Source organism: Falco cherrug, chromosome 4 (assembly GCF_023634085.1).
Source record: "Falco cherrug isolate bFalChe1 chromosome 4, bFalChe1.pri, whole genome shotgun sequence".
Taxonomy (NCBI): domain Eukaryota; kingdom Metazoa; phylum Chordata; class Aves; order Falconiformes; family Falconidae; genus Falco; species Falco cherrug.
Window position 1 is genome coordinate 66,637,930 of NC_073700.1, and position 65,766 is coordinate 66,703,695.

Sequence of the window (65,766 nt, forward strand, 5' to 3'; positions counted from 1 at the left end):
TCACATCCCACCCTTGGAAATTATTTCTGCCTAGTGAAGCTGGAAATAAGTTGTGCATTGATGAAGAGGGCTGCGCAGCTGCTCCCCATATTATAGATTTCAGTGGAAGAAACCTCAGTCTATAAAAGTCACTCATGCTCTAAGCAGCTTTTTCAATGAAGAATGTCACTGAAATTGATGGAGAGGAAAAACCAGCCTTGGTTAAGGCAAGGGATAGATGTTTATTGGAAGTAGTCTCAGATCCACTGAAATTACTTGCAAGTTTTCTTTGATTTCAGTAGGATGGGATCTTGGCCACTTTTGATGGAGAGGAGATGAACTCCATAGGATGGCAAGTCATTTAACTTTTTGTATAGTTTAGTGCAGGCACTTGAAGAAGGGCATCCTTCCTAACATGCATGTAGTGAATTGTAGTCACTGTTCTACTGTTCCCAGCCTCTTTATAGTCTACAGATTAGGCAGAAATCTCAGCTGCTATCTGATCTCATGTGTTGTCTTTGATGCCCAAGTTGTATTACATGACTGAAGAATTCAAACTCGTTAACAAATATAAATGAATACAGATACAACTAAACATAAAACAATTGGGGTAAATGTCAGTCTACAAACTTCTTAATGTTAAATTTCAAAAACCCCAAGTGGCTGTCCACAGTAACATGTCTGGAAAGCTCAGCTTTTGCTCTCACCAGTGACAGCTTACAGAGCTGGATCCTCACTTACAGAGTGACCAGGCCTGGTCACTATTCCTAAGCAGATTTCCTCACCTACCCCGTGCCTTTCTGAAGTCTGCAGGCCTCCATATGTATATCAGCAGCTATCGTCTTAGCCTCCACTGCAAAACCAAGCCCAAAGAAAGAAGAAAGAAGGAAGGAAAGAAAACACTTCATTTCTGATAGATCAAATAATCTAATCAAATACAGTGAGGAAAGTCCCTGCAGAAATATATTTATAACACACAGGATGTTAAAACAAACAAGTCAGTGATAAAGGGAGAATGACTCAAGCAAGTTAAGTGTCCAAACAATGCATCAGGCTTGGCGCTGGCAAGAACACTACAGAACCAGATGTAGACTGTGAATCAGCAGCTCTGGAATGCCAGCACAGAAAGAATGGCAATAATGATCCAAGGGGACACAGAGGCATGCAGAAACTGTTCCAAGCCCATTTTAGCAAAGCACATGTTTCTAGTATATATATATTCCTGTGATGGTAAAGTAATGTCTCAAACAGTTACTAGCTTAGTTTCTCAAAGCATTAATTGAGGTCAAAAAGAGTTCCTGAGATCTTGAACAAATTAAATCTTCTGCTGGCGAGTCACTAAGGCAAAATTTAAATTAAAAAAACATGCTTTAGAAAAACCTGTTTGCTGGAGGGTGAAGGCAAAATGCTGAATTACTGCTGCTTAATTTCCAAAATCCAAATTCCATAGGCTGAATTCTGCTCTGGCTGGCACTAAAATGGGCTGAGGAACAAGCAGAGGGGAGCGATTCCATGCTCCTGGCAATCTGGTGCCAAGCGCAGGATTCCTTTCAGCGGGTGGGGATAAGAGACATGCTGTGGGGAAGAGCAGCATTTGTCCCCAGCTAACTTTGGCCATTTGCTAAACAGTCTTAGGATAGATGCAGGTCCAGTGGGAGGGTTTGGCATGTATCCCTACCCTCACCCTGCTGACTGCACTCTCTCTTTGGCGATGGGGTAACAGGATTATTGCAGTACCCAGACTTCATTACTGAAGATATTTTGGACTCTGTGAAAAGACAGTTATACAGGTCAGTGAGAGTCCTTACATCCTCTTCTTTTTGGCAGTGTCACTCATTTCTTCACTCCTACGAGAGGTGAGGGATACAAAACCACGGTTTGGCTTCCTCAGTCCATCTCAACACATAGACCCTGTGCACTCCTAGAGAAAAATTAGACTGGGTTCACTAGGGAAAGCAAATTAATTTTGTGTTTCTGGGAAGAGAAAAAGCACATGATACTTCTAGAAGAATCATCTCTCTTTTCATGAATTAAGCCACACTTCAGGAAATTTTGTGTGGGTTAGAATATACCTACTTCAAATGTGACTTACTGATTCTATGATTAATTTTCCTTGCCATTTTTTATATTGAACAGGAAAAAAGTCATTTATCTATAAAATTCTAACAATAAACCTTCCTCCAACTTTCAGCCCATAAAAAACTTTAAAGTAATATCTCTTGGTTACGCCTATCAGCTGACTGACTGAAAGTATACCCTGCTCTGCTCAGCATACAAAGAGACCATTGTCAATATTCAGAAAACACCTCAACACTTTGAACAGAAATCACATGAGAGGACCTTCACAGTGGCCAGATTGGTCAGTTGGCAAGAGGAGGACTGATAGCAATGAGAAGCCTACTCTGTATGTGTTTATAATTACCACACAGGCTGCTCAGGATGTTTTCACTTCTTTTTTCTTGTGTCTCTGCTGTCAGCAAAGTCAAACGTTTACGGCTTCAATAACCTACCCAAAGATGCATTTTTCTTGAAATCCATTTTAGCATTATGAGGGAGGAATAATTCTTTCACCAAGAGAGCAGTAATTGTTGATTTAGATTAGATTTTAGGAAGAAATTCTTCACTGTGAGGCTGGTGAGGCACTGGCACAGGTTGCCCAGGGAAGCTGTGGATGCCCCGTCCCTGGCAGTGTCCAAGGCCAGGCTGGATGGGGCTTTGAGCAACCTGGGCTGGTGGGAGGTGTCCCTGCCCATGGCCGGGGGGTTGGAACTCAATGATTTTTAAGGTCCCTTCCAACCCAAACTGTACTATGATTCTATTATTCTTTCAATAAAAAATCAGTTCCAGCTTTGACTAGTTCCCCAGATTACGCTGGTCTAGTTTAGAATAGCAGTGCTGAGAGCAGTATAGTAACTCTTTTTTGCCTATGATAATGAAATCTCTGGATGTAATTTGAATGAAGACAGGACAAGAAAAAAAATGAAATATGATAATTTCTAGTGTCCCATTCTGCTTCTCAGCCAAAAAATCCCATCCAAGATGGTAATGTACTTTGCCATGGGTTGTGGTCAGGAGGAGAACATTGTTTTCAGAGGACAGTTGCAAAGCACTGTTTCTCAGACTGGCGCTGTACTGTGCTCTGAGGCATATAGTTAAATTACATCCTTTTCAGTCCCACTATGACCAGACTGTGACTTAAGGGAAATTTAATAATAGTCTCTGTGGGCCTTCTGCACTCATTGCAATTATAGCTGCAATTGTGCAACTGCAGGGAGCAGCCGCAGCAGTTTTCTGTCACTGCTAATGTATCTGTGGTGGGTTGACCTTGCCTGGATGCCATGTGCCCGCCAAACTGCTCTATCACTCCCCTCCTCAACATGACAGGGGAGGAGAAAATAAGATGGAAAAAAAACCCCTTGTGGGTCAAGTTAAAGGCAGTTTAATGAAGCAATAGCAGAAGTCATGTGTGTGAAAGTGAAGGAAAACAAAAGCTGTTGTTCTCTACTTCCCATCAGCAGGTGATGTTTGGCCAGTTCCTGGGAAGCAGGGCTTTGGTACATGTAGCGGTTGCTCCGGAAGACAAATGCCATAAATAACAAATGCCCCCCCTTCCTCCTCCTTTCCTTTAGCTTTTCTATCTGAGCTGACATCATATGGTACAGAATATCCCTTTGGTCACTTTGGGTCAGCTGTCCTGGCTATGTCCCCTCCCAAGACCTTGCCCATGCCCAGCCTACTGGGGGGAAGGCTGAAGAGACAGCCTTGATGCTGCATGAGCACTGCTCATCAGTAGTCAAAACCGTGGGGTGTTATCACCACCTTTCTAGCTGCCAATACAATTACAGCGCTGAGGGCTGCTACGGGGCTCAGCCAGACTCAACACAGTATCTCAGTCCTAACTTGGAAAGACCATTGGTATGATAAGAAAGTTATGTCACTCTTCTTCCATCAGTTGCTGCTGTCCAGACTGCTTACATGATCACTTACATCAGAATAAAGAACTGCCATGTGTATTTCACATGCAGCTGACCTGCTATGCCCTCTAAATACAGACAGACAGTGTGTGATCTTTTGATTCATCACTTGTTTAGGTAACAGATATTTTGCTCTCCAAAGTAAAAGGCAGAAAAGGCAAAGTAAAACAAAATGTAAAAAAACCCCAACCAACCCAACCAACTCTATGCCTAACAGCTTGTATTAGCAGATCAAATGAAGCGGAACGGTTTGCAACTGTTTCTGAAAAACTTACGGGTTTGGATATCATCTCACTGAGCAAAAAATCACTGAGAAAGGGAAAAATTAAGAAAGACTTCATTTGTAAAAGTATGAGACTTCAATAAATGGATTAAAATAAGATGATCTGTGTCTGAATTGGGGTATGGCTCTGTGTTTGCTTCTTTGCCAGTTGTGCCATTGGGACTTTGTCTTTGCACTTGTAACCCAGGCAGAGAAATGGCATGCAAGGGAAAAAAGTGCTGGAAAGGCTCATTAATGTCTATGTAAATAGCAATTCTTGCCTTGTAAGAGCACTCGGAATGTTTTTTTTTATAAAGATTCAGTGAATACCCAAGCAGCCTGAACACTGAAGGACTCTATATTGCTTTACAGACTTTTTACAGACATACAAGGTAAGATTAAAATGCATCTGCAAAACAGATCACACTGATCTGCAGCTAGAATTAACTTATGAATTAACATTTCGATATTGAAAGGTTTTTGAGATGCATCCCAAGCCAACTGCTAGCTATAAAATGCCAATACTTGGAGTCTGTTGGTAGAAAATACAGTGGATGCAGAGCAAACATAACAATTAGGAGTCTGGTTGAGTCTACATATTCTTTCTGCAATTTTACCTGGTTACTTTACCAACCTGAATTGCAAGATCATAGGTGACCATGATAATTTCACATTGAGAAGCAAAAATGCATGCCCTAAGAAAAAAAAAAGTTCGTACTTTTCAAAATGAATGAAAAAGTTTTCTGCACAGACTCACAGTAGTTTATGCAGAATTGCTCATGGCAGATTGTCAGACAGGCAATCAGCATATTGTGAAAACAATATGATACAGTCAGTTGTACAGACCTAGTATTTGTGATTTATAATTATATAGCTTGCTAGGGCAAATGTTGCAGATTTTGTTAATTATATATTTGTTCCTCTGACAAAATAATTAAGCATTCTCTTGAAAAGGATATTTTATTTTGGCAACCTCAGAAATATCAAAATATTTATGATAGACATCCATTGCATTCATTTGTACAGTTGAAAGGCAAATCATCCGTCATCTGATTGATATCTCTGTGACAGCCCTGAAGCTCCATTAACAGTATTTGAAAATATAAGCAAGTGTAATGCAGTCAAAGAATTTGAATTTTGGCAGTGTGTCATCATATACAAGTAATGTCAAGAGATGATACTTATTCTTCAGTCATCAATTTGACTCACCAAAAAACACAATAAAATGGAAAGGAAACTCATTCAATCAAAGTAATCCTTTCGTATTTTGATTTCAGTACATAAAACTTCCATAGTCTTATTCACTAACTTTCTCCAGTTCTTTAGGAAATCATAAGCATTGCTGCTGGGTTAAAACTGGACAAAAAGATTCATAAAGATTGTTTGCATAAGGACTATTGCATATAGATGAATCAGTCCTTAAGCACTTGCTTCAGGAATCTGGTATTAGAATACTAAGCCATTTCCTATCTTCACATCCTACGTCTTGAATGATGTGGAATTCATTATTTTCACTTACAACTCAATTGCAAGAGTGAAAACATTCTCTTACATGGAAAACCGAACTTGAAAAGATAGCAGAAAATTTCAAAATATTGATACTGCTATTTAAATTTAATTTTGATTGCACTTGCTGGGAGTTTTATGATTTGATTCTAAATTACTGAAATACATTAAATGATAATAAGGGCCATTTAATAAGCTTTCATAAGCTGGAGTTTATGAAAACAAACTGTGTATTTAGAGACAAAAAGAAAATAGAAAAAAAGAAAAAAGTCCCCTAACATAACATACGGTAGCTTATTTTTCATGTGATTGTCTTTATTGTCACTTCCAAAAAAGATGATCACTCTGATACCCACATAAAACTACATAAGTGAAAAGGAAAATTGTATGCTGTGCTTTGCCAGTGGAATATCTGATTTCGATCACTGCAAAGTGTCAATTAGATACATATAATACACGAGTAGATCAAATGTTTTAACCCTGTGTGCGTAGATAACTTCACTACACAATTCTGTCCTTAGGGTTTGTTTTCATTCAATTTGACATTCACTCATTGATAATGATGTTTTGTTCCCACCCAGTGGGAAAAGCGCATAATAGTCCATTACTGGCAGGCTGTTTAGTCAATCTGTAAAGGACTCTATTTTGAAGCAGATTGTTTCTTACTTATCTTTCAAATATATCACAGGCCTTTGCCAATTTTGTCTTTTTGACATAAAACATTTAGAAAGCCAGTTTGTTTGTTTCTTTTTCTATAAAGAAAGTGCAATAATAGGGTGGAAAGAACAATTGAGAAGTCCTGGCACAGGGGGAGGCGGGAAGGGGACATACGTAAGTACGTGTGTGCCAGAAGTACAGTTATCGCAGAATTACAAAATAGCTGAGCCTGGAAGCAAGGTCTGGAGATCATCTAGTCCTATCCCCCTGCTAATGTCCTACAGCTTTCACTATGTACACAAACACCATTTGGTAGCTTCTACTTGCTCATAACTCATGTCAGAGTCTAATCAGCCCTTTCAGAAGGCTAATGACAGAGCTCTTATGGAGCACAAAGCTCTTTCAGCACAAAGTTTGAATCAATAACTTTTAATGGATTCTATTTGACCCTTGCAAAATACAGAGAACCAATCTGATTCTGCGTCATTTGAACATTTTCCTTCAAATGAGTCCCAAATACATCCTCTGCTTTGGAAAAACTGTTCTAAATATTGTACTAAATAGTGCAGCACATCTGAGACTATCATGTAATTAAAAAGGATGTTCTGAAACTGATGCATTCATGCTACAGGCAGTTTTCTGGAAATCTCCTTAAGGTGGATTCAAATTTACATTTAAGAGCTCCATGAGTAAATTTGAGCATCTGAATAAAATTCTCCTACTTAGGGGTCCACCTCTGTATTTATCCTACCTAAGCTTGAAGCATCTAGGATTTGGCTATCCAAAGCTAAGTTAGTTTACTTGGGCTTTTTCAGAGTCGACAGAAGATACCTGGGCCTCTCCAAAAGATGATTTATCTGACCTATCTTACCATGACGTAAATCACCTTCTAGGGTATTTAAATCTCTCTACAGACTGCAAGAAGAGACCAGGAAATCCACTAAACCGGATGCTAGACTAGGTTCTAGATGTTTATGATAGGTTAGGTGAAATCTGCTCTAGGTTTTCACTGTTCTGGTTGTTTAACATTCTAAGAAACCTCCTGCCTCAGGCAAGATCAAAAAAAGATTGTAACATCTCTCTGGCAGACCAAACTTCAGCTTTCCCCAGTCAAAATGCCAAAGAGACTCTCCTGGACATCTGCCAGACTACAGACCATGAATACCAAGGTTCCTATATATCATGGTATATGAAGTTTCCTTAGACAATCTGTTTTGTCTTGATATTTCTCAAAAAAAAAGTTATTAGCAGAAAAGCAGTGTTCCCACACACAAAAGATGACTATTATGGCTGCTTTTTATTTGTGGGAGGAAAGTAATCCGGAAAAATTAATGATCATTTAACCAGCTGACAGCCACTTTAAAGTCTTGTTATATGACATTGTTTATTTTAATGTTGAACCTTGAGGAGAGATCAAAGCCATAAATACCAGTAATCTCATGGGAAGCCTGTCTGAAGCAAACCAAACCTTTGCCCCTTTTTCAGTGTTCTCATTAAGTTACATAAATACCCTTGCTAGCAATGCAGTAAATTCTGCTGACGACCATATATGGAAAGCAACGGAATTAAGCTTATTACCTAATACCTAATTACCATGTCTAACAGGAATAAAAACCAAACCAAAATTAATTTTGCCACTTGTGTGTGCAGATAAAATCCTACAGACAAATACATGGATTTTCTTAGTAAAAATCTGTCATGTTCATATAATTTTTTCTCAGAACAGAAACGCTATTTAAAGTAAAAAATTTCTATGCATCAGAACACACTGGCCTGAAGACTCTGCTATACTTTCATTAACATGTATGAGATTTTCTGAAAGGGTTTCCTCTACAATCTTGTATATCTCATAAAGCCTTCAGTGACATTAATAAGAATTTATACAAAATTGGATTTTCTAGTTAGCTCTAAACTGATGCAACCAGCATACTAGCACTTGCCTTTTTTTAATCTGTCCATAGTCATGCTGTTGAGCTGTGCAGTACAAGAAAGACAGGGAATGCCTGCCTCCCAGGGAGAGAGCTGTGCCACTTCCCACACCTACATGCAAATAGCAGAAAACAAAAATGTACTTCGTACTCATAGCAAAAGCCAGCTCTTGTTACACATTCAACATCCACAAAATGCTCAGTTGGGATTTCTCAATAAATCTTTTATTTGGCCAAGGAAGAAGGGCCCTAAGCAGTTTCAAGCTTACAAGCACTGCTTCTCATTATCTGGATTCAGATCTTAGCAGTCTAAAACATAGCCACAGAGGATTGAAAAAGACTACTTGGGTTACTGAATGATGTCCCAGGCAATCCAAAAACCACTGCAACAGATATTCAGTCTTAAAAGAGCTATACAGCTACTCCATGAATAACCCCATACCTCAAAGTCACACCATTCCTGATTGCCTGTAGACCTGAGACACAGAGAAAAAGGACAGAAAGCTGTACCTCTGGCATACCCTAAGAAGAAAGCAGGAGCAATCATTTCCTGATAGCCTCACAGTAGTAGGAATTGGAAGTAAATTGACCAAAAGATCCTAAGATGTTTCAAGAACTTCTAACACCAGATGCAACAGCAGCGTATCTTGCCAAGCACTAAAGCCCACCACCCCCCTACCCAACTCGGATAGTTAAGCAACACAAGTCCTGTAATAGGAGGCTAAAACCTTGCAAACATGCAGAATGTCCTCTCTAACACGCATCTGGGTACCAGCCCTACTAATAAATTGGATAAAAAAGAACAGTTATCTCAAGCTTTAATTCTAACTTCAGAGTCACTCTTATCTTGTTTTGTGATCCCCCATCTATAAACTTAGGAACCCACATCTTAAAACACTTTGAGTTTCTTATAACAATGTACCATTGTTGTCTATCTTTTCCTAGGGAAATCTAGCCATGGGGATCACAACAGGAATCTAATGCATTTTTTCTATTAAAACAACATGAACTTGTGTGTTAACCCTTAAGTTTTTCTTCTGAATGTTACACATCTGGTCCTGTAGACCAGGCTGTACCTTCCAGAAATGAAAGTAGGACTGATGTATATGTAATCAGTGTAATCTATACTCCTTAGACAGAAAGGACAGCTGCTCCAGATAGTCAATTCATGCATAAAAGACTGATACAATTAACCTTGCAAATCTTCAATTAAATGCAACACACATATGCACAATTTTTTTCAAAGCATACTAGGTCTGGTACTCAACTATGCCACTGTGAACCATGAGATGCTAATGATGTTAGAGCAGGAATATTTCCAGAAATTGCGAAGGGATCAAAGGCGTATTCTTTCCACTCCATTTTTAAATTAATTTGGGGAATTATATCTGTTCTGGATACTCGATCACCAGTACTTAATTCTATTAACAGTGAGAAATACATGTATGATTTGAATATCACACATAAAATACTGATAGTATATTTACAAAGTAAATAAATGCAAATTATTTACTTTTGAATAATGACAAATGCACATAACTATAGAAATGGAAATTTTCTGCACTAAAATTACTTCAGCATATTGCTAATGCTATTAGCCATATGTCTGAAAACAGGGGGAATTAAGCTGTTGAAAACAAAACCCAGCAATATTATTGACTTGGAAGTAAAAAAAGATTATGTTGATAAGGCTTACAATTAAAAGATGAACAAAGATGGAATTTTATAACAGAAACATAGAAGGGTCTGTTCCAGGGAAAACACTTGGAAAAGGACCCTGATATCCATACAGGGATTTGTTACAAGGCTGTTAACTCTGACCAGCGTTAAGAACAATGTGAACTGGGCCTAAAGCATACAAGGACTGACATTAACTCAATTACTTTCAAATACATCTTCACTTTAGAAAATATTCTGAAGAGCTTTAAAGTCTATCTGTAAGCTATTTTACAAGTTATTTTAAAAGTATTTCACTAATTATGATAAGTGAAAGTATTTCCCATCAAAGTGGTATCTAAGTTTTTTCCAAACATTTTGAATTTGCCTGTATCAAGATACTTCTTCATCCCCTTGGGGGCTAATACCAACACAAGATATCAATACTGGAAGAAACAAACCATGATACACCTTATGCAAATGAAACTCTCACTGTAAGAATTTAATTTCTGAACAGGCTACAAAACCAGCGCTCATCTGTGCTACACTGCATATTTTGAGTATGCATATTATATATATAATATCTCAAGTAAGCAAACAGTAGCTAGCTTGGATACCTCTAGTGATCTCAGTGTGACAGCACGAGGTCCAAGCAGGCTATCCTGCCGAGCCATGACTGGGTAGAGGTCCACTGGATGAGATAAGAGGAACTTATCTCATCCACATCCACGCAAGGCTCCAAATCTACAGTGGCTTTAATAACCTTTTACAGGCTGATCTGCCAAGTTGCAACAGTCAATGAACCATGTGTTTCAGCTCCCAACCCTCTTCTATCCTAACCCTCACCTAGTCTTCAAGGTAAACCCTTAATCCCACATTACTGAACCATATTCAGAGGAATGGAGAGATCTATCACCCGAGAGTGCTGCCTGTTAAATGCTCTGACAGCACAAAGGGCATATAGAAAATTCTAATTTTGCTCATGTTATGGTATTTAAGTTCCAGCTCCCGCAAGGAGCACTGTTTCCCATTTTAAAGGACATAAACCTCATTGAAAACTTTATCAAGTTTCCTTCCCTTTTAGTTGGTGGCAAGTCCAATGCTTTTGGGGGATTCAAAAAATGGAAACTATACTAACTGAGGAATCCATTTCCTTACTTTTCCATCTAAGTACAAACCCTGTCTTCACAGCTGTAACCAAGGAAGGAAGCATTCCTTGTGCCAGGAATGATGATACTATTGTTTCTGGAAGAGGTACATATGGACAAATCAGAACACAATTATTTAAGAGGCGTAGGAATCACACAAAGGCAATTTCAGTTCCACTATTCCATTTTTTCTCTTTTTCTGGCAATGCTTTATAATGTTCTCCAAACAATTAGGAAAACAACAAGGCTGTCAATGTCTAGTGAAGAAGAAGAACTTAGAAGTGCCACAGTCAAAAAGTTTAATAGCTTTGAAGATGAATCCATGTCTTCTTAATATCAGAAATAAAAAGGGTTTCATAAATTGTTCTCACTGTTCTTTTTCCTTTGCCCGTATTATTCATCATTTTGGTAGGCATCATGACAGAAGTGATTCTTCCAGATTATTTGATAGCCGGAGTGATGCAGTAGAAAGCATTGTGGCAATGCTGGGAGAAAGAGAAAAGCTGTATCCTGTCATCACTACCAGACAAAAGAGGACAGGAGAGACATGAGCAGAGGCAAAGACAGACAAACAAACAGTGGCAAAGTCATACAAATCATGGAACACAAAAAGAATGATCTTTTATGCTGTGAAGGTACTTAAGGAAAAGAGAATTAAATATAATTAAAGCAAGGGGCAAGAAAGGTTATATTAGTAGCTACACTTTTTTTTGAAGCACTTGAGATGACTGTTGGACATTGGGAAAACAACAAATACATCAGGAAAATCCATTACAGGGCTGGATAGACGGGTAGGGCTATACAAAAGCTGAAAACTGACCACCTACGTGAATGAAATACGGATGTGATGGAAGTCTACTTGGGATGACAAATACTCTAGATGTTGCCAGAAAGTGATTAGTACCTGTTTCATCCCTTACTTGATTTTCTTTTCTTTACTCAGCCACTCCTTAGGTGCTAAATCAGCACTTTAGCACCAAAGCTTCTGAATAACCATCAAGAACTGCTGCTTTCCCACATAGTAACTCCATGTCGTAAGATCTGGCAAACATCCAGATTAAAAAAAAATTAGAAAACCTTTTATCAAACATCATGAAAAGCTGAAGAAACCTCTCTTACTATATCCTGTGGACAATCAAGCAATCCTGTAAAGGAGCTTGTTGAAAATAGGGCTCTGAGGAGACAGAAAAAACGGCACGAATTGCACTATGACAAATACATGTGCATGCATGCACACACACCCCCCACACACCCCCACACACCACTCCCTTCACTCAGGGCAGCTCTCCAGTAAATGAAGACTTTTAACTTTTCTGCATGCAAGGCACACCTCCGTTTATGGGAAGATTAGAAGTCAGGGTGGTGAGTCTATGTGAAGTCAGCAGGAACTTAATATAAAAGGTTGATTTTGAAGCACAGTTGTCCCGGCCTCTCACCTCCCATGCATGATTTGCTTACCATTGCCAGAGACGTTTCTTCATCATACAACCTGAAAAAATGCAAACTGAACTCTGAAAGCCATCTCTGTTCTGCATATCTCATGTGTTGTCACTGACAATAAATATCAGAATTGAGATAAAATAATTTATAAAAGAACTAGGAAAAGGTTTGGATTCCTCTCCTCTGGCATTACTTCTGCAGAGCTTGTAGAGATTCCTAAAACATACTTTTGCCAATAGATTTCAGACGTAATCTTGAGTATAAGCATGTTTCAAATCTGCTGAGTAAAAAGTTGTGTATGGTCATCTTTCTAAACAGAATGACACTTAAAAAATAAAGAGGGATTTTTTACAATCACTTTGTGTGTGAGTGCGTGTAGCAAGTGTGAAAAACACCATTTCCTTCAACCGTCACAGACCCCAATGTTTTTTGATGCATGAACTGGGCAAAAAGATCTAGCCTGGTATAATTTTTTTGAACAATATCAGTGGGAGGCAAACCCTATACATCTTAAACTGATTATGTCTTTGATTTCCATTGGCTGACAGAAGTGTGACAAGCTTAGCCAGTTAGCCACAAGAATTAATAAACAAGAAGTAAGGCAAGATGCTAGCTCTGCTCAAGCAAGATTTTTAGGTCCTTCCTTAAGAAATCAATGAGACCTTCTCAAATTCTAATATCATTTGAGCTTTAGATTTTGAAGAAACATATGAAAAGGTGGGGTTTGAACTGCTGCTTTCAGGGGTTTTATTATTCCTTTGATACCTGTAAATTCAAATTCAGAAAAACACATGAATTTAGACTTTTGGGTTTTTTGCAAGTGCCTGATGAACTACTCCTAATCACAGTGGAGGCAATAGTGTCAGAGAAGACTCCATAAGATCCATCAAAAGTTTTTTGAATCACTGAAAATAAGACCTTGAGACCTTGCTGAATCACCTGCACAATCTCAAGACAGAAGCTCTTGCTCTCGCTCTCTCAAAAAAAAAAAAAAAAAAAGACCAAGGAATTTGTTCTTCCATACTCAAGATGCGACAGTGCATACAATTTCTGACACCCTTATAATCAGCTGTACGAGACCACCACTGAAGACACTGTGATGTACACAAGCTATATGACAATGATGTATTTTAAAAGATAATACATATCATACAGATATATGATCATAATACATAACTTGATGTTTCCTTATCATTCAACGTACTTTCCACTCTCCCCTTTCTCTGAGTCTGGGGTCTCAAGGAAGACAAATTAGCTATGACCTAACCTCAACTATATTAGAGTGTGGGTTTTGGCACATAAAAGCACTTAGATTAATAAAGTATGGTGATCTATACATCATACCAATGAGGAGCTCTGAGTGACACTTTAAAAGATGCAAAATCTTTGGATCTAATGGTGATTGTAAAGTTCACAGTGTAACTTGTTGTCCCCTAAATTGTTTTTCCATTTACAAGTGAAGAAATAACTAGGGCTATATTTTCAAATGTAAATCTTTTATCCACACTTTTGCTACTTCCAGGCAAGGTTACTGGTATATGCTCTCTCAGAAAAGCAATCCTGCAGTGAAGAAGAGATAATATTGAAACCAAACACACACCCCCACACCCCCACACACAGACACCTAAAATGGGGACAAAGGAAAATGTTGCATTCTGAATACACTGGAGTTATGTAGTTAAGGCTGACTTCCATTTTGCACTTCAGGTAAGGATGTAGTCTCTGCTTCCTACAAAACACTAGTTTTACCACCAGCTATGTGGCAGAATGATTGTCTCAGTGGGATTTCTTGTCATTTCTGGATGCAACCTGAGATGCAAAGTAATTATGTTCATAGCCATCAGTGGTTGGAAGCCAGGCTATTGTGAGACCACCACTCCTATCAATACCCTATCTTTATGTTTGGATCAGCCAAGAACCATTTTGTGTCCTTTTTAAACATCTGGACACTAATTTTTGTGAAGTTGTCGAGTGCATAATTTGTCTTTTAAAAAGCCTGGAAATGTCTCTGTATTACACCATACTGGCACCAATTTTCTTCTGCAGCACCTAAGCCAACCCACTCTTTTCTGGAGTAACTCAGTTACCACACAGACGCTCTTATGACTGCACTGTAGGTCCATTTCCCCTGCCCCGTTCACTAACAAAGCATGTGGTAGGTAAAGGGTGGTGACCCTCTGTGTGTGCGAAGCTTCCCCTGCACTGCTGAAGGGTTCCACACCTGTTTGCTGACAGTAGAAAGTGAGGGATCTTAGATCCCATTCTTGATGCTAAAGGAGCTCCTGCAGCAATCAGGCTTTTCTGCCTGGTTCTTTTATGTCCCCAGACTTGGCTCTTTTGAGTTGTGTTTTATATCGCAACTACTTTTCTTCACTCCGTGAATAAAACATCTTTCTTCTTCTTGAATTCAAGAATGTCAGGCTCCTTGTCTTCAGCTCCAGCTCCGAGATCAGACAGAGTGCAAAAGGAAAGCTTGCTAAACCCCTGTTGCCTAGACATGGAGCAAGGTCATTTGTTCAGTGATCCATATATATACATTAGTCACAGGCAGTAGCTGTAATGGGATGGAGTTTTTACTGCTAGTAAAAGCTTCAGCAGCACTCTAAAGAATATGTTCATATGATGGTTTTTTTCCCCTCAAGGTCAGTCTCGAGTGGTTTTAGATAATCCAAAGTAGAGCCCTGACATGGGTTTCCCCACCAAATTTTGATCCTTAGGTTCTCAACTGTAACTCCTACATGAAACGTTTATCGGAGTTTTCCTTTAGCAACAATAGCAAACAATGCATGCCTAATCTCTCTCTTCAAAATAACTAAACTATTTTTGCCCTAACTATAAAAAAAATGTTTCAGGCAAGCACCCAGCAAGCTAAGATACAATCCAGTGGTGAGTTTAGTCAGAGTTATAGACAATGAAAAGTCACTGAGAATAGGGATTTATGATGGGATGTCTCAGACAACAGATGCCACATGTTTTTAATGGTTAAAAACATAAACAAGGTCCAAACGTGTGTTCCTTTTTCAAAGAGAATTCAGAGTCAATGTTTTAGGTAGTAAGCTGACAAAATGTTTGCAAGAATTTGCACAAACTAGCTGAAAAAACATCTAAAAGGCGGTATTATTCCCAAAGCTTGCTTTTGCTTTTAATTAGTCTCACAGAAATAATTAAATATGACCTTAGTGATTGGGAACAAATTAGAGGTTTTTCTGGGGTTTCTGCATTTCCAGTTAAAAAAGTAAAAATGAAACTGATTTTTAGAATTACTCATGTTTTTGTCAAGAAGTTAATGTATATCAGCAGATGCATCCTCAAGGTGTGTTTCATCCTTTCTTCTGCTTCACATAAAATCCTAAACTTGATTAGGCCAGGAGACACATTCCACATCATATTGTTTGCTGGAGTGAAAAGAAGCTTTAGAATTTTTTAACTGAATGACAGCTTCAGATAACCTAGTTGGACTCCAATAGTATCTTAGACCACTAAACTCCATCCACCAACCTGCTAATCTCAATGTTATTGAGCTTCTCAAGCTGAGTTGACCAGTTGTTGATTGGTCTTGATTGACAAGATTGACAGTCTTGTTGGTAAAGAAACTTTAAAATGTATTTGAATAAGCTGTCTGAACCATAACATTTTGTTGCTTTTAATTGTGCTTTTCCAGTGTCAGGTAACGATGCTAGACTTCATAAATCATTTTAATAGCCTTTATTTACAGAGTGTGTTACAAGCAACAAAGAATTTTGTTTGAGGTACACCATTTCTGGTAGATTAATCACTCTTTTGTCCCACAAATGGACTTGCAAATTAGGAATAAATTTGACGTGGAATACACCTGAAATCCTCAGAAGTTGTGTGCTGTATTTTCCCAGCGCACTGCAAATTAAAATGAGAAGAGCACTTGTGTTTGCATTAGGAATGCTGAATGTCAACAAGTATTATCAATGGGTGAATCTCAGAATTTAATTCTTTAAAGGGCAGAAGGAAGCGGCTTTAATTTGCTTCTCCACAAGCACCTGGTTTAAAGATTTATTCAAATACGTAATGTTCTTTTAAGAACAAATCAAGATCACTTTTACTCTGCTGGACAATTCTGATGGTTAATTACATCATTATCCAGATATAGCTTCACTGTAAGGCTCAGGTTTGCTAATTCCCTTTGCTTAACATGCTTTTATTGCTGGGAAAAACTGGAGATCTAAAGGAGCTGTAAATCATAAAAGATTTTCTAGAGGTTTATTGCACAGACCATAAATTGGAAGAAACATGGTTAGTGAACTAACAAAGACAAATTTGTTAGATAAATTACTTTTAATAAAACACATTGGCCTTTACTGAGAAACTTTACCAAACTGTCAGATAAAGAAAACATATTTGATTTATATGGTCATCCTAGTCTTAAACACCGAACAGGAAGATTAACTTTTTATGACAACTGATATATCATTTTTTCTCATTACAACAGTAATTTTTAAACAGTCTTTTATCCTAAAAATATGCTATGTACATTAAATAATAATATAGATGACAGTAAATATATTTCCAGTTGGAAAAGAAGGAGTATTCCATAACTGTGACAAAATGGGAAACTTACCAGCATGTTTGGTTTCTGCCCTGTTTCCAAGAAAGTGATACCACACCTTTAAACACAAGTCCTCAGGACTGCCATTTTGACATATGCTAGTGCCAACAGAGGTAACATACTGCCCTCTTTGAGCACGCTGCATCGTTGTGCCAGACTTTAAGTAGGTTATGTGAAAGAACAGTTGCTATTTTGAATAGCACATCAGAGAAACTTCGCGACAGAATCCCTGAGACAGATACGAGAGCACGCATGTTCAGTTCAGCAGAACTCATTTAGTAAGGGATCCCACAGCCAGTATGAGATACCATCAGTCAGTTCTCCTACGAGTTTGCACAGAACCAACAGCTTTGAAGCAGGCAGTTTCTTCTACATAGTTCACACATGCTGACATTTTTTTGTTTCAACACAGTTAAAATGAGTAATTACCTGTGCATGTGTCTATATTGCCTTTGTGAAGTGTCTGCTGCTTGAAACACTGAAAAGGTACACAAGCCCCAGCACCTATTTTCTTGAGAATCATGTCATTATGAGGTTTCTTCCTTTACTGAGATGTTCTTACATTAGGTACTACATGTCAGCAAACATAGCTAATAATACATCCCCTTTGCTTATGGCTAATGAGAACTAGAAGTTTCTTAAATAGATTTGAGTAAAGGATGTCTCAGCAGCTGAAACATACTTCTGGGAGTAATAACCATGAAGTTGTTCATTTTGCAGCTAACATTTCTTTTTCCTCATGTATGAAAACAAATTAATTTGAAAAGTAGTAAATATTTTACATACCTTTCATAAAAGTAGTAACTTCCTGTCACAGTGAATCTGTGAGGATCCAAACCCAGCAGCTATGTAAGAATACTCCTAGTCATTAGCTTGTGAATAATCCCAGAAATAGACTTGGATGTGTTAATATATCTTGCTGACTCCAATGCAAATTAATATTTTCTAAAACAGAAATCAAGAAAAATAAGTTTTCTGACACTTAAAGGCTAATAACAATTATGTTTAAAACACTTTATTGAAAACACAGACAAAAAGAACTGGAGACACATGTCTATGTATCTCATACGCTAGATCTTGTAGAGCAGCACTGCACCTTCTGAAGACCGAGTATGTATCTTGGCTTTACCAGACAACTATTTCCACACGTACCGGTAAGTGGGGAGGTGTAATTGTTGCTGCTCTGGATAAGACAGCACAATCCTGCAGAATTTTTAATCACAGCGGAAAAATAAGCTTGTTACAACATGAACACGACTTAGAAGACTTAGCTTACCTCATAAGGTAAACTAGGTGGAAAAATATTTTTTGTATTACTGTACGAAAAGAAGCTGTAAATGAAGCTAGATTATTAGGTAATTCTTCTGCCATGTGGAGTAGTTTTGAAGCAGTGTTCACCTTGCTTCACCTAAGTAAAGACCTAAGTGAAACCACAACACTGAAATCCCTAAACAGAAGGGTCTTGCAAACGGAGGATGCCTGATTTCAGATGGTCCCTGTTAAAATTCAGTCTTTTTCCCTTTGTAAATGATGGGAATTTAAGGGAAGGACATTGCTATTCTGAGCCATTCTGGCCTACTAAAATTTACTAATTTAAGAGAAAGGCTCCCCTTTTTTTTTTTTTTTTTTTTAGGAACTTCAAGGCTATTTGAAAAATTTCCAGTACAAATTGTGATTTCTGTCAGGAAGCAGAATTAATTTAGCCAAGTTGCAAGTCCATACCTCCTTGTTCCAATTTGAAAGTTCGTACCTGAACATTAAGAGGTACAGTTGTAAACTTGTGAGACTCTTGAGGATCTCTGATCAGAACGGTTTACCTCATTTTTTTTGTCTAGATACCGTCGCTAAATTTTGATTTACTAGAATTAGAGCCCCCTGTAATAAATAAACTTGCAATAAACTAAGCTACAAAAAAAAAAAAAAATAAAAAAAAAATAGTGGGCACTTTTTAAATTGGGATGAAAAGGTGGTGAAAGACTCCGTCACTGGAGGTGACAGCAAACGCTGCAGCGCACCCTGATCCCCGCTCGCCCCAAGAATACCATCTGCTTCTCAGCTCAGTAAGAGACGGAGGCAACACGGTTCACGGGCACTTCAGAAAATACTGATAGTTCCCTGACATCTGCAAACACCTCACAGAAGTGGGGATTTTCCTCTTTTAGCTCTCTGAGCCAGGAAAAGCAAACCCAAACCCGAAACTAAAATCGGAGGTTTCTATCGCAACGGCCTGCTTTAAGCCAGTACTTCGTGCCCGGCCTCTCAGTTTTGAGACGCGCTCACAACACTCGGCTGTGGACCAGAACTGCCTAGCCCGGGCGCGGCCCCCTCAGCGCCGCCGCGGGGACCGGCGGCGGGACCGCTGCGCCGGCCTCAGGCGGTGGGCCCCCGCCCAGCAGGGGCAAAGCGCTGCTCGCCCGCTCCCCGCCGGGGCGGCTGGGCGAGGTCTCGTCCCTCCTCGCAGCACCGCGGCCGGGGCTCGCTCCGGCCGTGCGGCCGTAAAGCCGCTCCGCCCCATGCCAAGGGGGTGCGGGGGCCCGCACCAGGTGCGGCGGGCAGAAGGCGGGAGGCGGCGCCCCGCAGCTCCCCGCCGCACCTCCCTCCCGCCCCTGAGGGGAGCCCCGCCCCCCCGCGAGCCCCGCCCCGCCCCCTCGGCCCCACGGCTGCCCCAGGGGCCCGAGCCCGCCGGCGGCAGCGGCCCGTCCGCCCCAGCAACTGCCTCGCGCCTGCGCAGTGAGGCCCCGTGGAGCCGGGCACGGCCGCCCGCGCACCGGCGCGCCGGCGCAGCGCGCCCCAGCCGAGGGGGCGGGGCGGGGCTGGGCGCTGCAGATGGTGACGTCACTCTCCCTGCCCTCCCGTCGGCACCGCCTCTGCCCGGCGAGGGAGGCCCGGGACTCGCCGGCTGCAGGCGCTGCCATGGCTGCCATATTGGGGAGGAAGTGAGAGCGAGAGGCGGCGGCGGCGGCCAGGAAGGAGCCCTTCCCTTTTCCCTTCTGCTGGGGCGGACGCGGGCTTCCCGGCAACGGCGCCTTGCGAGACCCCCGGAGCGGGCCGGTGTAGAGGCAGCAGCGGGTGGCGGCGGAGCTGAGCGCCCCGGAGGCGGCGTTGGCCTAAGATGGCGGACCCGGCGGAGTGTAACATCAAAGTGATGTGTCGCTTCAGGCCCCTCAACGAGTCCGAAGTGACCCGTGGCGACAAGTACATCGCCAAGTTTCAGGGCGAAGACACCGTCGTCATCGCGGTGAGGGGCCGCCCCGGACGGGAGAGGCGGGGGATGCGCCGGGGGGGAGGGGGTGTCAGGGGTCGGCGGGGTCGGACGCCGCGGGGATGGGCGCGGTGTGAGACGAGAGGGCAGGGCTGAGGCGCTTGGGAGCGCCTACCGGCGGGGACGCCTCGGGAAAGGGGGTGGCCTTTTCGGGCGGGGGGGAAGGGGAGGGGGGCAGGCCTGGTCTGGATGCGGGCAGGGTGGAGCGAAGGGAGCTGGCGGGGGCAGAGGTCCCCGAGCGGCGGGCGGAGGGGTTGTGGGGACGCGCCGGGGGGGGCAGGTCGGGAAGCCCTTGACAAAGGCTCTAGCGAAAGGCTGCGACTTGGGGCGTAGCGTGAGGTTTCATTGCCGAGCCCGAGCCACAGGGCACGCTTCGGTATGCCCACAGAAACGCGTGAATTACGAGGTGGAGAGTAGCACCGAGTCCTGCAGTGTGTCCCCCGGCTAGGCTGTCCCTGGCTGTGCGGACCGTGATGAGTTTGACCGCTAAATAAGTGCTCAAAATGCAGCCATTGGAGCTGCCATCGAAGTAATTGTCTACAGAGAGTTTTGGGGGAAGAGAACGCAGAACAGTGCAGGCTCCAGTTCATTGGTGCTTGTGATCTGTAAATCAGTCTTTGGCTAATAACTTTTTTTTTTTTTTAGTCAGAATAAACATCATTTGGCTTGTTAAATGTTTGTAAATGTATATTAACTGAAGCCACCTTGCAAAGTATGAGACCTGTTAAAAACATTCTGGATGTTACAGGGAAAAAAGATAATCCTTTCCTTTTTGTTCATTATGTCATATTTAGCTACTAAGCGGAACTGGGCTATAAAATTAAAGTACGGTAGTTTATTGCCTGGTTTGGTTGGTATTGTACAAACACAGTTCATTCCCAATGTTTGTCTTTTTTTTGCTAACTTTTAATTTGTGTTTTCATGTAAATACTTCTCTCTAGGGACAGCGCTGGTTCTGTGTTGCTAAAAGTAACTTAGATGTCAGTTATTATCTGTCTTCAAATTTTGATTTTTATGTTCTATTTCTTGAGGCTACCAGTAATAGCTTATTTGCACAGCATCTGAAGTTGAAGGAGGAGAATAATAAAACCTTTTTTAGTATGACTTACTAAATGCTAGTGCTCTAGTCTGTTAATATTCAACTGAATCTGTCAATAAAATATGGAATTCCATGAGTGTGGAAGCTACAAGAATGATAGCATGCTTGTGAAATGAGGTAATTTGGGTTTGTTTCAGCTGGCAAGTTATTATCTTGGAGTACATCTCTTCTTCCTGATGTTGTACAGGTAAACTCCTCAGAGTAAGGAACCAAACCTGGAAAATTGAAAATTTGACTAGAACAAATGATCTCACTTACATCAGTGAATACCCATTCATTGTGACACTACATATTCTGTTTAAAATCCATAATTAAGTTTAGAAACTTTGATGTTTTCTGACTTCTTAGAAATAAATTTTCCATGTGTTCTTTCAGTAGTTCTAGTCTAAAAAAACCCCACTTATGCTGTTTAAATACTCCCTAAGTATGCTTTAAAAATATCTAATATATAAATTGGGCTAAGGTGGTACTGTGTCTGTGTAGAAGCCTGATGGCATGCTCCTGAGGGGGATCATGTGGGGCTTTCTGCTTGGGGTTGTGCCGTAATGTAGTGTTACAGCTGTACTTTAGTGTTTTCTGCATTGGTAAAAATGACAACAAAAAATCCTTTGGTGATTCTAGGTCCAGGACTTGCTGTGTCTGACTTTTGGGGAAAAATGCCCCCCAAAACTATTAGGTTGGGTAGCAGCGACAGTATTTGTGTTCTGTTTTACAAAAACTTAATGAAGGGTTGATACTCTGTGATTTTGTTTTTATAATGGTGTATATACGACAAGATCAGTGTCCTCAAAGGTACAACTTAAAGTAATTGTCTCAACCGCTTAGAGATTTAACTTGGGTTTTTAAAATTTTTTTTAACAAGCTGAGTGAGTTTTTGAAAAGTTATGGTCCTTCCAACCTGAGGCTCTAGCCGGCCACCTCTTGTGTGTTGGTGTTGCAGAATTGTCGGAAGGAGGATAGTAACAGAAACAGTCCTTCTTGTGAAACAGTTTCTAAAAACATTCCTCAGTAAGGGTATGTTTGGTTACTTTCAGGCTGTTTGATTTCTGTCCTTATTGCTACATGTCATACTGGCTGCCTGTTGAACAGTAGCTGAGCCACTTTGGTTTTGGGGGTTTTTTTATAGCAGCTTTCTCAGCTGTCTAAATGGCTTGCACCTTTTGTGTGTGTCTAGGTACACGCTGAAACAGTGAAGGCTTCTTTAATAATACATGGGAGTTTGCTGGTGATGCAGATAAGAGGTGAAAACTAGGAGGTGGTGGAAGCAGAGCTTACACTGGACTGCAGACTTCTCTGTGGAGAAGGGCGGGGAGGGAAACCCTCCTCCTTCCTTGAGGAGAGATGACTTCCCTGTCATCTCTGAGCTATCTATCCTCCCTTCTTTTCCTAGCTCCTATGTAATTACTGACATGGTTGTCTTTCTGGACAAGTGAGTCATTCTAATTTGGTTTAGATAAAATATTTGTAATTGCAGCTAGTGTCTAACAGCGATTTGAGAGGATATATGGTCTTGGACTATTTTAAAGAGCAGATTTTGAAAAACTACTGTCTTTCCACAGGACAAAGCTTTTTTAACTAGCAAAAAGCTTTTAAATTATTAATTAAAGGTGGCTTCTTTCCATTTTAATATGTTATTAAATACTTTTTTCTACTGGCTCTTCCTGTTAATTGAATATGAGGGGTTCCTTGAAACAGATAAGAGAGCGACTTGTTGTGAGTATATGGCTTTTATGTTAAACATCATAAATGTACCTGTGTATAAAAATTGACAGCAGTTTGCTCATGGATTTCAGGCTTCTGAGTAAGATGAAATGGAGGAATAGAAAGCTTATAAGAAAGGAGATTATTTCCTTTGTTTTTAAAAATGTAACTCTACTTGCAACTGAGTAGATAGTTCTGCATTTCTATACTGTCTATGCGTGCACCTCTTAAAACTGTCCAAAAGGTAAGATAAATTACTATATACAGTGACACTCAAGGATTTCGGACTGAAGCCTAAACTGAAAATAGTACTGTCAAATGACTCGAGTAGTGAGGTGTTATGGGCAGTCACACAAATGCGCAGTATCACACTGTTGTCCAAATGTTTCTAGTAACGATCATAGTATATTCCTTATCTCTATGGCTTTTAAGAAAGAATTGTGGCTACCTACTTTTGTATTTGTTTGGACTATTTTTTTTTGTATGTAATATGTAACCCATGTGATCCTGGAAAGAGCTTGAGACATTTAGCTTTTTTTTTTTTTTTTTTTTTTTTTTAACTTTTCAAACTAGTATTGGATAGTAGATGAGAACAAAGTTAGGTTAAAGTTAGAATCAAGATCAATTGCTATTACTGCAGCTTTTGGCAGCTGATCATTCAAAAAGAAATGCGCATTGCTAAAAGAAAGTCTGTGCTAGACTGTAAATGCAGGAAGCAAGGTGCATTCTTTAAATATTTTTTTTAATTATTTGCTAATGTGAAGGAAAGCACTGTTTAATTAGAAACACATGAATAAAAATGTTTCATGTCTACAGTGCAACTTTAAACACAAATTAGAAATGGTGATCTGTAGCTGAAACAATAGTATTCTTTCAGTGTTAGTCCCTACTTTTTTTTTTTCTTCATTCCATGAATTGGTGGATAATTGATGTCTTTTTCAGGTGATACTAGTATGATGATTTAACAGAAAGCAAATATTATAACTTACAACGATGTGTAAAGGGACATCTATACTCCCTGGCTGCTGTACCGCTTGCTTAGAAACACCTCACTTATCTCATAGTTTGTTCTGAAATTCAATGACCATTTTTATGCCAGCAGTGCTTGCTTTTCTCTTTAGAAAAAACTTTTTATTAAAGTAAAGCTTGGCTGAAACTCTTGTTCCAAAATTCCTCTCTGTTTTGGTACTGGAAATCAAGTTTCTAGTCACAGTTTTTTAAAAATACCTTAGTCCTCCTGTAACAGTAAATAACTGCTGTAGATGTTGATGCTTGAGTTGCAGTATTTGCACAGAAATAAGAAAGATAGGGCAGAAAGAGATGAGATCTACTAACAGTTCTGATTCAGTTGTAGTTTTGTATGTGTAAAGCTGGGACAAGAAGAAAATCCTTTCCCCTTATCCTAAAAATAAAATGCTGGTTTGGAACAGTGCCTCTTCACGCAATCACGGTGTTGGACTCTGTTAGGTGTGTCAAAGCAAGAATACCTTAGCTTAGTAATAGGATGAACTGAGTCAGGTATTTGACATCATACTTTCCAGAAATTATTCAGTGTGGGATTTTTCTTTTAACAATTTTGTGCTGATGGGAAGAATGTTCTTTAATGAAGATGCAGAACTTAAAGGCAAGGTAAGACCATTACTTCAGCCTCTCACTGAGAATAAGCTAACCATGGGTGGGTATAACTGTTCATTCTAGCAAAAAACAAGAGCATCTGGGTAAGTTGTGATAGAAAAAAACACTACTGATTTTTCAAGTAAATTTTCTCTACTGACTTTGCTTCAGATAGTAATGCATAAAAATTAGGTTGAACTCTAGTAATCTTGAATTTCCTGTATCAGAAATAGTGTGGCCAGCAGGACAGGGGAAGTGATTGTGCCCCTGTACTGGGCACTGGTGAGGCTGCAGCTCAAATCCTGTGTTCAGTTTGGAGCTCCTCACTGCACAAAAGACATTGAGGTGCTGGATCGTGTCCAGAGAAGGGCAGCAAAGCTGGTGAAGAGTCTGGAGCACAGGTCTTCTGAGCAGCTACAGGAACTGGGGTGGTTTATTCTGGAGAAAAGGAGACTCAAGGGAGACCTTATTGCTCTCTACAGCTACTTGAAAGGAGTTTATAGGCAGGTGGGGATTGGTCTTTTCTTCCAGGTAACAAGTGATAGGGCAAGAGGAACCAGCTTCAAGTTGCACCAGGGGAGGTTTAGATTGGATAATATGACAAATGTCTTCACTGAAAGGGTGGCCAAGCATTGGAACAGGCTGCCCAGGGAGGTGGTGGAGTTGCCATCCCTGGAAATGTTTGAAAAACATGTTGATGTGGTGCTTAGGGATATGGTTTAGTGGTGGACTTGGCAGTCCTGGGTTAATGGTCTGTCTTGATGATCTTAAAGGTCTTTTCCTATGTAAATGGTTCTCGGATTCTGTGAACCCTATGAATAACTAATTGTGTAGTTTACAGAAAGTTACAATGATAAAAAGTTTAAAAAATTATTTCTGTGGAGATACCTGAAAAGTCCAAGAAATACTTAAGGTTAAGATTTTGGTCTGGTTACGACTGCAGGTTTTTGTGTAGTCCTCGTTGAAGGTACTGACAAAAACTAACTTTTCCAAAGAAACTCATGCATGCTCCAAATCTTGTATAATTTGGACTAGTTGAGCATCCTTTTATAAAAGGGTATAATGGGTAACTAGTCTTGAGGTTAACTGCAGAACTATGTACTTTAACATAAACCCTTTATTAAGCTTCAGTTTTAACTACTGCTAAATCATGTTGGCAGGTGTACTTTTCTGAGGGCTGTGAGGGTGCTTGCAAGGTTTTTGCTGTGGGACCACGTCCCTTCAGTACAAGCAACTATGGGAGCTGGAGTTGTCTTGTGGTTAATGACTGGCAGAACAAATGTTGAATTCTCCTTGTTCGGAGAGAGGAAGTCAGAAGCTCTGCTTGTTTGCTTGATATTTTGTGTTGCTTATAGGTTGTATGTGTTAAATTTTTATTAGGATTTGAGCAATGCTTCCTGAAACTTCTGGAGTATGTCAAAGCAGCATCATATCACAGTAGTGATGCTGCTGCTACTGCTATTGTGGACACCATGTGGTAATGTTGCTTGGACTTTTTGTGTTTTCATAATATATCTGAATGTTTACTACTTGGGGAAGAAAAGCATCTGGTATAGAAAAAATATCTGACACTTTAATCTTTCTTGATTAATCTCTTGAAGGTAATGAGGAGGCTTTCTGGGGCAGGGTAATCTGTAATACTGTTTTAGCTTTGTTTACAGCAGAAAGTAGACTTTAAAAAAGAAGTGGTAAGACAGCATTGCAGATGTCAAAGATGTGAAACCATGCTGAGTGGGAGTAACTTGTATTCTTAAAACATAATTATCCTGGAACCTGCTTGGGTAAACCTACTTGGTTAGATGCCGATTCAGCGATGATGGAACAAGGACCTGCCTCTAATGTAGATTTCCATAGGTGTGCTAAATGTACTGTGACCTGGGAGGAGAGGGAAATTACGTAATTGGATTTTTGAGCACTTTGAAGTTGAATTGTGGCTTCACCTAGGAAGATATAATGCTGAGGGCATGTAAACAAATGCTCCACTTTGCACCTGCAGGGGATGGAGAAGTGACAAGTTGTATAAGCAGGACACCTTGAGAGAATTCTTTTGGCCAGACTTGGGAAATTTTGTGCGTATGTTGGTAGCAGTTGTTAACTTGAGGGAAATTGGAATTTGTCATGTGCCTAGCAGATTTCACTGTATTAATAAACAAGATCAGTTACAGGTATTACTGTCCAAGTGAAGTTCCTGCTGCTTGGTTTTCTATTCTTATTAGTCCATGGCACTTTTAATATGTACTATTCTTTATATTAACATTTTGTAGAGCAAAAGAGACTAATTATGAGATATTGTAATTTGGCTCTGTTCTCTTATGAAGACATTTAAATGGTAATTGGAGAGTAGATAGTCCTAAAGTATTCCATGTCTGTGGATTACTCAAATTAGTAAACATAATTTTCCTTTAACACAGATAAAGAATAGTTCAATTCAGTCAACCTTTGCTTAGCAGAATTAAAGAAACAACCCAAACAAACAAAAAAACCCTCAAACCACTCTAAACTCTGTTTAAAAACTTAGAGAAGGAAAGCTCTCTCAGAAACTGCTGCAGATACCTGTAGATTGTGGAGTGATTGCAGACTAGTGCAGGTTGGGCCTGTGGTTCTTTCTCAGCAAGGTATCTTCCTGTACTGGAAACTAGGCCTAATTTTTTTTTTTTTTTTGTTAAAGTTGGATTTCTTTGAAGTAAAATAAAAAAATTACTGTTTGGCATCAGAAGTATTCTATAGTAATATGTAAATACACACTAATATATGTATATACATTCAAACACATACACTATGCAAAATAATGTTTGCATTTTAATGTACTTTTCTGTTTTCATAGCTGTCATGCTCTGTTAGGAACAGCAAAGATCAGATATGTTGGGATCTGTGAGAAATAGTGAGTGTTGTTTAACAGTTGCTGCTTAGACTGTCAGAAGATCATATCCAGGAATTTTCCCTAATTCTTCTAAAATCAATGTAATTAGAATACTTGTAATCTTTTTTTTTTTTTTTCTAAGCAATAATTTGGAGGAGAGTTTAAACCTTAAAAATACAAACACACAGATTGCTGATGCTGTACAGGTTGTTTGCAGTGATGTTGAACACTCACTTTTCTCGCTATGTTTTTCCATTGTGTAATGTTAAATATGATCCTCCAAAATAGTGTTATTTCAGTGTATATAAATTTGCACTTGAGCATGAAACTTACCTGAAAAATGTTTTGTTATGTACATGGCTTGCAGTGTGTAGTGTAGCCGATTGATATTTTTGAAGTTGGAGGCTTTTTGAAACCACAGCTTCTAGCGAGAAAGAAAACTTATAGCTAGTGTTATCTTTTCTACAGTGACTTTTTAATGTAACATGTTCTCAGTCTCCTTTTTCTTACCTCAGGGTTACCTGAACTTGTTAGTTGTCTTCTGGTGTATGTAATGGCCTCAGTTCTAACCTGCAGAACATAGGAATTTGAGGTATATTTGAAGCTAAAATGAGTAATAGAGAAGGCTTGTGATTTCCCTGCTGTGAAACAAGCATTCTGACAAACTTCAGCACCTTAGGGATAGTTTCTGCCTTGTGGTTTCTTGAGTGTATTTACACAGTGAATGCTGTAATTATTTTTTCCAAGAGGGAGCTTATCCACCTGCATTCAAGCCTTCTCAGCAGATAGATATGTGTTGAATCTGAAAAGCTTTGTTTGGTGTTATGCTAGATGTTATTAAAAGACAAATGGAAGTCTGGGAAGGGGAATGGGGTGGGTGGATGAAAGGTGGAAGCTATACTGGTTTCTTTGCCAGGGAGGCATTTCCAGAATATCCTTGGGGGAGGCTGATAATTAAATTTAGGCAAAATGGAGCACTTAACAGTTGCAGTGAGTTTAGCAATGGTAACTGACCTGGGTCCCTTGTAAATTTTGCGTAGCTGTTTGGCTACATACAAAATCAAGCTCTGAAAATGCTACAAAAGTTTGAACTTCATAAGATGAGCAGAATAGTTAATGTCATAATAGATTGTCAGCTGCTAGAACTGCATTATGAAAGTGTCTTCTTTAAAACAAAGCAAAAGCCAGCATTCCTTTCAAAAAGCTATGTCAGAACTTCCTCTTACAGTGTCTTCCAAAATGAGTCTTTTGTGAAAGGTTCTCTTCCTCCAAACAGACCTTTTTCTTCTGCTTATGGTGCTTGATTTTAAGGCTGTCATGTATGGGGAAATGGTTCTTGTGCTGACTATAGGTGATCTGAATGTTTCTTTTTGGTTTGAGGTTTTCAACAAATACTACCAAGACAGGTATTCTGTGCGGTATGGTATAAGCTGTTTTTAACAATTTGGGTTTACCAGAGTAAACCTGCTACCAGAGTAGACGAGAATAAAGGGTTCTTGGTAAGCCAATGCCTAGTCTGTACATCCTTGTAAATCAAGTAAATTGAGGTCATGTGGCAGAGTAGTTTTGGAGAACTATTTAGATTGTACTTTGAAACCAAATATACTTAATTCAAGGCCTTACTTGTAGGCAAGCATGTGAAGATTTATGCAACACTATATAAGCCGATTTCCTTGCTACAATCTTCAAGTGCTTAAAATAAAACAAAAGATCGGGCTGAGACAGTATAGGCTACTTCTAAACCATAAGAACAAACACCTTCCAGTTCTGCTTCCAACATCTGGTTTATTTAATAGCTCTTCTGTGTCTTTTTTTTTCCCCCCAGTCCAAGCCATATATATTTGACCGTGTATTCCAGTCAAACACATCACAGGAACAAGTATACAATGATTGTGCTAAAAAGATTGTCAAAGGTAAGGTGGAACAGCAATTTTAACCACAAGGAAATGTCTTGTATTTGTGTGGATTTCAATGTTGAAAACTGATACTTCTGTTGCTCCTATTTATCTTCTGAATGTTTAGTAAGAGCCAATGTGGAACACATCTCCTTAAAAATCATCTCATAATTGAGCTGATACCTTAAGTCATTGCTTAATCTACTGTTTTAGTTGATTGCAACATTTGATAATATTTACCTGTAATGCTTGGGGGTTTTTGTAGTTCCCTGTAAAACATTGTGTAAAACAATTTGTCAGAAATTAATCAAAAAAGCTCTTCATATGTAGGTTTATTTGTTTGGGTTTTTTTCCACCCTCAAATTTATTGGTGAAAACATCCTACATAAGTTTGCTTGGAGGAATATAAGAGGAAGGGAAACTTGTGAAGTCATGTGTATGCTACAGATGTGTTCTAAGCTTGTTTATTTAATTACCCAATTTAAGGAGGATATTTTTTATTGTGATTTTTTTTTAGCATCATAATTAAAATTTTAAACATGAGTTATTGCTGTGCATGTCAGGGTGTACAGCTTCTCCAAACTTGAATTGTCAGAATTGACCTAGTAACTTCAGAAAATCAAGTCTTATGACAAAGAAGGTTATGTCACAGTAAGTTGTAGTAAGCACTTGGCTAGTTTGCTGAAAATAAAATTGATAAATTTCTTGAGGATATCAGCAGTAAGGTCTAATTGACCCAACTTTAACAAAGTCTTGTCAGAAACCCCTTAAATATCAACTACGAATGACCAGAGAAGATTGGGTAAATGTAGGGGGTTTTGATGGTTAGAAAAGTGAATTGCTGTGGAAATCAGTGTAGCACCTACAAAATACAAATACCTACCTAACACAAAAAAAAGTATTTAACCCTTTAATGAGTAAAACAGTAATCGGGTTTAGTTAGAAACTGGAGTTAACTAAGAATTGCAATGCTGCCCCTTTCCTCCATCTAAAAATCTGGTTTCTGTTTCCCTGTGTGGTGTTTCTAGGTTGTGCTATGTCAGATGGCAAATGAGCTCTAGTGGTGGTACAAGTGGATTACTAGTATAATGGAGTGCAAAGACTTCCCTATTTGGGGTATCTCATGCTTGGTTTTGGAAAAGTTTGCTTGCAGTGTGTGGTTCTGTAGTGACTGACTTATAAACAAACCAACCCACCAGCCCCTTACCCCTCAACCTAAAACTTTGGGTTGGTTCATTCTTAATTTGAAATATAAGCTTATGGCCAAAGGTGCTTGAAACTTCTAACATAGCCCGTTCTCTTCACAATTGGACAATTAAGCTTTCCTGAAGGTAGAAGGTATTATACAGTTCTAGTGTATGGTTTCTTCTTCTGAGTTATCAAATGTTATCTGGTCAGCTTGGCAGCTGGATCGATTTTGGTTTTGTTCCTGACTCTGAAGTCCTGATTTTTCTGTTTGAAGAAACAGGTGCTTCTAATACAGTAAACTTCTAAAACATAGTCAATGATGACTTAATGCATTAGAAGAGGTAGAGAACACTTTCCCTCCCCCCAGCTCTAGCACAGAGTTCACAAACACTGAATGATGTAATTTGCTGAACATTTTAAGAACTGCCTGCTTGCATTCCATTTCATTTGGCTTAACTTTAGAAGAAGGAAGTGAACCCTAATGAAAATGCTCTTTCCCTTTAGATGTACTTGAGGGATACAATGGTACAATATTTGCTTATGGGCAAACATCGTCTGGGAAGACACACACTATGGAAGTAAGAAATCTTAAAATAATTTTCCTCTTAATGTCACTGTCTTCTCTTTTCATCATAATACCCTTATCTTTCTAGAAATAAGATGTCTGTTTTCATCTTGCAATTTTAATTTTCTTTCCCTTTCCGTTGCAACATTTTGATACCCAGAATGCTTTTTTAGGATGGAAAATGGCAGTCACTGTATTTTTTCAGCCCTCAGTAGTGGGATGGGAAACACAAGAATAATGTTATTAGTACATTTTGAATTTTAGTGGTTTGGGAGATTATTGAGGCTGTTCTTTTCACTCCTGGCAAATGCTGGGGCTAAACGGGTGATCAAGACTTCCCTTTATAGATAAAGTAAGTGCTTTGTACCTGTCAGAATTTTAAAACTAATTTGTCTGTTAACTGTTTATTTTGCCTTTGGATACTGTTTGTGATGTTGGATTCAGTATGAATGTCTCATTTTATTTTTTCTTCTTTTAATAAGGGAAAGCTTCACGACCCAGATGGAATGGGTATTATTCCAAGAATAGTGCAAGATATTTTTAATTATATTTACTCTATGGATGAGAATCTTGAGTTTCATATTAAGGTAAATTTTTCTTAATTGTTATATATTTAATCTATATTAAAACTGCAAGTATTCTATGGTGAAATGGATGTTCTGTATCAGTTTCAAGTGCCTGTAACTTGGAAAAATCTAAACATGAGTTATTTTTGAAGTAACTGACTCTTCTTAAAGAATTACGTTAACACTTTAATCTTGTTTCATTAAACATTGATGGTAGCTATCCTGATAACTTCTGGCACTGCTGGTAGTGTTTGAAGCTTTTGATCAAAATAGTTTCTTCTTAAAGGTGTATTTTAGTTCAGCCTTAAGGACTTGAGCTAGTTGTGGTATTATGTGAGAGGTCATAATAATCATGCTGGATCCTTCTGATCAAAAAGACAATTATTTTTGCTTTCTGATGCTGTATCTTTATTCCTCTTCCCACTTCTAGGTGTCATATTTCGAAATATACTTGGATAAAATAAGGGACCTTTTGGATGGTAAGCCTTTTATTTATATTGAACATAGAAAATAATTTGCTCTGCAGAGTGATATTAAAAAACCCAAAAACCTTACCATGATACTGAGATGGGTATGCAATATGCTAATAACCTATACGTGATAAGAAACTGGAAAAGCATGGAGCTAATCTATATCATATTACTAAAGCTGCAGTAGTGGTTCTTTCGTGTATATTAAATGTCTTATAAAGTGTTGCTGAGAAATAACATCTATGGCTTGGACATGTTGTACACAGCTCATTCATTTTGAAAAAAAATCACACATACCTTAGCTTTAGATCTTTTTCTCTTCTAGTTTCAAAGACCAATCTTTCTGTTCATGAGGACAAAAATAGAGTTCCCTATGTAAAGGTGAGCATCAATCTGATACATTTTCATCTTTTGCTCCTCTAGTGTACATTTTTTACTTCTGGCTTGTTGGTGTGGTGTTTTGCCTTTCTTTTGTGTGTTTATTTTTTTTTTTAAAGGGTTGCACAGAGCGTTTTGTATGTAGTCCGGAAGAAGTTATGGATACTATAGATGAAGGAAAATCAAACAGGCATGTAGCAGTTACAAGTAAGTATTATCTTTTTGTCTCCTTTTAGTGCTTTATCAGTTTGCTTGTGGTATGCCTCAAAAAGTAGGGAAGGCAAAAATAGTCAGCTAAATAATTCAGGTTTTAGAAAGGATCTAGCATAAGCTGTTTCAGCATATGTTTCAGAAACAAGTATTTAAATTCATTTCTTGTGAGATGTTGCTTAGACTTGGATTGAAAGGAGGAAGTAAGTGATCAGTGAGGAGCTCTGAATCATTGAGGAAAAAGGTGTAGTTCTGTGTTAGCAGTAGTGCAGAATCCCAGATTTGTGGAATTTGTTTCAATTAGCCTATGAATCTCTTAAGTGAGGCACTGTGGCTTGTCTACAGTTTGGCCATCTCTTGCATATTCTAAGAAAAGCTGTTCAGGATACATATTCAGACATGCTGCAGATTTAAGCAGCATTCCAATGTCCCAAGCTTTTTGCCCTGTGGCATGCAACTGAGTTGCAAGAAGCCATGTTGTAGGTCTCTGAATTCCAACACGAAGCAGGATTAGGAAATGACAGAGGGTTTAAAAAAACCAAAAAGGATGCTTCAGTTCTTAATGACTGAAGTGACTGTCAGAAATCTCCGAAAGCCAGTTTGAGTGTGAGTTTCACAGTCTTCCTGTGTCTAGTTCTTTATTCAGGAGAAGAAAGAATATACCGTCATTAAGAAAATAAAATGTTTTCTTCTCAATCCTTTGGTTAAGGATTGAAAATAAAAACATGATGTTCCTTTTAAGGAATGACTCAGTCCTGCACTTTCACTTAATTGCTCCTAGGTAGTAAGGTTCTGAACTGGGGAACCAGACCAAGTAACAGAGAAAGAGCAGAAATTTGGGTAGGAGGATATTCTATGTTGAGCTGCTTCTCTGGCATCACTAAGCTGGTCCTTTTAGGCCTGTGAGGGATTTATGGTTAAAAGGAAGAAACGGGCAGGTGTTCACATTCAGATTGCAGTCAGCTTAAATTTTGTTAGTTACTGAATTTAAAGAATGATTTTAATTAAGTCTTGTTTACTCTGCGTATTTCACAGCAGAGCGGGCAGTAGGTATTTCAACGAGCAAGGGCTGAAAGGTTATGGCCACCTAGTTCAAATTTGCACAAAAGGATCAAATGTGTTACGTTGTAAATACAAAAAAGAATATGTTCTGGTATCAGAATGTAAATGTGCTTTCTGTGCTAATAAAGTAAACTAAATGTGTGAAATCCATAGTTGACAGGCTAGCAAATCTTATCAGTGAGCTTATGTGATATTAATAGATGCCTAAGGGAAACTGGGTCTGTGTAACTCAATTAGACAATACTATTGGTTTTACTGCTTGTAGTTTAATAGTCATTGAGAGCTTATACAGTTTCATTAGCTTTAAATCTGTCATGTCAGTGTGTGAAGATACTGGGGTTTTAAGTTGGTTTTGTTGTACAAATGTTTTTGACAGTTTATGTTTTGGATTATAGATATGAATGAACACAGCTCCAGAAGTCATAGTATTTTTCTTATTAACGTAAAACAAGAAAATACTCAAACAGAACAGAAACTAAGTGGAAAACTTTACCTTGTGGACTTGGCAGGTAGTGAAAAGGTAATTCTAAATTTTTCTGCTGTGGAAAACTCTGGTTGTTCTTTACAGTCAAATATTTTAATACTAGTTGTTCACTTGTCATCTCTGAAGCATTTTAAATTTGACTTTGAATGTGGTTTTGGAATCCTAGTCTGGGTTGGCTATTACATATTACCTCTTCAAGCTGACCTGCATTTCTACAGTGAGGGTTTGTAAATATGAAATAGGTGGGGAAATAGGCTAGACTTCAATCTCTGTATCTGTGAGAGCAAAAATGTGTACAGGTGTGTTGGCTGGCCATATACTGGAATAAAGAGGTACCACTACATAAGAAAACTCAGATATTATACGTCCATAAAACAAGTTTCTTAGTTTGAAATTCTGATTAATATTGTTGAAATGACAGCTAGCTTTCCTGTGTCAGTGTCTTAAAGCAGTGAAGGAAACGTATACCATCTTGCTTATTCTGTATCACTTCTTAGGGACTGTAATTAACCTTTTAAGAGCTGGATTTTTGCTGGGTATTATCTTTGCTTCTGGGTTTATACCCATCTTTGTCTCCAGCTTGCTGTTGTCTTTCCTCATGTCATTGTTTGATGGCCTTGTCTCTGATACTGTGTTTATTCAGAAATGTTTCTTAGTGATGGTGGGTTGTTTTGTTGGTTTTTTTTAAATGAGAATGAAACTGAAAGCGTTGCAGTGAGAACAAAGTTAAAGGACTGCGTTGCAAGTCTCCTTTCTCTGTAGTTTGTTCCTTTCACTGTTTTATTTCGAACTTTGCTTTCATGCGTTTCCCAGTCTTTTTTAATTACTTGAGGCTCTCTGATGCCTTGTCTTGGGTTGGTTTAAACACAGACAAATAGAATTGCTTAGTTGTAGTCATGATCACAGCTTGGTGAGAATAGTAAAGGAGGATTACAGAACTGTAAGTCAAATTCTGGCCTTGCGGCGGAAGAGCTAAGGTGAATAGAATGGTGTCAGGGCAGATTTTTTTCACATTTCTGCTGATATCTGCTTAAGTTCCTGGAGCACTCATGTAGGTCAGACTCAGCTTCTGAAATCTGTTCTCACAAATTCTTGCTAATAAAGACTCTCTGCTATGTTTTCCAGAGGGAGTGGTGGTGGTGTATGGTGTTTAAGGAATTAAAACTTTTTGACAAACTTCAAACAACTTTTGAAGTTGTTTATCTGATAGAAGTCATCTTCTATGAAAAGGTGTATTTCACAAGGAAAATACTCACTTGAGGTTTCAAAAATTAGAAACATTTTCCAACACTGGGTTTTTAATGAAAAATTGATGGTGAATCAGGGAAAAGGTCTGAGCAGGAGTCTGCTTATTTTAATCCAGCTTGCTTATGAGTACCTCATAAAGTCAGGGAGATTGACTTCAAAGCAGAAAAATTACCAAAGTCTTGTATTAAATGTGGAAGGTGTTTTTTGAAGATGCGTTTAGTAATTTACTGAAACACTGTATAGGTTAGTAAAACTGGAGCAGAAGGTGCTGTGCTGGATGAGGCCAAGAACATCAACAAGTCTTTGTCTGCTCTTGGAAATGTCATCTCGGCTTTGGCTGAAAGCAGTGTAAGTATTCTCTTTTTGTGTTTTTATACTTCAAGGTTAAAAGCTTGCATCTCTGAACATGATATTATGCAGAAATTCTGTACTGATCTCAGTGATACGATAGAGTCTTTGAAACTAATCCAGTTGCATCAATGCATTGCAAGTGGCCGTTATTCTTGTACTGTGTCAACACTGATTATTAATAAAGTTACATTCAATGTTGGGGGACCTAGACATCATACTGAAAATTTTCTTGTGCTCTAACACGAAACATAGAAGCACAATTCTATGCCATCCCATGCATGTTTGGTCTTATGATTTATGAATTACAAGTAGAATTTAATGTCTTTCTAATGAAGCTTATACCTAGCAAAAGCATAACTCTTATTTCAACATATTAATGTGTCTGAAAAACCATGACTGATTCAATTAACCGTTTTCTTGGTAGACTTACGTTCCATATCGTGATAGCAAAATGACCAGAATCCTTCAAGATTCACTAGGGGGTAATTGCAGAACCACTATTGTTATTTGCTGTTCTCCTTCTTCATACAATGAATCGGAAACGAAATCTACTCTTCTGTTTGGCCAAAGGTGAGTAAAGGAGTTAATATTTTGCTCTTACTATGCTCAGAAATAAATGCAGACTGAGAAATAAGTACCCTGTTAAGATTCATGAACCAAATTACTTAAAATACTTACTTTTCTATAATTTTTCAGTGCATGTGTGGCTCAGTGTTGTGATCTACCTTACCTCATTATATAAAAATCCATAAACTGGGCATGATTCTAAAGACTGTATTTCCAGGAGGACAGTGTATCATTTGGTTTGAAATGTGGTTTAATGTATAGTCTTGGAGAGTAATTAATACTACTCTTTTTTTATTATTATTATTATTTATTTTATTTCTTCCCTAAAGTGGAAGGAGGGAGGAAAGAGTTCTCCCCTGTTAAGCCGAATTTTTCATTTGCCTGGAGAGCCTGTTCTCTGCCACCCTTTCTTTGATAGCGTGTTGAATTACACATTCTCATCTGTTTCTTGTACCTAGCATTCCAGTAACATTTGAGCTCGTACTTCTAAATTCCTGTGTCATTTGTAATGGAATTTATAAGTACACATTTCAAATTTGTTATTTTGTTATGTATCTCTTCTTTAATGCTATTAATGCTTCATTGTAATACTCTAGTTCCTGACAGCTAGATTTAATCACTTTGTCTACTGGAGCACATTACAAAAGCTGTCAGCATTTTACTTAGTTCATCTGGCCTTCTGTGTTAGCGTACCTCTTCCACAGTAATTCAAAAGGTAGTTTTCTACTGATCTTTTTAGATAAGTTTTTTATTATGAGAAGTAGACCAGATTTCTTAAAAGTCATGCAGAATATGGGTAGTTTGTGGATGTGGAGTAATGACCGCATTCTGCAATTGGTCTCCTTTTAGAGTCTAGGATGTCTTTTCCTTTCCTCTTAGTATGTCTTGAATGACCTATTGTATATTGGGAAGTGTTTTCCAGCTGTAGCTCTGTAGTTTCACTGCCTCATGTTCTTGACTTCTTCAGGAGTTAAGAGTACACTTCTGTCAGCCACCATAATTAGTCTGGTCTACTAATTCAGCCTTCTAGGGATGTTAAATTTATGCTGAAACCCTCAGCTGTAGTAACTGAAGGCTAGATAAATATCGCGTAACTTAGTAGAAAAACATGTGCCTTTTTATAGTAATCAGCTGCAATAAGATTTTGTAGAAAGGTGCTTATAGGACCCATAATGGGGTGGGAGGGGTGGATCTTTCTAATTACTATTATGTTTTTTTCCTGTTCTAATCTTTTGAGTGGGGTATTTGGTAGTAGAAGACTATACAGAAAAAATTACTGAGGTAAGTGAGGTATGGTACTAAAGTAAAACCTATATGCTAACTTCATTAGCATATATTATTCATGCCTGTAGTTTCTTCTCCAAAGCTAATGTCTTTGAGTTGGGTGAAGCTCACCCAGTGTAGACAATCACATCTGAACTTGTAACATCTTTTTGGTTAATGGAGATCTAGTAGCTGGATTTTTAGGTTGAAACAAGCTATTTCTTAAATAAGGTGGATGGTGTACAACCTAAAAATATTATGCTTTCCATTGGAGAAATGTTTGCTAGGTGTGGTGAATACTGTCCTTCATTCAAAGCTGTGCACTACTGTCCTGACTTGAATTTTTTCAGGTGAAAGTATGCGGCTGAATTTTTCCAAGTCACCCAGCTTGAGATTTTTTTTTAGCCTTGACAGAGTTTATTGTATTGCTCTGTCCATTAACAGTTGTATTAATCCAATTGAAAAAATAGTATAGTTGTCAGGGAGTAGAAATAAGCTTTTGGTAGAGGTTGGAATGTTTACCCTTTCACCAGTGAGATGCAGAAATTTTATTTAATAGCCTTTAATTCCTGTGTTTAAAAACTAAGTTTCAGAGCTCTTTGCTCTTTTCTATGCAGAGCAAAGACCATTAAGAATACAGTCTGTGTCAACGTGGAGCTTACTGCAGAACAGTGGAAGAAAAAGTATGAGAAGGAAAAAGAGAAAAACAAGACTCTGCGTAACACCATACAGTGGCTAGAAAATGAACTCAACAGATGGCGGAATGGTGAGAAGCAATTTTTTTTTTGTTCTGCAAACTTTAGGCAAGACAACAGAATTAGTCTTCAGGATACCAAAAATAAATAAGAGCACTGTGTAAGACAGTAATTAAGTCGACATTGGAACTTCTTGTTTTTCACTGTATTGCAGCTGGGATAGATTCTAATAATCACAATAATGGCAAAAACATCTGAAAGTGTGTTGGTGTTAGATTCTTTAACACTTGTTTTACTAGCAGAGCTAGAGTTACATACATTCTATTTTGGAGGAGAAAAGATGGTATTAATTGTAAATGCAGAAACTGAGTATTTCCTCTGGTTTGGTTCTCTAATTCTAATCAGTATCGCAAGATCTTGTCCTTGTTTAAAACTCAAACATGTTAATAGGCAAAAAAACCCACCCAAAGCCTGAAATTGCTGACAGTACAGAGTATGTGCCCATTCTTTATTCCTGAATAATTAACTTCTTATCCGTTGAAGTGTCTGGCAAAATGCAAGTTAAATATGGAGAATAAATTCGGGAAAGAAGGAATGTAGGACTGACTTACAGATGTATTCTGGAGTTTGGCAGCTATAGAAGGTGATTTTGAAATACTGTAGACATATGTACCACATCCTGATGTAGACCTGAGAAAAATAGCTGACTTAAATAAGTTTAGTAGGGTGGAGGTGGGGGGTGGGGTAATCTTTCGTAGAGATGATATGAGGCCGCACCTGAGATGTTAAGTATAGTTCTTCCAGAATATTGACACAAGATACTGGAGTGTTGAAAAGAGCCCATACCTTCCAAGGACTGCATAAAACGTTTTGTAATAAGACGTGAAGGAATTCAGTTTAGTTTACCAGAGAAGTGGCTTGATTAGTGTGTGGTATTTTTTGTATGTGAAGTTAGTAAAGTGTTCTCATCAGAAAAGGATTAATGAACATAAAAGGATAAAAGTGTAACTGAAAAAATATTTTAAATTGAAGCAAAGCAATTTAAAAGTGAACATGGCTACCTAGCAAAACAGACTGCCAAGGGAAAATAAAGGATTTCCTACCTTCAGGGTAAGTTAGGTGCCTTTCTAGAAGATATGGTTTGATGTGAGGTATGGAGCTCATAGCAGAGTAACTAGGTGAAATGCAATGTTCTGCAGTAAGCAAGAGATAGCTTGAATGATCTAGCAGTCGTTTTTTTGCCATGTAATCATGTGAACTCAATTGCTGATTAACCGTGGAGCAGTACTATTAGTGAGGAATATGTGATACTTCTCAGGGCTAACTGTGGAAAATACTTCATGGCTCACTGTACTAAAACTAAGTATTATCCTTTTCTTTAAGGGGAGACTGTACCAGTTGATGAACAGTTTGACAAGGAGAAGGCCAACTTAGAAGCTTTTGCAGTGGACAAGGATATTACTGTTGTTAATGATAAACCAGCTACCACAATTGGAGTAACTGGCAATTTCACTGATGCTGAGAGAAGAAAATGTGAGGAAGAAATTGCCAAACTGTACAAACAACTGGATGACAAGGTATGCTGTTCTTACTTAATGTAAGACCTCTTGGAAATTATATTGAACTATATTATGTAATACTTAATGTGCCAGTCTTCATTTGTTAGTACAGCTTGCTGAAGTATTTGCTAGGAGTGCCTATTCTAATACTGAAACTCTGATTAACATAAACCAAAACTGCTTTATCTGGTGCTAAGTGAGTATCCTTTCATAGTTGCTCTCCCTCCTTTGCTGAAACTACTAAAAAATGTCCTGAAAGCTAATGTATCTGTACATAGGGAAAAAAGATAAAAATGAAAGTTAGGAAGGAAAAGTTAATGAGAATCTTGAATGTTATTTCTGCTTTCTGGGAGTAGAACATTGCTAACCGATTGTTTGGAATAATGCTGTACCAGGAAAAAGTAAAATAAAAAGAAAGCAGGAAAATGAGTGAAGACAGCAGTTTTTTCCTTCTGTGTTATGCATATTTTATTTTAGCATTACTTTGAATTTAAGCAGTCGTACTAAGTTTGGAAAGGGGAAAAAATATTTTAATTAAATCCCTAGTTGTTTTTAGGAAGATAGAACAACTTGGAGAAGACTTGCAAAAGCACAGCTAGAAGAGTTTTGTCTTTGAAGCATGGTGTTTTACATATATGTGCCAGGTTAAGAGCCTAATGGATCAGCCAGTGAAATCAAAATGATTATTTAACTTTATTGCTTTCAGTTATGTAATCGTCTTAAGAATATGGAAAAGTTAGATGCCTAATATCTACTGTCTCTTAGATTATTTTTTCTTAGTGGTATTTGTCAGTTTATTGAACACAGTCTGTCTTCAACTGCAGGATGAAGAAATTAATCAGCAGAGCCAACTAGTAGAAAAACTGAAAACACAAATGTTGGATCAGGAAGAGGTGAGTTTTGCTCTTGCATCTTTATTGTATTTTTGTTTGTCTTTCCTTTAAAGAAATTGGAAATGGAATAGGTTACAGTTTGGGACCAAGGAGTAGAATGGTGGCTTAATACGGTACAATAGTTCTCTTTAATTCCTTATCTAAATGCTCTGCCTGTTCATTCCTCCCATTTTACACTGTACTAATGGCTAAACCTAAAGCATTGTTACTTGAACCTTAAGTATCCATGAAGATCAAAGGAGTCAAAGTATTTTATGCAAAGGTATCAGCAGTTGTTTTCCACATGCCAAGTTAGCAGTTTGTCAAAACTAAAGATACCTCAATTTACTGTAAGGAATCTCTTTTGAGGTTTACTTCTGGTCAGTTGCTCTACAGAGAGAGAAGGGGGAGGAGGAAAATATAAAGGCCCATAATGAAAAAGGCAGTATCTGTGTGTTAATTCATATGCTTGCTATAATATTGAAACAATTTGTATGCACATGTTGCCACTGATGTAATTCAATTAAAGGGGGAAGATACCTATTAATAATGACAGTATTAATTTAATTTAGCCAAGATAGTAGAAAAAATGATTCTATATAGCACAATGATTAAAAAAATAATAATCTTTGTGTACATGGGAAGAAGGAAATGGGTAGCTCAGGAAGTTGGAGCTACTGTTTAATCTTTCTTACTTAAATAAATCTGCCTCTTTAGCAACTGTGCACTTTGTCTAGTTATTCTTAAGCAGCCAACAGGGTTAAGATGCTGGAAGTCTAGTTCCTAGCCTGTTGACAATTTCAGACTTGTGAGTAGTGTCCAGTGGCTTTTTTGAGAACTTGCAGTATTCCATGTGTATTTCCAGTTGCTGTCCTTGTGTCTTGATTTGTAATCACTTCCATCTTGCAAATACTTTAAAAGCTAAAGAACTATACATATAGCTGATAAATTTATTGTGCATTATACTCTCACTGTATCTGTACTTGCCATCCTTGCTGTGTGATGTTAGACACTAAAAAAGTAGACATAAGCTAGTGTAGTAGCTAGAAGTATTAATAAGATTCAACTTCTACATGGATTTTCTTGATGATTATATGTTGCTGTGATTTTGAATAAATCTCTTATCAATGTTGCAGCTTCTAGCATCGACCAGGCGGGACCAAGACAACCTGCAGGCAGAGTTGAATCGCCTTCAGGCTGAAAATGACGCCTCTAAGGAGGAAGTGAAAGAGGTGTTACAAGCTCTTGAAGAATTAGCTGTCAATTATGATCAGAAGTCTCAGGAAGTAGAAGATAAGGCAAAGGAATATGAATTGCTTAGTGATGAACTCAATCAAAAATCGGTATGAAATTGGGATAAGAAATTACTGACGGTCTTCAATGTAACTTTTATTGCCTTACCTCCTCTTGCTTGAAGTCATTTAAAGGTTTTTCACAAGGGAAAATGGGAGTCTTAAGTCTGAAACTTCTCGAGTTTTAGCAAAGGATGATTTTCTAAAACCAGAGAGTTTCAGAAAAATGCACAGTGAATATTGACCTTTATAGCTCTCCTCTTTTTAGTACCTGTGGCATTTTACTACCTGAAGAGTATTCAGCAAAATCTTGGATGTCAGAAATTAACATTTTTATTGCCTGTTTGTGAGTTTTGTCTGTCATTCTGGTGCAGTTGGGGTAATCCTCTCTTAATCAGCTCCTTCTAGTCTTGAAATTGCAGTGAGCATGCTACAGCTTTTCTTCACAGGAATGTGTATTTGCATGCTATATTTATGGCACATAAAATAACTTATCTTGATGCCTTCAAAAATAGGCAGTTTATTTTACTTTCTGAAAGCAGTAGTCCTGAAGACTGAGGACATACTCCAAAAAATTACCCTGGTTGAAATACAGATGCAACATCAGTCCCGAAGAATGAATGCCAGACACCCCCTTAACAGTTTCTGACTTGACTGACCATTTTGGTAGCCAATTATTTGGCAGACTTCAATCAGTTTTAAACAATTAATAGTCTACTCACTATCCTAAAATTCTAAGTACTGGAAAGGATCAGCATGCCTGCTGGCATTGCACACAGAATATGTGATGGGCACAAGTCACATTATTCTCTGTTCTTGAAGATGAAAATTCAGTGGGTCTGGGTCTTCTAGTGAACGTGGGTTTCAATTTTCAGTTAGTAAGATTTGGCTAGATAGAACACTGGCATTGAAGCTGATGTTCACAAGATCACGAAACTTCTCTTTAAACTTAAAAGTATTCTAAGCTGAGTAATCTTTACTGATAACTTACATCACTTGAAGGTCAGCTGGAAGTCAGATGATCTCTGGTCTTCCTATCATGGGCAGCGTTTAAAATTTTGTGAAACAGGCTAGCTCAATGTGTGTGATTGTGAAGGTTTGGGGTTTTTCTGTTTTGTTTGCATTGGTTTTCATTTTATAGATAGTTATAATATCTAGAATCACTTGACTAACATGCATTGAGTGTCATGAATAACTTGATCCATAAGAAGGCAACAACTGTTCTGAGGTGATGTAAAATGTAAGGTGTTTGGTCTGTCACAGCTAACCCGTGCAGCAACCATTCTGTGGCATCACTGGCTGAGACTTTTCTGCTGTAAAACTTCAGGCATTTTTTTAAAACTGGAGAACAAAAAGCAGACAACTTTGGAGTATGCAGGCTGCTGAGCTGCAGCCATTACCAACCACAGCAGCTCAGACTAGCTGAAAAACTGCTCTAGAATAAGTTTAGTGCTTATGAACTCTTGGAAATGGGTGCCATTTTTTTATTTGCAAGTAGGAAAGAGTTAAAAGCTCTGCAGGCAAAGCTGAAATTCCTTTCCTTTACCAAAATATGGTGACGGGTGTTGGACTTGCTGTCCGTGTACCCCTTTCCTATAAATGCAGTTCTCTGCAATATTTAACTGTATATAACTCTGAAGCTGTTTAACAATGTTGACCTGAATTTTGTGGCAGAGTTGTAAGATTATATTTTGTGAGCTGAAGGCCTCTATCCCCAGCATTTTACATATCTTTCAGAAGAAATGCTGTCACTCTAGGACTTCTAAATTTTTACTGATCTGGTTTTAGACATAAAAATGGGACATTTCAGTAGGTAACCAACCACATGTTGCTATATGTAAATAAATAGTATGAAATTAGTTCTAAAAATAAGTGTGTTGGTTTTGTGTGTGTTTTTTTTTTTAATTTAACTTCTTTTACTATAGGTCACTCTAGCCAGTATAGATGCAGAGCTTCAGAAACTTAAAGAAATGACCAACCATCAGAAGAAACGAGCAACAGAAATGATGGCCTCCTTACTAAAAGATCTTGCAGAGATAGGAATTGCAGTAGGAAATAATGATGTCAAGGTAAGGATTTTTAATGCCATGTATTGCATACATACATTGTGGCTAGGTGGAGTCAGTTTTCTTAGTATGGTAAAAATAACCACTAGAGGAAGCCTTATGTGTATTAAGCAATGGATAAGCTTATGCCCAAGTTGTTAAACTGTGACTCAATCAGGTCCCAAATAGAATTTGATTCCTCAAAGACAAGGAAAAGCAGGTATGATTTATTTTTTTTTTTTTTTTTTTTCTCTCAGAAGCAGTGTTTTCATTCATACTGTTAAACTGCTATATGAAGTGGTCGTAATCAACAACATAGTCTTCAAAATTTAATGCTGACCTGTAGTGCCAATCAGGAAGATACTAACATTAAAAATGGAATGAGGAACTGAAAAGATAAATCTGGAAGATCACTGTAGGACAAGAATGTGAGCAGTATTAGAAATCTATACTGAACTGTATTTCCTTCTTCAAAGGACTCATTACCTTTGTGCAGACTTCTAAATAACCAATAGGAAAACTTAAAGTTGTTCCAGCTCGCCTTTAATTCTATTTCATTGTCTGAGCTTTCTAAATGTTCATTCCACGCTTTTCAGCAGCCTGAGGGAACTGGCATGATAGATGAAGAATTCACGGTTGCGAGACTGTACATTAGTAAAATGAAATCAGAAGTAAAAACAATGGTAAAACGTTGCAAACAGTTAGAAGGCACACAAGCTGAAAGCAATAAGAAAATGGAAGAAAATGAAAAGGAGTTGGCTGCCTGCCAGCTCCGTATCTCACAGGTAAATGTTTCTTTTGTATTCCTAAATGTTCTTTTGAATTCATTAACCTGCTGGGTGAAAGAAAAGTTGCAGTTTTTGACACCTAACAAAATACATTTGTGAGCGAACAGCCACAAGACTCAGCTGTATGCTCTGTATGCTCTCTTCAGTTTTGATGCTTCTGTGTAATTTTGTGACAGGGTGTTAGAATTTCTGCAATATATCTGTAGCCTGATAATGCTTTTTTAGCACTTGTATTAAATAGTGGGGTCCATATGTTCTCCATCACAGGAACATTTACAAGTACAAGTCTTACAGAAGCAGTGGCTAGTGAGCACTCTGCCTACTAATGCAGCAAGATGGAAGTTGGGAAAGGTAGCAATAGCACAATAAAATTACGGTAGGCTTGCATAGCACATTAAACTTACTTGTAATGCAAGAAAGGCCATTTTAATGAGATTGTTAGAAAAGGTCAGTAACATGACTTCTAACACTTCTGAAAATTGTGATCTACATATGCAATTTAATTTTTCTATATTTTGTTTTACGTACAGATGGTCACTTGTTTTTTTGAGATGCATAGTTCAGTGCAGCCTTCTAAATACAGTAGGCCTCTCTTGCCTCTGATAGTATTTAACATTCAAAACATCTCCCAGCCAAAAATGTATTTCGTTCCGATCCAGAATAAAGATGTTGTCTTACAGGCTACGTTACAGGTCTACCTGAGTAGTCATATTCTTCTTAGTTTAGTTGGCACCATTTTTGTTTTGACATCAGGTTACTTGTTTTAAAAATAAGTATAAACTGTTTATGCAGATGTAATTCTGTGATACCTAGTTCTCAAGTAAATGAATCTTTTCATTCTACAAGCATGAAGCCAAGATCAAGTCGTTGACTGAATATCTTCAGAACGTGGAACAGAAAAAGAGACAACTAGAGGAGTCTGTGGATTCCCTTAATGAAGAATTAGTTCAACTTCGAGCACAGGGTAGGAGCTGCCTCCCTACACCCCAGCCACCACCGTTTTAAGTATATAGTGCTAAACAGGGAATTGTTCTATTTAGATTGAAGGGCAGAGCTATAGAATGGCTTTTGGCTCTGAACATGTAGAATTAATCAACAGGAGAACATGTTTCAAACAGCAAACTAATATGGATAGCATTAAGTTAAAGATGATACTGATTTAATTGATGTTTGTGGTGGGAGGGGGCTCCTTCCAGATTTTTAGGTGTTGGGAAGGGAAGGTGGAATTAACTCCATCTTTCCTGTGATTGCCTGTTTACCTGGTTGAAATGTGTTTTCTCTCCTCTATATCTACTAGAAAAAGTCCATGAGATGGAGAAAGAGCACTTGAATAAGGTTCAAACTGCAAATGAAGTCAAGGTAAGTTAATTTCATTGGCTTTTTTGTTGGTTTTTTTTTAAACAAACAACAACAAAGTGAAGTATGGTAACTGCCTGAAATGTAATAGATACTGTTTTTTCTAATAGCAAGCTGTGGAACAGCAAATTCAGAGCCATCGTGAGACGCATCAGAAACAAATCAGTAGCCTAAGAGATGAAGTTGATGCAAAGGAGAAACTTATCACTGAACTTCAAGAGTACGTAATTGTCATTATTTTAGTAATGCCAAATGGCTCTGGACCATGTAAGTACAGAAACACAGCATGGTGGGAAAGAAGCGGCAAGGGTTTCCTCTAGCAGTGTCTTTCTAACTTGTGTTGCTTTACTGAATGTTGTGTTTGACAGGTTCAGTTCATATAATATTTGCTTTCTGTGTTCAGCCAAAACCAGAAGATGATGCTTGAACAGGAACGTCTTAGAGTTGAACATGAGAAGTTAAAAGCGACTGATCAGGAAAAAAGTAGAAAACTGCATGAGCTTACGTAAGTGATAATGGTGCATTAAACAAATGTGTGTGGGAACACTTGCATTTTAAAAACTAATGACCTAATATGATGAAGTGGCTCTCACTGTATGTGCCTGTTAGAGGTTCCAGAGCCTTCTTGAACTTGATGATTTTTTTAAACCTTTGCACTGCCTTAATATTTGAAATTGGAAGTAAAATAATGTGATGGCCACAACTTTTCCTTTGTTAATGTTATGGGTTGGAGTGATTAACTTCCCAATTTGCAGCTAAGTATTGCATGCTTTAAGACTGGAAGAGGCTTGTAACAGTTCCCTTACCCTAGGTTTTTTTGTTCTTGTGTGATTTAACGAGTTGCATGGTTCTAACGGGCTTATTCTTGAGATTAAAGAGCTGCATACTTCATTGAGTAACTAAGTACAGTCAGTGTACTAGTGAATTAGAGACTGAAAAGTTAATGCAAAAATTAGAACTGGATTCTGCTTGCAGGTACGTATCCAAGGGTCAAGCTGAAAAACGGTTCTCAACTTGTAGAAATCAGACCATAATCTCCTGGAAATGTTTCTAGAATATCAGTAGCGACCCCTTTCTGGTATATATGAATTCATCTTTACAGAAGTTAAAACAATACTTTATACTTAAAACTTAAAAAGTGCATGCTTTTTGGCCGTGTTTAAAAACACGCAGTGGCTTTCAAGTTTTTATCATAGAATTTGAAATAATTGGAGGGACCCGACTGGTCTATACTGATATCCAATAAGCAACACTTTTTTTTTTTCTTTTAGCCTTACTGTGAAATACGATGTTGCTTTAACTGGCTAAGATTTTAACAGTACTCTGGTTTTACTAATCCATCTTATTCTAATTTATTTATATGTCACAATGGTTATGAAAGTTACAATAGGTTTTCTTGTCTTGTAAGATTTAGTATACATACCACATTATTAATCCTTATTTCGGTTTACAAGCTAAACTATATAAAGTATTGATCTGTTAAAGGCACGTGCTATATTAGAAACTTTCCTTTTCAAAAGGCTTGCAAAGAAGCATTCAGAATTAGTTTGGTATTCTGTGTCCTCCCCCAGCCTTTTTGAATCCAGTTATTATATAATATATACAGTATATATTATATACTGTATGTCATAAATGTGCATGGCAAATGGCGGGCCAGAAAATGCAGGTTATTAACTTGTTTTTTATAGTTTATATATAACTTAGAGTTATATAAGATGCCTGGAACTACTTTTCCAGGTCCGGAAAATGGTTAGGATGCTGAGATATTCTTTAGAATATTTTATTACCTCAAATGTTTAATCGTTTAGTAGTGGAACTGGCCAAGTAAAGAGAGGTTTCAAGAGGAAAAGCAGCTTTTTGGCTACTTAGTAGAAACACTTCATTTTCATGCAGTCCCTGGCCTTCCTGTTCCAACTTTTGAGTCATAAAAAGAAAAGTCCACATTTCTTTCCTGTATCCTGTCATCTTAGTGATTGCACTGCCTTATAATTTTGAGAGAAAACATTAGCAGTGTAGTAAACACTTTCACATTAAATTGGAAGACAGAAGCCCTGTAGGGTGATAATCGTGAGGGTATATTCCTGTGAACTGAGATCGCTGTTTATGATGCTAGCTTTGGCAAATGTGTAGAGTGGTGAAATGGTAGAACAAAATAAAGATCCTTAATCTGCCATGTGATACCATCTCAGCTAGTAGAGCTAGAACATTTGTAGGGTAAGATCTCCTGAAGTATTCATCTTGGACTTGACTCTGATAGTCTTTCTTTACCTATTTTAGAAACTTATAATTTATGCATGTGAACATACTTGTTTGTATTTTTTCAATATTAAAAGTACTTCCCTCTCTTCCTCCTGCAACTCCCCCACTCCCACCCCATATGGATTTCTGAGTGTGCTGTCATCTGTTGGCTACATCCATAATTGAGGACTTCAGCTGGAAGACGTTTTTCATTTGTACCATGCAGCGTTTATCACTTTAGTCTCCTAAAACATTAAAATTTCCAATTTTGCTGGAATGTGTCAGGGTTAATTTATTCTCTTTTAGGGTTATGCAGGACAGACGGGAACAAGCAAGGCAAGACTTAAAGGGTTTGGAAGAGACTGTGGTAAGCTAAGAGTATATTCCAAAACAAATGTCAATACTTGCTGCTTTTTTTTTTTCCCCTTTCAGAGTTATTTTTGTTAATTTTTTGTTTAATTGCCCTTAACTGTAGGCAAAAGAACTTCAGACTCTTCACAATCTTCGGAAGCTGTTTGTTCAAGATCTGGCTACTAGAGTGAAAAAGGTAATGTGGTGCTGTAGCAAAACCTGGTGTTTCTGAGAATGCTACATAAATTTAAGTTTAGGACTAAATGAGGAACTGTCTTTATGCATTGTAATTTTTCTGGCTTGATCTTAATGCACGAGTTCAGATTTGTGCTCAGCCTTCCGTTCCCTCCCCATGCCTTTGTTACTGCAGAGTGCTGAGATTGACTCGGATGATACAGGAGGCAGCGCTGCACAAAAGCAGAAGATTTCCTTCCTTGAGAATAATCTTGAACAGCTTACAAAGGTTCACAAGCAGGTACAATGAAGCTCTATTTCAAGTTCTAATTAAAAACAGGCTACTTAAGGTGCATTATTATAGACGTGACTAAATGCATGTTGGTTGTAAAATCACTTTCATAATGAAATACTTCTACATCTTCAGTGTGTCTCGATATAAAACAATAGACTAAAGTTTTCCTGTAAAGTAAATTAGTAACTGTTTTAGGTATGTAGGGTGTGTAATGAAACAGCTGCATTTAAATTGAAGAAGGTCCAAGTTAGTGTTTAGGGTTAGAATTCAGTTTAGAGGATGCTTGCCTGGTTTTGACTGAAGAAGTATATAGACCAAGTGCTTATGTTGAGTAGCATGTTCTTCCACATGACTGACTTTCAAATTACAGTCTTACTGATGAACTATTAGATTTGCTAAAAGCTTAAGCAAAGAAAATATAGTAGCCCTACTGTTTTGCCTGTGTAGGGGCAGGAGGGTGTTTTGTTAGCTCTCCCTATGAAGAGAACTACCAAGAAAATAATTGTTTCTGGGTTTGTAGCTGGTACGTGATAATGCAGATCTTCGCTGTGAACTTCCTAAACTGGAGAAGCGACTTAGAGCTACAGCTGAAAGAGTCAAAGCTTTGGAGTCTGCACTGAAGGAAGCCAAAGAAAATGCTTCTCGTGATCGCAAACGGTATCAGCAGGAAGTAGATCGTATAAAGGAAGCAGTAAGATCCAAGAATATGGCCAGAAGAGGACATTCTGCACAAATTGGTTAGTAAAGAATCCCTTGCCCCCTAAAGCATTGTCTGTCTCCTGATATTTTTGATCTTTGTGCATGTGTGCATTTTTCAATCCTAGTTGGAACTGCATGCGTGAACTTGATGTATTTTCTACCATGAGTTATATTTTGGTTTATAGACTGTAATTGTGTGTGTGGTGGTGCGTGGTTGTTTGGGGTGTCTTTTATTTATTTTAAAAGGTTCTTTTCCTGGTAGCTGGATTTTTGTACACGCTGGAAAAGGCTTACCATCCTAGAATTCTAGCCTGAATGTGTATTCCATTTCCTAGAACAAAACAGTACAATGATTGCGAGTCTTAAGTCTGTAACGTCACTCCAGTTCCTAAGACTAAGTAGATATTCCAAAGCAAGGAGACAGATTTAAGCCATCACCTACAACAACAACAACAAAATCATCTTGCTGTCTCTTGATCTTGTGGGGAAGAGGGGCAAACAGAAACCCACAACTAACATACTAAGATCCCTAATTACCTCTTCAGTTCTTTGTTCCAAAACATACAGAACTCCATAGCCCTGCCTAGGGAAAAAGAATGGAAAAACTGGAAATTTGCAGTAGCTGGGATTGCTTCTTGCTGTGTGGTGGGAAGACAGTGTTATTCCCTTGGTCCTCCACCTGCCCTTATCCTTTCAAGTGCTGAGGGCCTAGAGGATGTGTGACCTGTGGAGGACTTAACTGTGCCTATTACATAGTTACTTCTTATTCAGTAATCAATACACTTCTGTTAAATGCTAATGCAACTAAAATAAGCATTGCAGTTGTATTTTGCTCATATTCTGTAGGTCTGCAAAGAGCTGTTGCAGAATAAAGTTACACATATTTTTTTCTTGGTCACTTCGAGTGGCAGCTTGAAGACAGGTGCTTTCCTGTCGTACCTTTTCTCTCACATGATCTCAAAGAAGACAAACAGAATATTCTAGTGAGCTTACCACAGGTATAAAACCTCTTGCACTTAAATGTCTAGATGAGCCTACTCATGTCTTACTGGAGATCGGCTTCCTGTGAGGCAGAAACTGAGACGCGTTTCTCTGATGCAGTTGCTATCTGTAGGTACTTTATATCCACTCTTACCTGCTGAAACTTTAAATGCTTGTTTACTGTTACAGAACTTTGTAAAGTCATACTGTTGGACATGTCCTGTTATGAGCTAGTGCAAAACTGATCGAAAGTATAGTTTATCAAAGTGCATGCAACCTGTGAATTACCTGTCAAAACTACTGTTTTTTGAATTCAGTAACAGAGCAAGTTTTATTTCTGTGTGGTGGTAAGAAACTGATAAAACAGTGTTATCTGTGGAGTAATAGGTATGCAGAACCACTTTGCAGAGCAGAGTAACTAGGGGCTTATCAATCAAGTAGATGTAGGAAATACAGCAGGGTATAATGATTCCTTACAGGAACACAACCCTTGTGGAACTTTGTCTAGCGATGTGTCTTATTGGAGTTCATGTAGCCAAGAAATGGGATGCTTAGAGGGAAGTACATTAGGTGGGACAGATAATCATTATCTTCACATGTATTATCAAAAGGTTTGCTAGCTTTAATTCTAATAGGGATGATAAAAGCATAACCTTGTCTATTTTTTTAGGGTGTTTTATAGTTGACGCTTACCTGTTGGATCTCGGAATACCATCTCCTAAACTTCTTTTCTTATTCAAAGTGCATTCAATCTTGATTATTACATTTGGGCTACTGTAACATAAAGCATTAGCAAATTTGAATAATCAAAGGTAAAATTGTGATGTATATATTTGTAAAGCATGTTTCTTTTCCTGCAGCTAAGCCTATCCGTCCTGGCCAGCACCCAGCAGCTTCTCCAACTCATCCAAATGCAATTCGTGGTGGTGGTGTGTTCACTCAAAACAGCCAGCCGGTTGCAGTACGTGGAGGTGGAGGACGGCAAGACAAAGTGTAAGTTTGTCTTGTAAGAGTTTTGTTGTTTTTTTTTTTTAAAGGTGTGATTAAACAGCTTTGTATTAGTTTGGTTACAGTTCATTCTGTGGCATAAAATCACTGGAATAAATCTGACCTTTTTTTTTCTTTTTAAACAGAATTTTATAGTTAGAGGAACAGTACTACCTGTACATCTGACTAAGGCTGCTTCTGGTTTTGTTGTAACAACTAGTGTTTGCTCTGAAATGGTAGTTCTGGAGTTGTGCTGGAGTAGAACAAAATGTGAAAACAATCGGTTGGAGGTAATTCCCAGTCACAGCCAATAGCTACTGTTTGGGAAAGGAGTGGACAGTTTAAATTCTTTTAAAATATGGTGTTCTTCAGAAAAGATTTGGTAATGAAACAAAAAATGAACCTGTTCTTATGTGTTGTTTACGTGCCGTTCTTATGTTTGCACACTGCTTCATGTATCAGTAATTTTAAAGTATTTAATGGAAAAATTAATGTCTTCATCAGGTAAAATTAAAATGTTAGCCTGCCTAAATACAGTTACAGTAATTGAAATAATATGTCCACTTACTTGAACATGTCTCTAATCTCCTAATTAGTTACAGATATATGGTACTTAAGTTGCTCACAGAATCGCATCTCTCTAATTAAAAAGTCTGTGTTGTAGCTGGTCTGTTCGTCACCTAATAATAATGCTTTGCTGCATTCTCTGTTGGAGTCTTCACTTTTGAGTGTTGGTATAAATGTCTTCTAGGCATTCCCTTAGCTAAGGTTATCAGCATCTTCAGTTTGAAAATACTCTTAAAATGATTGTGTGGTGCTTGAATCCTGGGCCCTTTTTCTCTGAAGGGCTCCAGAGCAGCTTACATCAATCTTGTTTCCATTTGTTTCTTTTTATTAGCTGACTGACTTCTCAAAACTTTCTCTCCAATTTAGAGAAAATCAGGCTGTAGTACTAATTAGGGTACCTGGTTCTGTTCAATAGTGTCTCTTAGTAAATAAGAGGTTGAAGTGAAGGTACTTTAACTTTGAATAACATTTGCCTTGAATGACTAAGAAGCTGGCAATTCATGGATTCTTGATTATGTTAGTATGGTGAAATTAATCTTCAGATAGCTACTTTGACCACAAAGGCGGCAGTCTAGCTCAGCTGTCCAATGTAGAGACGTTTCAAGGTATGATTGACTCAATTTATTTTAGATGCCTACTTTAGCATGACTTTGCACGTGCTATGATGCTGCCTAGAATTCTAACTGAAGAGAGACTATTTAATCTTATACTTCTTTAGGAGTATTTATAATAGTTGGTATAATCAGGAATAAATCACTAAATTTTGAGCTTGCACCTTGCTTTGGAGAAAAGCTTTCGCTGTTGGTCCTGGGGAGTTCAAATAAGAGACTTAGCACTTTGACTTTTGGACTATATGTAGATAAATCATGAAGGAGTGGAAAATTGCTAAGTGCTGGCTAGAACACTTTTTTAACAAACAAACCAAGAAACTCCCACATAATATGCTTACAGAGTCCCTTAAGCATTTGTAAAGCTTTTGTGCAGTTCTAATGTCAGCATGTTACCTGTTGCTGTAGAACCACGCAGAGTTTAACGCTTAAAGGCAGGAGAGTGATTGAAATTAATTTCAACTTTCCTATCTTATTTTTGGAAGAACATGTCCCTTATGGAAGTAAAGGAACAAAACTTTTTACAACTTTATTTTACTATTGAATATAAATCTGTGAATACTCAGGTAGCCGGTATCATTTAAACTTTTGTTACAATAGGAACCTGATGTAGTGTTTTACATTTGACGACCACCATTTAACAAATTATTCTGGAAACATTAAAGAAATACAGAGGTGGTAAATTGTTATTTCTTTCTGCAAATCAAACTTTTTTAGGATAATTAATGCCAAATGATCTCTTCATTCCCATTTCATCTTCCCAAAACAGCAAAGGCAAAATTTTGCAGCAGCTGATGGGGGGTATTGAGACAATTCTCAGTGGTCTGGAAAAGTAACAACAGTCATGGAAATGAAGTTGGGTTATAATTGCTTTGTCTTTGTAATGTTTACTTTGTTAAGGCAACCAAGATTGGATACCCAGTCAGTTTATCGTGCTGGAAAGTTGATGGTAACAGTTACCAGCTGTTGTGTTGTGTTTGTGTAGTTTCTTATTCTGGAGTAGATGTTTTATTAGCACTTGCCTCAGTAGTCTAAGAATTGGACTCTTAAAGGGTATGTAAATGGTGAATACAGTCCACTGTAAACATTAATGACTTGGTCTTTTTGGCTTATGAGGTACAAGCACTTAACTCTTGTTGTTCTTCTCATTTACAGTTGCTGAAAAGTAAATGCAGCGTGAGGAGGATTGGATATCGTGTAGAGGGAGTCATTCCATGACGAAATCTCTCCCTTTGGGGACTGTAGGATTATTTTTTGAAAATGTATAAATTATACCTGGCCTGTACAGCTCTTCCCCCTTCTACAAGTTCTGCTAACCGATTCCCAAAAAAACCAAAAGAGTGCAATTTTGGTGTCTTGAAAAATGACATGTTACTTAAAGTGTAGCTCTGCTCATTACACAGTTTGTCTTTCATGTCTTAAATTTAGTCCGCACTGTGCCAAGCTGAATGTACGTTGAGAAAATCTTAGTTCAAATTTTCTAGCTTAATTTGTGTACATCTTACTGTCTTAGGGAATGTGCAACAGTGTTTAAGTATACTTTCGTTTTTATCACTTCACACTACATGTCCCACTGAGTTAGAATGGCACTCTGCTCTACAGTTTTCTTTTGGAATGCTACATTAGAGCATTGGAACTAAATTTATTTGTACAGTGTAAGAATACTGAAGTGTGCTTATGACAGCTGCCATAAGGCACTGCAATTGCTACACCACAGAACTAAAGAGTTCAATATGAACAAGGCTGTTTAACTGTTATCTGATTAAATGCCCGTTTATCGGGTAATTTAGAATTAAATATTGTACAGTAATAAGAGTAAACTTAAGTTTACAAAAAATACTTTGGCAATGGATTATCCCATCTGTCCTGTTCCTGATTCTACACACAGTACAGTCTGGTGGAGTGAAAACATTCTGCTTCATTCTGATGAGCCTGTCTATCCATTTGTCTGTATCTGTGGTGGTTCACTCTCGCTATTTTATAATAGTGAAGTGAGCACGATCTAAAATTTAACTTTATATTCCACTACATATACAGTACTGGAATCTTTGTCTAAAATTTTAACTAATTAAAATTTTTTTCAGCAACTGGTCAATGAATTCGGATACAGTAATAAAAGATACAACTTTTTAAAACTGGTGTATCTGGAAATCCCAGAGACATGTGTTTAAAAATAAAAAATAAAGTGCTACCCTGAATTGTATTTGTAATCCATTTGTAAGTAGGTATATGAAATGTCCAAAGTAGTAGTTGTTGACTATTTTTCTTCTCTTTGCAATAAAGTCCTGTAAAGTGGCTAACAATGAAACATGGGGTTTCTTTGGTTTTGAGTTTCAGTACTACCACTGAGCTGAATCTGGGTTTTTAAATTTTATAGTATAATTTGCCTAACTTATTCATAGGGTTTAGCCACTATAATTTTTAGAACAGCCACCTTCTGGATAGAAATTAGTTACCAGGTCTTCAAGAGAGAAGGAACTTAATACTACTGAAAGAATTCAGTGAGCTTTCCATATGCAGTTGGTACCACTTTGTGTGCTGGCTTGATGATTTTTATTTTTTTTCTGGGTATTCATCAGTTATTGTGGAAACAGTAGAGACCCAATGACTGTTCAGACAGCAGATCACTTTCAACTTTTATAAATAGACAAAATATTTATATTATGATGGAGTGTAGTCAGATTTTAGACCTTGAACCACTTTTTTCTATATCTACAGTAGTCTGAATTTTTAATAGTTTGATTTTTAAAGGTTGAGTGTATCAGGCAAAAATCTCACTATTTTGGAGTTTTCAGCTTTTAAGACTCTTCTGTTCATTAAGGCTGCCAAACACTCCAAACTTGCAGTTGTTTTACAGCATGATTAAAGAGAGCATACTGAGGAAAGAAAAATTAAGGAACAGCAAACTTCGAATGGATTTTCTCATAATGGAAGCAGCACTGTCCGTTATCTTTCTCAACATTAACTACAGGTTTTCAGACCTTCATTTGTTAATATGCAATCATAAAAATAAAAAACCCCACTTTCATTAAAATGCATTCAAATGAAGCAGGATTTTTTTCTCATGCCTGTGAATGGGGGTTTTGTTCCTGTAGGTAATTATCATAGGTTTTGGTGCTGAAAATTGCTGTGTTTATAAAAAAAAAAAAAAAAAAGGTAACTAGCCTATAGCTCAGTGTACATCACCTTTTTATATTTAAACTTTTTTTTTTATTTTAAACCTTTTATGAAGTTTACCAAGACCTGCCTCTTAAAATGTAAAAAAAGACAAAAAAAAAAAAAACCAATTTTTTTGCTTTCTGGTTTGGCTGTCTTGGGTCAGCCGGTCAGGACAATTATTGTTTTTTGTAAATTAAAATACTCAGTCTATACGGGGAATGTTCAACACTGCTGTTTCAACTTGCAGTCTTTGAATGGTTCTTTTATGTTCCTCTAGATCATATTTTTAAAAAGATGGTTTAGGATAGGAACACGGTGAAATAGTATTTATTTCTGGTGAACAACTAAATTATTTACATAACTTAAATGCTGACTCACTACTGTGTGTAACTAAATTTGACATGAGGACAAGTCTACCTGTGGAACACGATTTAACTTCAGTACACTTAAGATGCATTAAAACAATTGGTTTGGGGAAGACGCCATATAGTTTTAACTTACCTGCATGCTGTAAATGTATTTGTGTTTAAATAAAGAGAAGAAAAATCTTTGAACTTCATGCATTTATTCAGTCTCTACACCTGTTTGTTAAAGTGTCTTTGTATAGTACTTCTCATTTGATAGGTTTCATACCCAGCTATCTCTGTAAACAGTGATCTCCTGCTGTCTGTAACCTCTTATTCCAGTGTTTGTTAATACAAGTAAGCTTTCCCACACACAAATATAAATAAGTCTTAGTTTTCAAAAGACTGTTCACTATAGCAAAGACACACAAACAAAAAAACCCCAAACCAAACCAAAGAACAAAAAAACCCCAACAGCTGATGCCTGTGGAAATGTTCAAAAATTTATTGCAGTCATGGTATATTGGAATTTGAACCTCTTTAAATTAACTGGGGGATTACATACGCTCATGTAGTTCATAAAAATGCCAACATAATAGCCATTTTTAATGGCTTCTATTGGTTGTGTATGGGGTTTTTTCTAAACATCAACTTCCACCCTATCTAACTTGGATACAGTAAGAGACATACCCTTGGCATAAGGTATGGGCATAAGGTCACTCTTCTCTTAAAGGAGAGATTTCTTTTGCTCAAAGCAGCTGTTTTGCTTCCAGAACACTTATCTCTGTCTTAGCATTCAGCTGCTCTTCAACAGACAGACCTGTAGAACAAACCCCGAACCCCCACCAATACACCCAGCTCTCCTTAAGCCATGTTTACGTGTTATTCTTAGCTGTGATTGGGAGTTAGATACGTAAGATTATTAGTACATCCTTTTCATCGAGGGTCTTGGTGTTGGTTGGTGTGGGTTTTTTAAATGGTTGCATTTTAGAGTAAGCTGAAGTCAGGTTACAGACAGCTGTGCTTGCTTCTTTCCAGGAGCAGAAGGAAATTAAAGAACCAGAGGAGATTTGCCTTAATTCAGGCGTACTGGCAAACAAGGAAGTATAGATGCACCTAAATTCCATGCTTGTTCTTTGAAATGAAAAGCGTAGAAGCTGATCGGGGTTTGGGCACGTGATGTGTATTTGCATTTGGTTCCTGAGCAACTTAAAAGTCCAATTTCAAAGATTTTTCTGAGGTGACAATGCATTTACCTGTTTTGGGATGCACAAAAAATGGGTCAGAGATGCCAGATATATGAGTTGCCTAGAAAATCAGTCAAGTGTGATGATTCCTCTCAGTAGTCTTCTCTAGATGTGTCAGCTTGGGCTTTCCTGAGTATGGTGTTAGTTGTCCGTATGGTGATGCTCAAAGTTCTCCCTTTTATCCACATGCTTGGACAGTTGTCTTTGGAATCCATGTGAACTTGTCTTGGTTTCAGTTGAAAAGGAATTCCCATGGCTTATCGTGAGCCTTTTTTTTTTTTTTTTTTTTTAACTTGGCTTCTGCTGATTTGATGGCTCCTCATTCTTGTTTGAGAGAGACTAATCCCTTTCCAACATTTCTGTGCCACCTGGACTTTTGTAGACTTTTTTTTTTTTTTTTTTTTTTTTTCAGGACTCATTTTCCTTTCCCAGTAATCTGTAACAGTTGTTTCTACTTTTCCCGAGTTCTATTGTACTGCTGTTTTTTAAGGAACAATCTAGTTGTTTGAGACTGCGATCATCTTCTGGATAATTTTCTCAGAAAAAAATTTAGCTAAATTTATAGAGCTTTGATATATAAATATATATTCAAAAGGCATAAAGGAGGTCTAGATTTAAGTCTGCCAGTAGTTATATGAAAGAAAAGATCTCAGGAAGGAGAAATGGCATCTGTAAAACTGCTCAATAATGAGCTAATCTGATATAAAATATTTCATAATGTATCCTATTAATGGAAGATGTCTCAGTCACACTAGTGAAATGCTCATTCTTTAATATATCTGTATCTCTGCTAGGGGGTGACTAACTCAAACCCTTTTAATTGCAGACAAGGACTAAGGGATGCTCAAAAAGGAAAGTAAATTTCATGCTGAAGTTTCTTACGAGCAATGGCATGACCTGAAATTACTTCTGAAATGAAGAAAAAATATTATTACATCTCTGAAAAGGAAAAACGGCAGTTACCTGAAGTAATGACCCACAAACTGCTAAGGAATTCATTGACAGAACAAGTTTGTTCTTGTCCTGGTTTTGGCTGGGATAGTTATTTTTTTCTGTTCAGTAGCTAGTACAGGGCTGTGTTTTGGATTTGGTGTGAGAGCAATGCTGATAGCGCACTGATGTTTTCAGTTGTTGCTGGGTAGTGTTTGTATTGTCAAGGACTTCTCAGTTCCTCGGGCCCTGCCAGCGAGAGGGCTGGAGGGGCACAAGAACTGGGAAGGGACACGGCCAGGACAGGTGACCCAAACTAGCCAAGGGGATATTCCATACCATAGGATGTCATGCTGCGTACATAAACTGGGGGGAGTTGGCAGGGCCAGCCGGCTGCTGCTCAGGGACTGGCTGGGCACCTGCCACTGTGTGGTGAGCAGTTGTGCAGTGCATCGCTTCGGGGTTTTTTCCCCTTCCCTTTGGATTTTATTCCTCCCTTCTTCTCTCTCATTTTTTTCTTTTTTAAGTTTTATATTATTTCAATTATTTTATTGTTCTTATCTCAACCCTCGAGTTTCACCTTTTTCCCCAATTCTCCTCCCCATCCTGCCGGGGGAGTGAGTGAGCTGCTGTGTGCTACTTAGCTGCTGGCTGGGGTTAAACCATGACAGTTCTGTTGGCTGGCTGGGGGTGGCTTCCCTCTCGAATGCACTGGGAATTCGCAACACCAATTTAGGAAGTGTCAAAATGCATCACTATAGTTAATGTGCTATGTGCAAAACGCCAATATGTAGCATAACCTCACTAAATGACACAGAAAACACGTCTGGAAGATGATTAATGAAGGCTGATGGGTATGTCAGGATTTCTGCCTGTGGAGTTCTGAGCTGATGAATCTTCCTGAACTGTTCATCTTTTTATCTTTAACCAATCCTTGCTGGGGGGAATGACAAGTGCAGTGAGACTGGGCAGGGAGAGTGATTTGATCTGCCAACTCCTTCTTGTGTTTCATTATGAAAGTTGAAGGTGCAGAAGATATCGGTCAGCTAGGCTATCCAGCGTAACTGGGAGAAGAGTTACCTGAAGAAGAAAAATATAATGCAAGAGAAAAGAAGAAAAGTATATGCAAACGAGACTATTGTAATAGGGCATAATTAGCCTAATCCCCTTTGAAAAGGAAAATAAGAGGCTAATAACTATAAAGAGGAAAGAAAGGGGTGTTGTATAGCATGGTGTGGCATATCTGCAGCCCACATGCCTTGCAGGTGCGTGTTTCAGCAGCGTACCCCCTGAAGGGTCTGTTGTAGGCATACTGGTATTGTGGAACAGAGCTAAATCATTGTCTTCACCTAAGGTGCCAAGGGAAGTGTTGATGCGTACCTCCAGCAAGTGAGGAGAGCAGCACAACCCACATTCTCTGCATTCCTAAATCCACAGAACTGGGTGTGGAAATGACTCGGAGGTGCCCCCAGGTGTGTATTTTGCAGAGCTATTTCCACAGCATCTGTTGTGAGTAACAAATACCTGGGAGGCCCTGTCCTGTAAATCAACTCAAATTGTCTCCTGCAGTTGGAGACAAATACACTTCACACCTGGTAACGCCATATTGGAGATCCCTGCAAAGCCACTTGCTGTTCCAGTGGATGCTTGATTTGGCTTTTGTCAGCAGCAGCATTAAAAAGTGTGTTAAAAAGTAAGTTAGCTCAGCAAAGTGTAAATGCCGGTGTTACCCTGCCCGCTTACTGCCTCCATCAACGCATCTAGTTCCAATCAGCCCCTGGGGTGTTGCGCTGTCATGACAGGGCACTTAACAGGCAGGTATTTACAGAGTATTCGCTGCTGGTCTTTGCCTGAAAGGGTGTAAATGATTCTTTAAGTGCTTTTACTGCAAGAAATACCCTTTGGCGGAAACCATGAGAGATCTTAGTCCTCTGTCTGGGAAAGCTCGTTTCAACCACAGCTTACTGCGAGCCCTTTCTGCTTTCAGTGCCAGCTGCGTGCAGCAGCCCAGTGCCCTCTGTGGCTTCTAGGGCCTGGCTTGCAGCGGGGACTGCAGCCGGGTGACTCCCCTTCCTGCTGCTGATGGAAAAGGGAAGCTTCTTGGGGAGAGGGTATCCTTTCGTATGCGCTTCCAGGGCTGTGCCTTGTCCCTTTGTTGGGTTTTCCACGTCCTGGCAGGTTGTTTTGCAGAGGCCCCTTTGCTTGCAAGCGGTCAGGCAGAAGCCCCAGCCACCTTTCCCGGGGGGCTGGAGGGCTCCCCCTGCCCACCTCGGGACCCCAGCGTGTGTGGCTGGTCCGTGTGCTGGGGGAAGGGAGCAGCTGCCTGCTTTTCCTGAAATAAATTTATTTTCCTGCTCCTACAGATCTGTTTTTCTCTCAAACCGTGAGGCCGCGTGCCACAGGGCCCCCGAACAGGAGAGGAACTGAAGCGCAGGGCCCGGCGGGGCAGACATACGGGCCGGGCTGTGGAGGAACAGAAGTTCCCGGTTTGGTGTGTGACACGTCCTAGGTCCGAAGTTCAGTTTACAACAGGGAATGGAGAGTTCTCCCTCTGCCATTGCTGAGGTCCTTCTGGCTGCCCAGGAAAGACCACCGAGGTCACGATGAGGTGTGAGCCGCGCTTGTCACTGCTTGGGGCAGCCAACCCAGAGCTCCCCGGCTGGGGCTGGGATGGCAGCTGTCACCAGCGGGTCACCAGCGGCCTGACCGCGCTGCCCCAGCTCACCCCTCCTGTGCCTGTAACCCCGCGGGTGTGAGAGAAAGGGCAGGGCTGCCCCGGGAGCGGGGACCTTGTGCGCTGCGACCCGCAGCCCCAGGGATCCAGCTGCTGCAGCGGAGTGACCGTCAGTTCCCTGCGCTCCCCTGCCTCGGCCTTCGGCTACCGGCTGGAACCCCGGCGCGGCAGCCGGGTGGGCCCCTTCGGCAGCCGAAGCTGGCGGCCGGCGCCGCGAGGGGGCGCCAGGGGCCCGCGGGCCGCGCTGTGAGCGGGCGGGGGGTGCCGCTCCCCGCCGGCCGCAAATGGCCGCCCGCGGCCGGCCGGGTGCTCGGCGGCTGGCGGGGGGCCTGCGCGGCCCTGCTCCCCGCTGGCGTTCCCGTGCCCCTCTCCCCGCAGGGAGGTGGCGGTTCCTCACATTCACCGGCCAGCAGGCAGGCGGTAGCCGGGCCGCCATGCAGCCGTCTCGTCTGAGGGCTGAGGCTTCACTAGTTTTCTTCAAGTTCCCAGCTGTTTTTCTTCCTCTAAACGTCTTCGCGGTTTTTTTTGTACAGGTCATTCCCATTCCACAAACCTCGTCCCCATCCCCGATTTCAGAGGGGACACTTCATCAGGCAACAGAAAAGCTGGTTTTGGCCGCCTCGGCACGGAGTACGTAGGAGCACCAGCTGCCCGGGCCTGCGGCCCTTCCCTGCGGCAGCTCCTGCCCTCGCGGCGCCTCGCTGGCTCAGCCGAGCCCGGCGTCCCCCGCAGCCGCCACGTCCCTTGCCACCATGTCCCTTGCCGCCATGTCCCTTGCTGCGGGGCTGGAGCTGCCATGTCCCTTGCTGCAGGGCTGCTGCTCGGCACCCTGGTCCCCAGCCTGTCCACCTGCCTGTGGGGACAAACCCTATGGACTTTATTCAGGTGTGGTATCACGGTGGACTCCCCTGATGTGTGACCTTTATAAAGTCACCTAAAGAAAACCTGTGGGGTTCCTACCTATGCTAAAGACCCAACTAGCTCTACTGCCATCATGCAGAACAAGTGCTGCTTGCCATGGAGAAGTGCACCGGGATCAGATCCTCTGTGCGTCTTTCTGTATCGTGACATGTGAGCAGTGACTGTAAAACTCTTTCATCCCACAGAGCTGCATAGAATTAAATCTCAACATTGAAATATGGTGAAAAGCTGCAGATTACGTTTCTGAATAAGTACTAAAATATTCTCCTAGGCATTTTCCACTCTTTATTTAAACCATTTATTTCCCAGGAAAATATTTGGAAATGTCACAAAACTTGACTTCTTTATTTGAACTGGAAAATAGCAATGTAAGATGCAGAAAGTCAGACCTGGGCAGTGGGTGAATCACCATCAAATCCACTCATAGGTGAAGCTTTGAGACATTTTGTATTTTTCCCTCATTTCCAGCTGACTTGTCTCCATTGTCCCACAGACACTTGAGAAGCAAGAGAGAGGTGGGAAGAGTCATTCCTAATGAGAAATGGATTTTTTCCTCCCCATGGTCATTATTGTAGAGGACTGTCAGTTTCCCTTGGCAGCCCCTACAATGGGCTTGCTCTCTAATAAATGCTGATAGCATTAAATTAATGTTTCATTCCCATGGTGACAAACAGTGGCATCTAGTTCCAGTGCAGGATAATTCGATGACAATATGGCAGCAGACAAGTACCTCGCCTGTTATGGGCTAATCAGAGATACAGAATGTTTGAATTGGACTCAAAGTATCCACATAATTTGGAGTGAGTTTCATAACCTGGAGACACACTGGTGAAAATGAGCTGGGAATTGGGAAGTGAGAGAATATGCGTAAAAAAATAGCCACATAAAAATAAGCATAAAAGCATGAGTTAGTTTTAACAAATATTTTCCTTCTGCTCTTCATCCAGCTCTAACTGGAACCTGTGCAGGAGCTGTCAGGGGAGGAGAACTGTATCCACACCTGAGTGCAGGAGCATGAGTATGCGTGGAGATGAAGAAGAGGACCCTTGGTTCATGTGCTTTTTTGATGAAGCTGGTAGAGGTCAGGCTGCCAGCCTGGCAAAGGGTAGAGTTTGGCTCTGTTGTGTTCTTTGGTTTGCAATCTAGGATAAGGCAAGGCTGCAGAGAACCAGACCCAGAGGTGTTTGGAAACTGTTGCATGAAAGAGCTCCAACAGACAAGAGCAGACATCCACAGCAGAGAGAATCTTAGGGCTATTAAAAGCCTGAAGGATGACCAGAGCCTTTCAGCACCCTGCCGTGCTGCGGGGAAGGGAGCTGCTGGCCCTCAGGCAAGACCTGGCTCTGAGGCTCCTCTCTCTGCTTCTCCTCTGCTACTTTTGCGCCCTCCCACTGGGTGCATAGCTAGTGGGCCTTCATTAGGCCCAACAGCAAATGGGTCTTTCTTTTGAATTTATAATACATATGAGTGGATAATCTAGAGGAAACAAGATACTGAGCTCTTTGAGACAACTTGCAAAGGAGACATTTTGCAAGGACAGGGAATCCAGCCTTCATTATTATGACTTGCCCCAGAGTTTTGTTCTGCACATCAGCAGTTCTGCTGGAGGGGAAGCACTGGCAGCAACAGACCAGAGGCAGCCTCTTAGAACAGAGGGTTCCCCTTTCTCTTGCACTCAGCAGTACGTGCTGCATGTTTCTGAAAGGCTATTTTGCTGCATGTGTTCTCAGTGAGAGCAATGCTTCAGTTAGTGCTTGGGATAAAATCTAAGGGGTGCTAGTTGCATTTTTCTTCTCATCAGATTAGTTATTTAAAAGCATCTCATTTATGTCCCCTAGAATTATTCTAAAGATTCTCATCACTCTTGGGTTTTTTATTAATGAAAGCTCTTGGAGCCACATCTGGCATGTTTTATTGATCATAATCTTACGGCTGAAAGCTCATCTTGGTAGCTATAGCAACGGAACTTTTTTTTTTTTTTTGAAATGTCAACATAACTCCACAAAAAGGGGAGTAAAGGGGAGCAGATAATTTAAATTACTGAGCAGCTAATAACCTTTTATTCTGTAACCAATTCTGAATTTTCTAATTTTATACAGTAAATAATCAATAGGAACAAAATCTTTTGACAGATACATCTGCTGTGGAAGCTCATGAAAGAGAATAACGTGGAAGCACATGGTATCTCAAGAGTAATTTTTGCCGGTTGTGCATTGCTCCCATCCTCTGCCAGGCTGCAGGCATCATGGGCAGGCTGGGGGCAGAGACCCTGGAGAAGTGGCACCACAGTGCATGTATTTACATCCTTCCCTCTGCTACCCAGCCAGGCAGAGGTCTCAAACACTGCCCATGGCAGTAGGGCTTGCTTCAGCTCTGGGGGGCAAGAGGTGCTCCTGAAATGTGCCTAAGGATTAAGGTGAAATGACATAGACTGAAATTATAACTTTCTGTAAGCGCATCCTGATGCCCAAAGAACCCTGTGGGGTCAGCACCACCAAGATGTTCTCAGAGATTTTCCCAGGTATGTCTACTCAGGCACAAGTCACCTCTGAACCAGGGGACCGGCGGGTAACCTGGCCTGTGTTGTGGGATGGCTCTTCCCTCTTCTTCCAGCTCCAGTGTTGGGCTCTGAAGGCATTTGGAGCAGTGTTTCTTCATCCTGTGGCATCCTGCTAGCACTTGAAAATGGTGGTGCTGTAACAGTCAAATGAAGCAGTGGGTGGATGCTGTTGCCTCCCTTGCCTTCCCTTAGGGCTTTCCACAAGACAAGCGGAGAACTTCCCTCAGCCTCCAGCCAGAGCGGAAAGTCAGATCTAGCTGCAGCTGCCTGCCTTTTTCAAGTCTGCAAGAAACTGCATATGGGTATAAAAAGTATTTCTAAAAAATGCCTTGAGATTCAAACCATGACATCACCTTCTCAGCAGCTGAAAAAAATAGCCCTTTGGAAGTGCTGGAGAGCACAGCCCTGAGAAAATCACAGAAAGCGAAGGGCAGGCTTGTTCCCTTGGGCTC

The 65,766-nt window shown here is 39.2% G+C and overlaps 1 protein-coding gene and 1 long non-coding RNA gene across 3 annotated transcripts; one reads left to right on the forward strand and one right to left on the reverse strand.

Moving 5' to 3' along the window:
• Nucleotides 1–16,240: 16,240 nt before the first annotated feature.
• LOC129735984 (uncharacterized) lies at nucleotides 16,241–19,713 on the reverse strand. Its single transcript, XR_008732031.1, has 2 exons — nucleotides 17,916–19,713; nucleotides 16,241–16,423 (listed from the first exon to the last, which is right to left on the reverse strand). It is a non-coding gene; the product is annotated as an uncharacterized LOC129735984 (long non-coding RNA).
• Nucleotides 19,714–19,983: 270 nt separating this feature from the next.
• KIF5B (kinesin family member 5B) lies at nucleotides 19,984–57,137 on the forward strand. Of its 2 annotated transcripts, none has more exons than XM_055708251.1 (26): nucleotides 19,984–20,367; nucleotides 29,491–29,578; nucleotides 31,253–31,326; nucleotides 31,796–31,900; nucleotides 32,310–32,358; nucleotides 32,675–32,730; nucleotides 32,847–32,934; nucleotides 34,395–34,519; nucleotides 35,975–36,079; nucleotides 36,507–36,652; nucleotides 38,530–38,678; nucleotides 39,991–40,184; nucleotides 40,991–41,059; nucleotides 42,175–42,381; nucleotides 44,256–44,399; nucleotides 44,972–45,160; nucleotides 46,010–46,127; nucleotides 46,461–46,522; nucleotides 46,630–46,739; nucleotides 46,923–47,024; nucleotides 49,064–49,124; nucleotides 49,233–49,304; nucleotides 49,479–49,583; nucleotides 50,098–50,314; nucleotides 52,118–52,250; nucleotides 54,575–57,137. In XM_055708251.1, the coding sequence occupies exons 1-26, from the start codon at nucleotides 20,242–20,244 to the stop codon at nucleotides 54,579–54,581; spliced, it is 2,901 nt and encodes a 966-aa protein (XP_055564226.1). In that variant the 5' UTR covers nucleotides 19,984–20,241; the 3' UTR covers nucleotides 54,582–57,137. The 2 variants fall into 2 exon arrangements, with proteins under 2 accessions (XP_055564226.1, XP_055564227.1); XM_055708252.1 differs by having other exon boundaries at nucleotides 19,986–20,367; nucleotides 44,975–45,160.
• The last annotated feature ends 8,629 nt before the right edge of the window (nucleotides 57,138–65,766 follow it).

Excerpts from the sequence above, each read along its gene's own strand:
- KIF5B (XM_055708251.1), top strand. The coding sequence starts at position 20,242 with ATGGCGGACCCGGCGGAGTGTAACATCAAAGTGATGTGTCGCTTCAGG. Across the intron at positions 34,520-35,974 it reads ACTTGGCAGGTAGTGAAAAG|GTTAGTAAAACTGGAGCAGA; the intron begins GTAATTCTAAAT and ends AACACTGTATAG. Across the intron at positions 46,128-46,460 it reads AGTTCAACTTCGAGCACAGG|AAAAAGTCCATGAGATGGAG; the intron begins GTAGGAGCTGCC and ends TATATCTACTAG.